The sequence below is a fragment of the Thamnophis sirtalis genome, unplaced genomic scaffold, assembly GCF_051295495.1.
Source record: "Thamnophis sirtalis isolate CommonGarterSnake01/CBP01778 unplaced genomic scaffold, rThaSir2_p1.2 scaffold_2, whole genome shotgun sequence".
In the NCBI taxonomy this organism is placed as follows: domain Eukaryota; kingdom Metazoa; phylum Chordata; class Lepidosauria; order Squamata; family Natricidae; genus Thamnophis; species Thamnophis sirtalis.
Genome location: NW_028261382.1, coordinates 72,572,587 through 72,644,675, shown reverse-complemented (window position 1 = coordinate 72,644,675; position 72,089 = coordinate 72,572,587). Strand labels below are relative to the sequence as shown.

The following is a 72,089-nucleotide window of genomic DNA, read 5'->3' as shown; positions in this document are numbered from 1 at the left end:
AAATACAAAATACCAACTGCAGTTATTCATTTAAGAACTGTGGCAAGAAAGGTGGTATAGTGAAAAAAGTGACTGATGACCATTTTTCACACTTAGCGACCATTTTCACACTTAGCGATCATTGCAGCATCCTCATGGTCAGGTGATCAAAATTTTGATGTTTGGCAACAGTTACAAGTTATATTTGTAAATTGTAGTGATGTTGAAATAAAAAAAAATATTACAATACTATTTTTGCGTTGTACGAAAATTTTTGTTACTCCATATAAAAATTTTAATCCCCCCCCCCCCCCCGGTCAAAGGTGTCCCTCTTTACCAATCTGAAAATCTGGTCACCTTAGTCATACATATGAACCAATTGTCAATGTAAATCACGTCACCCTCAGGATTCTGCAAGGGTTATTAGTGTGAAAAATGGACATCAGTCCCTGTTTTCCAGGGCTGTTGTAACTCCAAATGATCAGGAAATGAACTGTTGTAACTTGAGGACTTCCTGTTTTGGGGAGTACTTTAACTGAGCTGAAGTAGGCCCTGATTGCCGGTGCAGATAGGGTGGCCTTGACTCCATGGGCTTTAAACGTTGTCACCAACACCTTGAACTGCACTCAGCAGCAGACCAGGAGACAATGAGGTCCAGGGAGCAGGAGTGCAATGAGGACTATCCCAGGAGCCCCAAAGAATGCTTTCACTGCTGCCCTTTGAATCGCTGGGTTAAGCAAAAGGTTGTTTTAATTAAAAAAACTCATTGTTCGTTCAGGGGCATTTTTGCTGAAAATGTCATAAATTGTGACCAAGGGATGCTGCAAATGGCCATGAATGTTGCCAAGTGTGGAAAACTTTGCTCTATACGAAGATAGATAGATAGATAGATAGATAGATAGGTAGGTAGGTAGGTAGGTAGGTAGGTAGGTAGGTAGGTAGGTAGGGAGAGAGAGAGAGAGAGAGAGAGAGAGAGAGAGAGAGAGAGAGAGAGAGAGAGAGAGAGAGAGAGAGAGAGAGAGAGAGAGAGAGAGAGAGAGAGAGAGAGAGAGAGAGAGAGAGAGAGAGAGAGATCTATTTAGAGTTACACAGGTAGACAGCACAGGTTCGATTCCCAGTAAGGGTATGGCTAGCTGATGAGAGCTAAATAGCTTGAAATAGATCTATACTAGTCTCCCTTTATTTATTTATCAGCATAAATACATAGATATAGATACACATACATACATACTTCTTACAATGATGCAAACCTATGTACGATACAAAATTGTATTGATTGGAAATTCTTGAATAAAAAGAAGCAGTGTTGGCATCATTTGTTTAAAAATCATATATTCATGTGTAAGATTCCTAGCAGTCCTCAGAGAGAAGGGCTATTCTTTGTCCTTCCTCCCTACTTGGAGTTTCCTGGGTCTTCCACAAAGCCAGGATGGTAAGTAAAACGGTTTGTCCTTCACTTGCAACCAGAGCCGAATTTGCTCTGGATGGGAGAAGAGAAGGGCGGGAGAAATGAGCCCCCCCTCCCCCAGTGGGGACAGTCACTCTATGATGTTGTAACTGTGGGGAACATAATTAGAGGCTCATTCTGTGCATTATTTGGATAAAATAAAGATAGAAATAACAGAAAGAGGTGACATCTAATGCCATCAGATAAAGTTTCTTTAGAACTTTAGAAGAGACAAAGGAGAAAAAATATACGTCCAAAAAACAAATTAATTACATTTTGTGATACGTGGGGTGAATGTAACACCCAAACATCCCTAAGGTACTATGTGGGCAAGAATTCTTGCATTTTGTTTACTCTCTAGCTATTTAGTAAGGTTAACAGTAGACACACAAATGCAAAAACATATGTTTTTTTTATGGGGGACATATCACCTCAGGATTAGAAAGTCAGGATTGTCCCTTCCCTTCCCACCAAAGCATCACGAGTGGGAGAAGGCATGAAAAGCTGGCAGATACCACCAAAGTGAGGGTAAAGCACATCTCTGCCCATCTATGGTGCGCTCAATCCCAACAACGGAATGGAACGATCTCCCCGTGGAGCTTCGTACCCTCACCACCCTCCAGACCTTCCGCACAGCCCTTAGAATCTGGCTATCCCATCAGGCCTGGGGCTAAAGAACCCGCCCGAATGGTATGAATGTTGCGTTTTAATCATGTACTGTCTTATATGTAAAAGTCTGTCCCCCTCTTCCTTTTGATTGTGAGCCGCCCTGAGTCCCCCCAGGGAAAAGGGCGGCATACAAATAAATAAACAATCCAACAAACAAACAATCCAACAACACAAATGGAGAGATTCGAGTATTCTGGAGGAAAAAATTCTAGGTTGACCCTGATGAGTAACAGAGTTCAAATGCAGACTTGCACAAGATTGTAAACTTAACCTAGAAGGCCTTTTCCAAAGTTCATGAACAACATCATATTATGAAAGAGGATATTAGCACATTTAACAGAGAGATCTCCTAAAGGAGATCCATTGGGAAAATATGAAGCTCCCCTGATAGATCTCTTGTAGGAGATACTTGAATATCTTTGATACTTTGATCTCTCTATATCTCTTCATTTGTGTTGTTGGGATGGAGCCCACCATAGATGTGCAGAGATGTGCTTTACCCTCACCTTGGTAGCATTTACCACTTTTTCATGCCTTCTCCCACTTGTGATGATTTGGGGGGAATTGAAGGGACTATCCTGACTTTGTAATCCTTAGATGATATCTCCCCCTCCCCACAAAATGTGTTTCTGCATTTGTGCAGGAAGGTGCAGAAAACTACTTGGATTATTTGCAGATTTGGGTCATTCTCTGGGAAGTTGGGGGAGTGGAGTCCATGTGGGCCATTGCAGCTATTAAGCTGTTTGAGTGCAAGTCCCTAGCACAACTGTTAGATGGCGTACACCCGGAACCTTCTCTTAGCTTTGGAGCACTGCAGTTATTTAATCCCGATCTCTAATCTTGTAAATTCCCCGTTGCATCTCCAATGCAAGTGAATTCATGGAGGCTAGAATGATGGGAGGGAAGACCAGAATATGCCAGGGCACATAAAATTCCTGACTGAGACTGAAATTCCTTCCTCAGATTTCCTACTTAGCACCAGAGAATGGACTTCAAAGAAGATCAAAGATTGAGATGTTTATTTGTGAGATATATATATATGCAGGTTTTGGTGTATTTGGGTCTTTTTCCCATATAAGATTAAGAGTATCTTGGTGACATTTCGATGAGCTCCTGCATACATGTACCTGTGAAAATCTACAAAAACGTACACACACACACACACAAACACACCCAGCTTCATTTCCATGTGAGTTCTCTGTTATGGTTCTTCAATGTCAGAGGTGGTCCTTTTATGACCTATGGACCTTCATGGCTGGCTGAGGAATTCTAGGAGTTGAAGTCCACAAGCCATAAAGAGGCCATAGCTCTCCACCTCTGCTCTATATGAAGAGATGAGATACCAACGATGGTCATCAGTCCTATAGAATTCATGTTCCAATGTTTCTGTTTCTAGCATGGTTGTTATTTAATAAAACAAAAAGAGAAGGAAAAATATTGAGATGAGGGGTTTATTCAGGTTCATTTAAATGGAAAAGGTTGATTCAAGCACACTTGCATGAAGAGAGGAGAATCCAACAAGTTTAACAGCTCCATGATGGGGCATCAGTCAGATAAAACTCATATTCACATGTTTCTTGATTTACCAGTGTTTTGCATCCCAGACGATGGTAGGCACCAACATGTCTTTGGAAAAAATGGGATGGGGAGGAGGAAGAAGAAGAAGAGGGTATGGTCAGTCAAAGTTGGCCTTCATTGGTAAGGACCTCTAAGATCATTTGTCACCTTAGAACCTATAGAGAACTTTTGAGTCTTCCTGGGAGAAAGATTGATTCAACCAAGATCTGATTTGATTCTAAACACCCAGTTCTTGGACATCTTCATTGGCATAGAGAAATCTCAAAGTTTGGGACATATATTCCACATATGATTTTGGATGATCCCGTGTTTCATCATGATATGGATAGGGAGCTTCTTGGAGATCTGCAAACATGGCCAGCAGGATGTACATAATGTATTCCCAAGTCCTGATGGCCAGGAAAAGGAAAGGAAGCAAGGAGAAATCCTCTGGTCACGGGAGCTTCTGACCACGTCCAAATCAGTAGACTCTGTCCAAATCATTCCAAATCCACATACTTGCTTTTCATAGAAAAATCCTATCAGAAACATCCTAGCAACCTCTGTATGTCACCAGGAATGCAGAGGGAGGGGGGAAAGGGGGGATCATCAGTTATTAAATATCAAGCCCAAGAGGATTTTGATTAATAAAATCGGATTTGGAGGAACTGAAAACAAAAAAAGGAGGAAACTTGGAAAATTTGTCTATGGACTTAGAGCTTTTAGTTTTGACAAATTATTGACGCGATCGTCAATAATAGAGGGATTTAAAAGCCACCAACTGGAGAGAAGAATTACAGTAACATTTTCAAACAAAGCCTAGCAGTTAAAACTTTACCTTGACCACAGAAGAGATATAGAAGAAAACAAAAAAACTTTTGAAGTGGATTGGACTATTCTTGAACCTGATATTGAAAGGTAGAAACATCAAGAAGGAGGTCTTAATTAACGTTGGGAAAATAAGTATATTAAAAGTGTGTTAAATTTGAACATGGAGGATGGGATGTCTGAGGAATTACTTGAAATACTAAAAGATGCGTGAGTAACATTAAAAGGTGATAAAGAACCAGAAAAATTGCTGAAGCACAAAGAGCAGGGGTTAGGAAAGGAACTTGCAAGGAACACAAACGAGAAACGAGAAATTAACCGTATAGAGAAAGAAACCAAAAACCAGTTAGACAATACGATTGAGATTTACAGAGGCATTTGATGAAAGAAATGTCCTTCTGGGTTCAGCTCCAAGTGGGGAAGACGACATTGGAGACATGGAGGCTGCTTGGAAAGATTGTTTATTGTTGGACAGGACCATATGGCTTGAGCTCCTGAACAGAAAAGGTGATCACATGCTTCAATGTTGGTGGAGAAGAAGAGAAGAGCTGAGGAAGGGGCTTGCTATGCTTTTTATAACCTTTCAGTCCCACCTCTCTGTTTCCTCTTCCTGTGTAAGAAATGTATTCTGATTGGTTGTCAGACTCCCATAGGGCCATGCAGGGGCAACTCTCTGGGCTGTGTTTTTAATCCAGGTTTAGTTGAATTCTCAGATGCCATGTGGTCAGTTGAGTAAAGGGCTAATATTATCATGCCTTTACTCCCATCCCCCCTAGAGCTGCAGTGGAGAAGTCTTTATTATGTAAAATGGACTTGCTTGGCCTTCTTAATGGCCCATTAACAGTGGGGATGGGCAGGAAGCTACAGGCAACTATTCTTTTAAAACATGTTTCTTTCTTTTCATATCCAGAGAAATATTCTGCCTTTTCAATATTTCCTAGGATATTTCATTTTTCTGGGAGAGGGCTGGATGATAACTTCCCACACATTGAAAGAGTAGAGAGGAGAAAAGGAAAATGGAATCCTAAAAAAAAATTAGCCAAAAATAAAGAGAAATAGTGGGAATTGAAAAAGAAAAAATCCTGGGGTTGTCCAAAAAATCTATCGAAAAGTGAGAGAAAAGATCCACAAGAAAATAAATAATACTCATAAAAAGAAGAAAAAGAGGAAAAAGGAAAAAGAAACTAGGAACAGGGGATTAGTAAACTAAAATGAAATATGTTAATCGTGGTAATGGTATGTAGCTAATTAAGATGTGATTGAACTATACTAATATTAACTGTGCAAATTATTACTGTAAGTAAAATGTTGATTATGTGCAATACTGAATTTGAAGATATATGTTACTTATAAAAAATAGGTGGAGATGAAATGATAAGTTTGGTTTATTTCTAAAGGGATAAAAATGAAACACTTTTTTGTATATTAATTTTTTAAAATTAAAGTTGGGAAAATATGGGAAGAAAACAATACAGCTAAAATGGGAAATGGAAATATAATGTAAAATGAATTATGCATATGTGAAAATGTTAAGGGGGGGAACTGGACAGCACTCTGTTTACAAAAGAAATTTAAATATGTGACAAAATGCAGTGGCCACCAAACTGGGTTGCAACCAAAGTTATGGAACAAATTATGGTCATGATCAGTACTTTTGTTTCCACATGGAAATAAAATGGAAAATGTTCAACTGAAAGGAAAAAATCAAGCTATTGAGAGATGGTGAGCAGAATGTGAGAAGTGGAAATAGCCAGATGTGCAGCCTCCTCTCCAACTTCCCACAATTGGCTGTCCTATTCTCTTTCTTCCTTTCTTTTTATTAAGCTTCATTATGTGACAAAGTATAGAAAAAAAAACATTAGGACAATAAGAAAAAGAGACAGTGAAAGCGCCACACCCATTTCCACCACTGGATGTAATTTGTGGTTTGCTTATTGTGATCATTAGGGTATTTTTCCCTACAAAACAGTTAAGTACTTTTTACATTGTTATTGCTTAAAGTTTTTTTTTTGTAAGAAAGAAAAAAAGTATATTGAGAATTTACAAAATGTTTAAATAATATAGAACAGTATATTTATAGTAAATTACAATCTAGTGTTTTCAAATTTTATGATAAAGGAACTCTAATTTCAGACATTTCATATATTAAAATATAATTTATTTAAAAATCCAAATAAATACATTAAAAAAAAACTCTAGCAGAAACCAATGACTTTTGCTGACGAATAGGAATATTTAACTGCATTTTTGAAAAATAGCATTTATTGTAAGGCAGAATTGTAACGCAATTTTGTAATACAATCTTGTATTTTCATAATACAATATCGTAATACAAGGAATATACTGAAAAAATTAACTTTAAATGTTACAATCAGATCAGGAAATAAAATTAAAACTTTCAAGATAATGAGATTATTAATTGAATCCATAAGAATATAACAATGATCAGGCATGTTTAACTAATCTAAAGCAGTAGAATTATAGTACAATAGAAGCTACTATTTATAAACATGTTAAAAGGAATTCTGATTTCTGATATCGGATATATTAAATTATGTTCAATATACAAAAAATCCAAATAAGTTCATTTCCTTTTAAAATTCCTCAGCAGCAACCAGTGGCTGTATGTGTGAAGCCCATTTGAAGCCTGTTTATTAAAATCAGGGACATCCCAGGTGGGAGGGTGAGTTGGGGGCTCAAGAGGAATGGCCGTGGCCAAAGGAACAAGGACCCTCGGATTTAAGGGAGCTGTGCTCTCTGAGCTTTGGCCAACAGGGTGCAAGGCAGCCATAGGGCAGATTGGGGAAAGACAGGTAGGGGGGGGAGTGGAGCCTTTTGAGGGTCAGGGCTGGGGGGACCAAGCCCAGGATTCTTGCATTGGGTTGGGTACTTGCTTCACAACACTTTATTCTTGGTGACTGCTGGGATTGTGATTGCTAAGCGATGCGGCCATGTGACATGTTGGCTTACGACCCCATCAGTCTCTTGATGACAGAAAGTCTGATCCCAAATGCGGTCGTATGTTCCCAGCCTGTTTTCTTCCAGATGGACAAGGCCAAGTGGACGTTCTCCAAGGACAGCCGAAGCTGGGATAGCCATAATAGAGGGAGATGTCCATTTCTTTCTCCCGCTCCTCAAAGATCTTGATCCTCCCCAGCGAAGTCCAGCAGGCTGCCTCCTCCCTCTCTTTCTGAGCTTCCCGCTTCATCCTCTCCCGAATGGGCCGCTGCTCGTCCGTGATGGGTCGCGAGACCTCCAGGTCGGGGGGAGGCATTCTCCAGGGTCTGAACGTATCCCCTTTATACGGTGGCGATGAAGATGGACCTTTGGGCAGTGGGACTTTGGCTGGTGCTTTAATGTGGCCGAGGTGCCCAACATTCAGACCTAAGTCTGTGGGCTTCGACCCCAGACTGGTGGTTTTCCCGCCAGCTGCAGCCTGGCTTCTCCACTCCCTGCTGCGTGGAAGTCCAGAATCCCAGGACTTTGGGGCAGGTGGGATCGTGGCAGGGGGCACCTGCTTCCCCAGGGGCTTTGGGGGCTGAGTAGGCACAGGAATCAGCGACCGTTTTTGCCACGGCTGCGATGGTGGTTGAGGCAGAGGATGGGATGAAGGTTTGGAGAGAGGACGGGAAGGTAATTTTGACAGTGGGGCTGCTGGTGGTTGGCATTGGGGATGCAGCTGAGGGGCAGGTAGGAAGTGAAGGGACGGCTTGGGTGCAGTAGTCAGAGGTTGGGAAGATAGGTGAGATGATGGTTGAGGCAAAAGCTTGGCCTTTGGGATACGACTGTCCGGAATAGGCTTGTAAGGCGAAACGGAATGGACTTTCTTGCTTGGCAGAGTTGAACTGGTCTGCTTGCCTAGTGGGTGAAAGACTTGTAGAGACTCCATCAGTTTGCAAGCCAGGTTGGTCTTTGGGATTGTCCTTGGGGCTCCCTCTGTTTCACTTTTGGGGTAGCACTTTCTGCTCTTTGTGCCACACAGGCTGACCTTTTTCCTCGCTTCCTGTTTATCTTGGCTTTTAGGCTGACTCTTCTCCAAGGCTGAAGAGGCATGGCCTGTCATAGAGTCTTTGGAAGAAGAAGAACGACATTGTTCAGCTGTCTGCTCTGGAAGGAGTTCAGGAAGCACCACCTTCGGGTCTTCATGGATGGTCAGAAGTACAGAAGGCACCTTGGTCTGGGTGAGATCTGGAGCTTCCAAACCACAAGGGACGGTTTTGGATTTTGGGGCATCTGCTGCCCCCTTTGCAGAGACATTTTTGCAAGCTTTGTTTCTCTGCTGCCCTTTTGCCCTGGTCTTAGATGGCATTTGATGGTGAGTTCTCTCCTCCTCCTTGGGTTTTTTCGCCGGTGGCTCTTCTTCAATCCAAGGGATTTTCCTTTTCCCTTTCCCCTTTGATGAGGTATGGAACTGACCATCTGGAAGGGAGAGAAGAAAAAAATACTGCTCACTGTCAGGAAACTCATCAAGGAGCTCCTGCAGTACATGGAACTCATCCTTCAAGCCTGTCCCGTGAGGTCCTTTATGTTCCTCCAGGAAGGAGGAGAGGCATGGCCCTACTCCTGCCCAATCTGAACCCACCTCTCTGAAAGTAGAAAAGAAGAAAGAAAGAAAGAAAGAAAGAAAGAAAGAAAGAAAGAGGAAGGAAGGAAGGAAGGAAGGAAGGAAGGAAGGAAGGAAGGAAGGAAGGAAGGAAGGAAGGAAGGAAAATAGAATCTGTTTTTGAAGGATACCAATTAGGTTGCTCAGACAAAATGTGAGCTACTTTTAGGCTCCCATACTTCTCCTACCTCCCTGTTTGCCCCTACTCTGCTATGAGGAATGGGAATATTATTGTCTTCAATCTCTGCAGACCATTCTCCAACTAGCAACTTCATTCCTGGTTCACAGTATTAGAAGAGGGAATCTACAATCTAGGGAATTTTTGGCAAAATTGGTTCAACTGATGAACACAAGGCCAGTAAGGGTCTAGACCATCCCCCATTATTGATGAACAAAAATCTAATTTTCATTGGGTTGTCTTCTTTAAAGCCCACAGCAAGATTTCACATATCTTGGAAGAGCATGATGAGACTCTGCACCTTCCAAAGAAACCCCTCTCGGTCGGGGACAGTCTTCCCATCTGCAATGCTTTGGAACTCACCATTCAGCCCAAACTTTTTGCTAGGATCTGGCTCTGATGCTTCTTGCCCTTGAGAGGTCTGTGGGACCTCAGTCTTCAGACTGGCACCTGATGGGTGTCCTCCTGGAGCTTGGCCCACTGAAAGAAAGATGTCAAGAGGTGATTCTTCAAACAAGGATGTTCTATCATATTATCTCCCAGATGTGGATTCCCTTCTGAAGTGTTCACCAGCCTTAAAGTCCAGGATGTCATACAAAGGCTAACAGGGGTCAATACCTGCAGGGAATACCTGGTATTTAGCACTCACCTTCCACCACTGGAAAGAGGTGAGGCATGTCCTCCAAATCATAGTGTAACGATGAAGAAGGAGCCAAAGGGGAGCCCACAAACTGATGGATGCTCCTTCCTGGCTGATCAAGAGATCCCGGAAGACGGTAAGTCTGGGCCTCCTGTGGTTCCTCTTCAGGGGCTCTGACCTCTGAAAGAGCCAAGAGGAGAAACTGAGCAAGAGATGTGGATTCTGCACCATCATAGCTGACCCTAACTTGGTGGCCCAATCTGCCTGTGACTCCTACCAGGTTTTCCTTTGCAACTCTACAGAAATAGATGAAGAGGCAGAAGAGGATGGAGACAGCTCTTGATTGAGGTCTGGGCCTCCCAAGCAGCTGCTCCTGTTTCATAAATTATGAAGAACCATATATAAAAATATCTAGGTCTTCAAGAAACTTACTCTAGTTCTAACTTTTCTTGAAGACCTCCAGGATTGGTGGCCCATCCTTTGGACATCTGTGACTAGGTCTAACTGGTGGTGCTCTGGGAACGAGAGCCAAGGTTCCAGGGTTGCATAAGTAGCTCTCACCTTGCAAAGAGGCTGGTTGGCTGCTAAGATGCTTGAGTGGCCACCTCTGTCCAAGCTGAATGCCCACATCAGAGGCGGTCTGTGCCCAAGGCGTTGCCTCTGAATGACCTGAGAGCCGATGTTGGGGGTAGGAGGGCCTGGGGAGCTTCTGCACAGGGCCAGTGCCAGGAAGAGCTTGATATGGAGGTGGTAGAGGGGGGTAGAAAGGCTGGGGAAAGGTAGAGACGTGAGGATTGCAGGCTGTCAGGTTGGCCAACTGCAGTTGCTCCCCATGGATGGTTTGGAGGTGCGACACTCCTGGAGGGACAAAACTCTGCAGGCTGGCATTGCCTTGGATCAAGTGAGCAGGCAGGTGGGGAAAAGGAGGCTGGATCCAAAGGTTGTTTCCTAGAGCAGGTATGGCTATGAGTATTGGGCAACCTGGAGTCGGAAGGGCCAGGTTTTTTGGGGTCTCTGTGTTATGCGCCGGATCTGTAAAACACACATCAAAAGAAGGACAGAAGTCAGAAACTGCATTTTCTGTTTCAATCTGAGAACATCCGGAGTCCCATATTGGATATAGAATAGAATAGAATAGAATAGAATAGAATAGAATAGAATAGAATAGAATAGAATAGAATAGAATAGAATAGAATAGAATATGAAATGGAATGGAATGGAATAGAATAGAATAGAATAGAATAGAATAGAATAGAATAGAATAGAATAGAATAGAATAGAATAGAATAGAATAGAATAGAATAGAATAGAATAGAATAGAATAGAATAGAATAGAAAATGGAATAGAATAGAATAGAATAGAATAGAATAGAAAATGGAATGGAACAGAATAGAATAAAATAGAATAGAATAAAATAGAATAGAATAGAATGGAATGGAATAGAAAATGGAATAGAATAGAATAGAATAGAATAGAATAGAATAGAATAGAATAGAAAATGGAATGGAATGGAATGGAATGGAATGGAATAGAATAGAATAGAATAGAACGGAATAGAATAGAATAGAATAGAATAGAATAGAATAGAATAGAAAATGGAATGGAATAGAATAGAATAGAATAGAATAGTATAGAATAGAATAGAATAGAATAGAATAGAATAGAATATGGAATGGAACAGAATAGAATAGAATAGAATAGAATAGAATAGAATAGAATAGAATAGAATAGAATAGAATAGAATATGGAATGGAACAGAATAGAATAGAATAGAAAAGAAAAGGGAATGGAATGGAATGGAATGGAATGGAATGGAATAGAATAGAATAGAATAGAATAGAATAGAATAGAATAGAATAGAATAGAATAGAATAGAATAGAATAGAATAGAATAGAATAGAATAGAATATGGAACAGAATAGAATAGAAAAGAATAGAATAGAAAAGAAAAGAAAAGGGAATAGAATAGAATAGAATAGAATAGAATAGAATAGAATAGAATAGAATAGAATAGAATAGAATAGAATAGAATAGAATAGAATGGAATGGAATGGAATGGAATGGAATGGAATGGAAAATGAAATGGAATAGAATAGAAAAGAATAGAATACGAAATGGAATAGAATAGAATAGAATAGAATAGAATAGAATAGAATAGAATAGAATAGAATAGAATAGAATAGAATAGAATAGAATAGAATAGAATAGAAAATGGAATGGAATGGAATGGAATGGAATGGAATAGAATAGAATAGAATAGAATAGAATAGAATAGAATAGAATAGAATAGAATAGAATAGAATAGAATAGAATAGAATAGAATAGAATAGAATAGAATAGAAAATGGAATGGAATAGAATGGAATGGAATGGAATGGAATGGAATAGAAAATGGAATGGAATAGAATGGAATAGAATAGAATAGAATAGAATAGAATAGAATGGAATGGAATGGAATGGAATAGAATAGAATAGAATAGAATAGAATAGAATAGAATCGAATATGGAATGGAAAAGAATAGAATAGAATAGAAAATGGAATGGAATAGAATAGAATAGAATACGAAATGGAATAGAATAGAATAGAATATGGAATGGAACAGAATAGAATAGACTAGAATAGAATAGAAAAGAAAAGAAAAGGGAATAGAATAGAATAGAATAGAATAGAATAGAATAGAATAGAATAGAAAATGGAATGGAGTAGAATAGAATACGAAATGGAATAGAATAGAATAGAATAGAATAGAATAGAATAGAATTACAGGGTTGGAAAGGACCTTGGAGGTCTTCTAGTCCAACCCCCTGCTTAGGCAGGAAACCCTACACCACTTGAGACAAATGGCTATCCAACATCTTAAAAACTTCCAGCTTTGGAGCATTCAAAACTTCTGGAGGCAAGTTGTTCCACTGATTAATTCTTCTAACTGTCAGGAAATTTCTCCTTAGTTCTAAGTTGCTTCTCTCCTTCATTAGTTTCCACCCATTGCTTCTTCTCCTACCCATGTGCTTTGGGGAATAGTTTGACTCCCCCTTCTTTGTGGCAGCCCCTAAGATATTGGAAGACTGCTATCATGTCTCTCCTAGTCCTTCTTTTCATCAAACTAGCCATGCCCAGTTCCTGCAACCTTTCTTCATATGTTTAAGCCTCCATCTCCCTAATCCTCTTTGGTAATCTTCTCTGCACCCTTTCTAGAGTCTCAAAATCTATTTTACATCGTGGCGACCAAAACTGGATGCAGTATTTAAAGTGGGGCCTTACCAAGGCATTATAAAGTGGTGTTAACACTTCATGTGATCTTGATCTAGGTCTTCATAATGTCCAGGGAGGGGTTAAACACCTGTTCCTCCCCCAGGCACAAAGTCATTCCCCCACACACCTGACCAGGATGAAAAGGAAAGAAGAATTAGAGGGGAAGAAAGGAGCATTTTCTTTCCTTTTACATCGTCCTTGGAAGTAGATATAGCGGCTGAGGACATCATGTAGTTTAGCCCTCAGTCCAATTCTGAGTGGTTTGAGATATGCAGCCCTGCCTACACCCTGCTGATCTTAGGGTCCTTCCAAAGAAATATACTTAGGGACTCAAAAATGAGTCCACCCCCCCGATGAGTAGATATCCTGTGAACCTTTAAAAGGACGCCAAACTGTCTTCTTGGCCCCAGAGAAATAACACAAGGCATTTCAACCAGATATTTGGTTTCCTGTTTTGTGATTCCTCTTTCTTTTCCACCCTCTGGTCCATGAGTCCCCCTGATAAACATTTGATGTGATGAGGGAATGGGATTAAAAACCTGTTTCTATCAAAAACTACATTGGGAAATATTTATTAGAAGTGGATATGAAATTCCACTGAATATAGGGCAAAATGTATGGCCACAATCCAAGGAAAAGAAGTCAAGAACTTCCCAAAATTGGGTTGAGTGAGGACTCGCCCCATTGGTTTTCTTCCATCCTATCATGGTTTCCATTTCCTTCCCTTGGATAGCCCATCCCCAAACCTTCTCCTTTCCCCAGCTGTTCTCTGTGTGTAATGCCAAATTTGACTCTCGGTGAGATTTCTGGAGGAACGAGGGATCCCTTCCAAGAGAGAGATGGCCCAATTCCTACCTGCCATCATGGGAAAAAGAGTATATGTTGAACGAGGGTAGAGATGGATGCTGCCTCTAACCTTCCAGCAGCCGGTAAAGAGTGGTCAGTAAAAGTGGAATCATTTAAAAGTGTTTATTCCCGTCCCTATGGTAACCCTGGACATTCTGAGATGCCAAGAGAACTTTCAGAGTAGAAGCTGATGATGAAATGTGATGATGTCACTGCAGGAGGCAAGGAGAACATGGCTCTCAAGAGTTAAGCCTGGGAGGAAAGAAAACATCCAGCCCTTCTCCTGACCACTCACCTTCCCTGGTAGCCAATCGTTACTTTCAGAGATGTGGACAATAGCTTTCATTTGGGCAGTAGATGACTTCTTGATGCCTTAAGCTATCCTATGGGGCTTAAGGGGTTGAATCCTCAGACCCAAACCCCTTGATGGTTTGGTGATTGTAATGTTACTCTACATTTCAAGACCAAGAAAACATGGGTTGGTAAATGTTTAGTTTCTTTAAAAAAAAAGGTTTTTGTTAAATGTTTTTTTTTCATTTTTTAAGAACACAAATATTATCTTTGCAACATTTCCACATCATTAAACCTCCATTATACTCTTTTCATTCATATATCTATATCTGTATCTGTATCTGTATCTGTATCTGTATCTGTATCTGTATCTGTATCTGTATCTATCTATATCTATTTCTATATCTATATCTATATCTATATCTATATCTATATCTATATCTATATCTATATCTATTTCTATATCTATATCTATATCTATATCTATATCTATATCTATATCTATATCTATATCTATATCTATATCTATATCTATATCTTATCTCTATATCTATATCTATATCTATATCTATATCTGTACATCTGTACATCTGTACATCTGTACATCAGTACATCAGTACATCTGTACATCAGTACATCTGTACATCTATACATCTATACATCTATACATCTATACATCTATACATCTATACATCTATACATCTATACATCTATACATCTATATCTATATATCTATATATCTATATATCTATATATCTATATATCTACATCTACATATCTACATATCTACATATCTGTATCTGTATCTGTATCTGTATCTGTATCTGTATCTATCTGTATCTGTATCTGTATCTGTATCTGTATCTGTATCTGTACTTGTATCTGTATCTGTATCCGTATCCGTATCCGTATCTATATCTATATCTATCTATCTATTTACACATTTCTCATCTACTCATATGGTAATTTATACTTATATCTCTTCTGGATTCAAGTTTAAGCAGAGTGTAGGTCCCCTAAGCGGGCATTTTAGGAGTGCTGGACCAGTACTGGTTCTTAAAGCAAACAAATGGAAAAAGAAGAATAGAATAGAATAGAATAGAATAGAATAGAATAGAATAGAATAGAATAGAATAGAATGGAATGGAATGGAATGGAATGGAATGGAATGGAATAGAATGGAATGGAATAGAATAGAATATTGGAATGAAGAATAGAATAGAATTACAGGGTTGGAAAGGACCTTGGAGGTCTTCTAGTCCAACCCCCTGCTTAGGCAGGAAACCCTACACCACTTGAGACAAATGGCTATCCAACATCTTAAAAACTTCCATCCTTGGAGCATTCCAAACTTCTGGAGGCAAGTTGTTCCACTGATTAATTGTTCTAACATTTTCTGATAGTGAGAACGATCAATCCATGGAACAGAAGTTCTGGGAGCTTCATCCCTGGAAGCTTTCAAGAAGGGATTGGACTGCCATCTGTCAGGAATGGTGTAGGGTCTCCTGCTTGGGTGGAGGGTTAGACTAGAAGACCTCCAAGTTCCTTCCAACTCTGTTAATCTGATAAACTCTGTTAAAGGGATGAGATATTCAGGTATCCTGGATTGTGTGCAGCTGGCACAAAGAGGGGAGGGAGATGTTCCAGCTTGACCCTCTTGTGCAACAGATACCGAACTGCACACTTGCACAAGATTGTAAACTTAACCTAGAGGGCTTGTTCCAAAGTTCATGAACTTCATTGTATTATCAGAGGGGGAATTAGAAAGACTTTGAAGAGCCAGTTTCTGAAACAATGAATAAGATCTCTCATGGCTTATTTTTTTCTTTTTTCTTTCCCTTTCTCAGAAAGTCTTCTTCAGCCTGATCATCTTCTCTCTCGTGCTAGCTTCATGTCAAGGAGCATGCTTTAGATATCCCTTTGAAGTTGAGTTTAAAAATGGTAATCAAACTCTTTTTACGTTTGAACAAATCATCGCTGTACTGCTTGCGAAGGTTTAGTAATGGCAGGAAAAATGTTTTGGTCTTAATTTTCACCATCCAGGTTTTCATTAAGGCGGGCCAGGAGAACACTCATTTGCTCATTGCTGGGTCAGTGTATCAATGCTTGTGCATTTCTCTTTCTCATTGAAAAGCTCATAAAAGGCAAGAAGGAATTGAAAGCACTAGAAGTGAGAATTCAGTGTCGATTTTTCATTTTGGCATTCTTCAGAATGTTCCTCTTTTGCTGGCATTATCATTCTGCCAAGGTGCAGCTTGTACAAGTGAGCCTAGGAAATGGTGCATCAATGTAGTTTTGTGCCAACTATAGATTGGTGGACTGGTTTTCATTCAACCACAAAAAGAACATTTTTTAACTTTTTGGCAAAGCTTTTTTGGTGTTATATATAGATTGAGCTTCCCCGCTATTATAAATGGCCCAGACTAGAATTGGGACGGGAAAAAGGAGTCCTTGACTTATGACTGTAATGGAATCTGCCCACATGGTTTGAAGTCATGATGGCCATAAAGTACATCATCATGTGAACCGACCAGATTTTATAGTCTAGGTTTTGTGTATGGGGTCATTGTTAAGCAAATCACTACAGGTAGTCCTCAACTTACGAGCACAACGGAGCCCAGAATTTATGTGAGAAATTTGTTGAGTTTTGCCCTGTTTTACAACTTTTCTTGCTACAGTTGCTAAGTGAATCACTGCAGTTGTTAATTTCTTAACCAAGTTGTTAAGTGAATCTGGCTTAAGTGAAGGTCACAAAAAGGGGGATCATATGACACCAGAACCAGAGGTAGGTTACTCCCGGTTCGGCCCAGGTTAGTAGCATTTAGGCCTGGGTCACAGAACTGGCAGCGACCCAGGCTGACCACACCCCGAAACTGGTTCCCTGATCGCAACTCCCATTGCCAGCATGCTGTATAGTAGTGTGGGTGCATGCAGAATTCACATTAAATTGTTCCCCACATGCACAAAGAACAATTTACATTGAACTGTGGACCATGAGGATGCTGCAACAGTCGCTAAGTGTGAAAATGGTCGCTAAGTGTGAAAAATGGTCATCAGTCACTTTTTTCAATCCCATTGTAACTTTGGTCACTAAGCCCATTATACCACCTTTCTTGCCACAGTTCTTAAGTGAATAACTGCAGCTGTTATTTTGTATTTTGGATAGAATCTTTTTTTAAATTTGTCTAAGACAATTTCTAAAAAGATTATATCCAAAATAAATTGAAGTGGAACCATTTTTAAAAATTCTATGCACAATACTTTGAAATACATTGTGCATAGAATTTTTAAAAATAGTTTTACTTCAATTTATTCTGTGTGGAATAGTTTGAAATATTTTACTTCAATTTATTCTGTGTGGATTCTTTTTTTAAATTGTCTTAGACTATTTTTAAAAAAATTCTATCCAAAATACAAAATACCAAATGCAGTAATTCATTTACGAACTGTGGCAAGAAAGGTGGTATAGTGAAAAAAGTGACTGATGACCATTTTTCACAGTTAGCGACCATTTTCACACTTAGCGATCATTGCAGCATCCTCATGGTCACGTGATCAAAATTTTGATGTTTGGCAACGGTTACAAGTTATATTTGTAAATTGTAGTGATGTTGAAATAAAGAAAATATTACAATACTATTTTTGCCTTGTATGAAAATTTTTGTTACTCCGTATAAAAATTTTAATCTACCCCCCCCCCAGGTCAAAGGTGTCCCTCTTTATCAACCTGAAAATCTGGTCACCTTAGTCATACAGATGAACCAATTGTCAATGTAAATCACGTCACCCTCAGGATTCTGCAAGGGTTATAAGTGTGAAAAATGGACATCAGTCCCTGTTTTCCAGGGCTGTTGTAACTCCAAATGATCAGGAAATGAACTGTTGTAACTTGAGGACTTCCTGTTTTGGGGAGTACTTTAACTGAGCTGAAGTAGGCCCTGATTGCCGGTGCAAATAGGTTGGCCTTGACTCCATGGGCTTTAAACGTTGTCACCAACACCTTGAACTGCACTCAGCAGCAGACCAGGAGACAATGAGGTCCAGGGAGCAGGAGTGCAATGAGGACTTTCCCAGGAGCCCCAAAGAATGCTTTCACTGCTGCCCTTTGAATCGCTGGGTTAAGCAAAAGGTTGTTTTAATTTTAAAAAACTCATTGTTCGTTCTGGGGCATTTTTGCTGAAAATGTCATAAATTGTGACCAAGGGATGCTGCAAATGGCCATGAATGTTGCCAAGTGTGGAAAACTTTGCTCTATACGAAGATAGATAGATAGATAGATAGATAGATAGATAGATAGATAGATAGATAGATAGATAGATAGATAGATAGGTAGGTAGGTAGGTAGGTAGGTAGGTAGGTAGGTAGGGAGGGAGGGAGGGAGGGAGGGAGAGAGAGAGAGAGAGAGAGAGAGAGAGAGAGAGAGAGAGAGAGAGAGAGAGATAGAGATGATAGAGATAGAGATAGAGATAGAGATAGAGATAGAGATAGAGATAGAGATAGAGATAGAGATACAGATACAGATACAGATACAGATACAGATACAGATACAGATACAGATACAGATACAGATACAGATACAGATACAGATACAGATACAGATACAGATATAGATATAGATGATATAAATATAGATATAGATATAGATATAGATATATAGATGATATAGATGATATAAATATAGATATAGATATAAATATAGATATAGATGATATAGATATAGATATAGATATAGATATAGATATAGATATAGATATAGATATAGATATAGATATAGATATAGATATAGATATAGATATAGATATAGATATAGATATAGATGATAGATGATAGATGATAGAGATAGAGATAGAGATAGAGATAGAGATAGAGATAGAGATAGAGATAGAGATAGAGATAGAGATAGAGATACAGATACAGATACAGATACAGATACAGATACAGATACAGATACAGATACAGATACAGATACAGATACAGATACAGATATAGATATAGATGATATAAATATAGATATAGATATAGATATAGATATAGATATAGATATAGATATAGATATAGATATAGATATAGATATAGATATAGATATAGATATAGATATAGATATAGATATAGATATAGATATAGATATAGATATAGATATAGATATAGATATAGATATAGATATAGATATAGATATAGATATAGATATAGATATAGATATAGAGTTACACAGGGAGACAGCACAGGTTCCAATCCCAGTAAGGGTATGGCTAGCTGATGAGAGTTAAATAGCTTGAAATAGATCTATACTAGTCTCCCTTTATTTATTTATCAGCACAAATACACAAATGTAACAAAGGCAACAGTAAAAATATTGGGTTTCTTTCTGGATGGACTCTTGTGACGAGCCGAAGGACAGAGAATGGAAGTAGTGATCTTCCTCCCATATTTGGGCATACCGGGGGTTGTAACTCTAAATAGATACCTTTCACCCCAGCACAGCTGAAAAGGAGTCGAACTCTGTGGCTTAGTGGTTAACACATCTGCCTAAGATGCAAGACAGCACAGGTTCGATTCCCAGTAAGGGTATGGCTAGCTGATGAGAGCTAAATAGCTTGAAATAGATCTATACTAGTCTCCCTTTATTTATTTATCAGCATAAATACATAGATATAGATATAGATACACATACATACATACTTGTTACAATGATGCAAACCTATGTACGATACAAAATTGTATTGATTGGAAATTTTTGAATAAAAAGAAGCAGTGTTGGCATCATTTGTTTAAAAATCATATATTCATGTGTAAGATTCCTAGCAGTCCTCAGAGAGAAGGGCTCTTCTTTGTCCTTCCTCCCTACTTGGAGTTTCCTGGGTCTTCCACAAAGCCAGGATGGTAAGTAAAATGGTTTGTCCTTCACTTGCAACCAGAGCCGAATCTGGATGTGAGAAGAGAAGGGCGGGAGAAATGAGCCCCCCCTCCCCCGGTGGGGACAGTCACTCTATGATGTTGTAACTGTGGGGAACATAATCAGAGGCTCATTCTGTGCATTATTTGGATAAAATAAAGATAGAAATAACAGAAAGAGGTGACATCTAATGCCATCAGATAAAGTTTCTTTAGAACTTTAGAAGAGACAAAGGAGAAAAAATATACGTCCAAAAAACAAATTAATTACATTTTGTGATACATGGGGTGAATGTAACACCCAAACATCCCTGGGGTACTATGTGGGCAAGAATACTTGCATTTTGTTTACTCTCTAGCTATTTAGTAAGGTTAACAGTAGACACACAAATGCAAAAACATATGTTTTTTTTATGGGGGACATATCACCTCAGGATTAGAAAGTCAGGATTGTCCCTTCCCTTCCCAACAAAGCATCACGAGTGGGAAAAGGCATGAAAAAGTGGCAGATACCACCAAGGTGAGGGTAAAGCACATCTCTGCCCATCTATGGTGGGCTCAATCCCAACGACACCAATGGAGAGATTCAGGTATTCTGGAGGAAAAAATTCTAGGTTGACCCTGATGAGTAACAGAGTTCAAATGCAGACTTGCACAAGATTGTAAACTTAACCTAGAAGGCCTTTTCCAAAGTTCATGAACAACATCATATTATGAAAGTGGACATTAGAACATTTATCAGAAAGATCTCCTACAGGAGATCCATTGGGAAAATATGAAGCTCCCCTGATAGATCTCTTGTAGGAGATACTTGAATATCTTTGATACTTTGATCTCTCTATCTCTCTTCATTTGTGTTGTTGGGATGGAGCCCACCATAGATGTGCAGAGATGTGCTTTACCCTCACCTTGGTAGCATTTACCACTTTTTCATGCCTTCTCCCACTTGTGATGCTTTGGGGGGAATTGAAGGGACTATCCTGACTTTGTAATCCTTAGATGATATCTCCCCCTCCCCACAAAATGTGTTTCTGCATTTGGGCAGGAAGGTGCAGAAAACTAAAATTCCTGACTGAGACTGAAATTCTTTCCTCAGATTTCCTGCTTAGCACCAGAGAATGGACTTCAAAGAAGATCAAAAATTGAGATATTAATTTGTGATATATATATATATATATATATATATATATATATATATATATGTGTGTGTGTGTGTGTGTGTGTGTGTGTGTGTGTGTGTGTGTGTGTATGTGTGTATGTATGTATGTATGTGTGTATATATATATATATATATATATATATATATATATATATATATATATATATATATATATATATATATATATATATATATATATATATATATATATATATATATGTTATATTTATGCTGATAAATAAATAAAGGGAGACTAGTATAGATCTATTTCAAGCTATTTAGCTCTCATCAGCTAGCCATACCCAAGTTTGGGAATCGAACCTGTGCTCTATTGCCTCCCAGGCAGGGAGTTAACCATTTGAGCTACAGAGAACGACTCCTTTATCAGCCAGCCAGGGTGGGAGGTATATACTTAAAGTCACAACCCCTGGTATGCCCAAGTATGGGAGGAAGGTCACACTTCCACTCTCTGTCATTAGGCTCGTCACAAGAGACCATCCAGACAGAAACCCAATATTATTATTATATATATATATGCAGGTTTTGGTGTATTTGGGTCTTTTTCCCATATAAGATTAAGAGTATCTTGGTGACATTTTGATGAGCTCCTGCATACATGTACCTGTGAAAATCTACAAAAACATACACAGAGAGACACAAACACAAACGCACACACACATACACACAAACACACCCAGCTTCATTTCCATGTGAGTTCTCTGTTATGGTTCTTCAATGTCAGAGGTGGTCCTTTTATGACCTATGGACCTTCATGGCTGGCTGAGGAATTCTAGGAGTTGAAGTCCACAAGCCATAAAGAGGCCATAGCTCTCCACCTCTGCTCTATATGAAGAGATGAGATACCAACGATGGTCATCAGTCCTATAGAATTCATGTTCCAATGTTTCTGTTTCTAGCATGGTTGCTATTTAATAAAACAAAAAGAGAAGGAAAAATATTGAGATGAGGGGTTTATTCAGGTTCATTTAAATGGAAAAGGTTGATACAAGCACACTTGCATGAAGAGAGGAGAATCCAACAAGTTTAACAGCTCCATGATGGGGCATCAGTCAGATAAAACAAATATTCACATGTTTCTGGATTTACCACTGTTGTGCATCCCAGACGATGGTAGGCACCAACATGTCTTTGGAAAAAATGGGATGGGGAGGAGGAAGAAGAAGAAGAGGGTATGGTCAGTCAAAGTTGGCCTTCATTGGTAAGGACCTCTAAGATCATTTGTCACCTTAGAACCTGTAGAGAACTTTTGAGTCTTCCTGGGGGAAAGATTGATTCTACCAAGATTTGATTTGATTCTAAACACCCAGTTCTTGGACATCTTCATTGGCATAGAGAAATCTCAAAGTTTGGGACATATATTCCACATATGATTTTGGATGATCCCGTGTTTGATCATGATATGGATAGGGAGCTTCTTGGAGATCTGCAAACATGGCCAGCAGGATGTACATAATGTATTCCCCAGTCCTGATGTCCAGGAAAAGGAAAGGAAGCAAGGAGAAATCCTCTGGTCACGGGAGCTTCTGACCACGTCCAAATCAGTAGACTCTGTCCAAATCACTCCAAATCCACATACTTGCTTTTGATAGAAACATCCTATCAGAAACATCCTAGCAACCTCTGTATGTCACCAGGAATGCAGAGGGAGGGGGGAAAGGGGGGATCATCGGTTATTAAATATCAAGCCCAAGAGGATTTTGATTAATAAAATCGGATTTGGAGGAACTGAAAACAAAAAAAGGAGGAAACTTGGAAAATTTGTCTATGGACTTAGAGCTTTTAGTTTTGACAAATTATTGACGCGATCGTCAATAATAGAGGGATTTAAAAGCCACCAACTGGAGAGAAGAATTACAGTAACATTTTCAAACAAAGCCTAGCAGTTAAAACTTTACCTTGACCACAGAAGAGATATAGTAGAAAACAAAAAAACTTTTGAAGTGGATTGGACTATTCTTGAACCTGATATTGAAAGGTAGAAACATCAAGAAGGAGGTCTTAATTAACGGTGGGAAAATTATAAGTATATTAAAAGTGTGTTAAATTTGAACATGGAGGATGGGATGTCTGAGGAATTACTTGAAATACTAAAAGATGCGTGAGTAACATTAAAAGGTGATAAAGAACCAGAAAAATTGCTGAAGCACAAAGAGCAGGAGTTAGGAAAGGAACTGGCAAAGAACACAAACGAGAAACGAGAAATTAACCGTGTAGAGAAAGAAACCAAAAACCAGTTAGACAATACGATTGAGATTTACAGAGGCATTTGATGAAAGAAATGTCCTTCTGGGTTCAGCTCCAAGTGGGGAAGACGACACTGGAGACATGGAGGCTGCTTGGAAAGATTGTTTATTGTTGGACAGGACCACATGGCTTGAGCTCCTGAACAGAATAGGTGATCACATGCTTCAATGTTGATGGAGAAGAAGAGAAGAGCTGCGGAAGGGGCTTGCTATGCTTTTTATAACCTGTTCAGTCCCACCTCTCTGTTTCCTGTTCCTGTGTAAGAAATGTATTCTGATTGGTTGTCAGACTCCCATAGGGCCATGCAGGGGCAACTCTCTGGGCTGTGTTTTTAATCCAGGTTTAGTTGAATTCTCAGATGCCATGTGGTCAGTTGAGTAAAGGGCTAATATTATCATGCCTTTACTCCCATCCCCCCTGGAGCTGCAGTGGAGAAGTCTTTATTATGTAAAATGGACTAGCTTGGCCTTCTTAATGGCCCATTAACAGTGGGGATGGGCAGGAAGCTACAGGCAACTATTCTTTTAAAACATGTTTCTTTCTTTTCATATCCAGAGAAATATTCTGCCTTTTCAATATTTCCTAGGATATTTCATTTTTCTGGGAGAGGGCTGGATGATAACTTCCCACACATTGAAAGAGTAGAGAGGAGAAAAGGAAAATGGAAGGAAAATGGGAGAAGTCTTTATTATGTAAAATGGACTAGCTAGGCCTTCTTAATGGCCCATTAACAGTGGGGATGGGCAGGAAGCTACAGGCAACTATTCTTTTAAAGCATGAAATAATAAACAAATAATACACATAAAAAGAAGAAAAAGAGGAAAAAGAAAAAAGAAACTAGGAACAGAGGATTAGTAAACTAAAATGAAATATGTTAATCGTGGTAATGGTATGTAGCTAATTAAGATGTGATTGAACTATACTAATATTAACTGTGCAAATTATTACTGTAAGTAAAATGTTGATTATGTGCAATACTGAATTTGAAGATATATGTTACTTATAAAAAATAGATGGAGATGAAATGAGAAGTTTGGTTTATTTCTAAAGGGATAAAAATGAAACACTTTTTTGTATATTATTTTTTTTTAATTAAAGTTGGGAAAATATGGGAAGAAAACAATACAGCTAAAATGGGAAATGGAAATATAATGTAAAATGAACTATGCATATGTGAAAATGTTAAGGGGGAGGAACTGGACAACACTCTGTTTACAAAAGAATTTGAAATATGTGACAAAATGCAGTGGCCACCAAATCGGGTTGCAACCGAAGTTATGGAACAAGTTATGGTCATGATCAGTACTTTTGTTTCCACATGGAAATAAAATGGAAAATGTTCAACTGAAAGGAAAAAATCAAGCTATTGAGAGATGGTGAGCAGAAGGTGAGAAGTGGAAATAGCCAGGTGTGCAGCCTCCTCTCCAACTTCCCACAATTGGCTGTCCTATTCTCTTTCTTCCTTTCTTTTTATTAAGTTTCATTATGTGATAAAGTATAGGAAAAAAACATTAGGACAATAAGAAGAAGAGACAGTGAAAGCGCCACACCCATTTCCACCACTGGATGTAATTTGTGGTTTGCTTATTGTGATCATTAGGGTATTTTTCCCTACAAAAATATTTAAGTACTTTTTACATTGGTATTGCTTAAAGTTTTTTTTGTAAGAAAGAAAAAAAAGTATATTGAGAATTTACAAAATGTTTAAATAATATAGAACAGTATATTTATAGTAAATTACAATCTAGTGTTTTGAAATTTTATGATAAAGAAACTCTAATTTCAGATATTTCATATATTAAAATATAATTTATTTAAAAATCCAAATAAATACATTTAAAAAAAACTCTAGCAGAAACCAATGACTTTTGCTGACGAATAGGAATATTTAACTGCATTTTTAAAAAATAGCATTTATTGTAAGGCAGAATTGTAATGCAATTTTGTAATACAATCTTGTATTTTCATAATACAATATCGTAATACAAGGAATATACTGAAAAATTTAACTTTAAATGTTACAATCAAATCAGGAAATAAAATTAAAACTTTCAAGATAATGAGATTATTAATTGAATCCATAAGAATATAACAATGATCAGGCATGTTTAACTAATCTAAAGCAGTAGAATTATAGTACAATAGAAGCTACTATTTATAAATATGTTAAAAGGAATTCTGATTTCTGATATCGGATATATTAAATTATAATCAATATACAAAAAATCCAAATAAGTTCATTTCCTTTTAAAATTCCTCAGCAGCAACCAGTGGCTGTATGTGTGAAGCCCATTTGAAGCCTGTTTACTAAAATCAGAGACATCCCAGGTGGGAGGGTGAGTTGGGGGCTCAAGAGGAATGGCCGTGGCCAAAGGAACAAGGACCCTCGGATTTAAGGGAGCTGTGCTCTCTGAGCTTTGGCTAACAGGGTGCAGGGCAGCCATAGGGCAGATTGGGGGCAGACAGGTAGGGGGGGGAGTTGAGCCTTTTGAGGGTCAGGGCTGGGGGGACCAAGCCCAGGATTCTTGCATTGGGTTGGGTACTTGCTTCACAACACTTTATTCTTGTTGACTGCTGGGATTGTGATCGCTAAGCGATGCGGCCATGTGACATGTTGGCTTACGACCCCATCAGTCTCTTGATGACAGAAAGTCTGATCCCAAATGTGGTCGTACGTTCCCAGCCTGTTTTCTTCCAGATGGACAAGGCCAAGTGGACGTTCTCCAAGGACAGCCGAAGCTGGGATAGCCATAATAGAGGGAGATGTCCATTTCTTTCTCCCGCTTCTCAAAGATCTTGATCCTCCCCAGCGAAGTCCAGCAGGCTGCCTCCTCCCTCTCTTTCTGAGCTTCCCGCTTCATCCTTTCCCGAATGGGCCGCTGCTCGTCCGTGATGGGTCGTGAGACCTCCAGGTCGGGGGGAGGCATTCTCCAGGGTCTGAACGTATCCCCTTTATACGGTGGCGATGAAGATAGACCTTTGGGCAGTGGGACTTTGGCTGGTGCTTTAATGTGGCCGAGGCGCCCAACATTCAGACCTAAGTCAGTGGGCTTCGACCCCAGACTGGTGGTTTTCCCGCCAGCTGCAGCCTGGCTTCTCCACTCCCTGCTGCGTGGAAGTCCAGAATCCCAGGATTTTGGGGCAGGTGGGATCGTGGCAGGGGGCACCTGCTTCCCCAGGGGCTTTGGGGGCTGAGTAGGCACAGGAATCAGCGACCGTTTTTGCCACGGCTGCGATGGTGGTTGAGGCAGAGGATGGGATGAAGGTTTGGAGAGAGGACGGGAAGGTAATTTTGACAGGGTGGGTGCTGGTGGTTGGCATTGGGGATGTAGCTGAGGGGCAGGTAGGAAGTGAAGGGATGGCTTGGGTGCAGTAGTCAGAGGTTGGGAAGATAGGTGAGATGACGGTTGAGGCAAAAGCTTGGCCTTTGGGATACGACTGTCCGGAATAGGCTTGTAAGGTGAAACGGAATGGACTTTCTTGCTTGGCAGAGTTGAACTGGTCTGCTTGCCTAGTGGGTGAAAGACTTGTAGAGACTCCATCAGTTTGAAAGCCAGGTTGGTCTTTGGGATTGTCCTTGGGGCTCCCTCCGTTTCACTTTTGGGGTAGCACTTTCTGCTCTTTGTGCCACACATGCTGACGTTTTTCCTCGCTTCCTGTTTATCTTGGCTTTTAGGCTGACTCTTCTCCAAGGCTGAAGAGGCATGGCCTGTCATAGAGTGTTTGGAAGAAGAAGAATGACATTGTTCAGCTGTCTGCTCTGGAAGGAGTTCAGGAAGCACCACCTTCGGGTCTTCATGGATGGTCAGAAGTACAGAAGGCACCTTGGTCTGGGTGGGATCTGGAGCTTCCAAACCACAAGGGACGGTTTTGGATTTCGGGGCATCTGCTGCCCCCTTTGCAGAGACATTTTTGCAAGCTTTGTTTCTCTGCTGCCCTTTTGCCCTGGTCTTAGATGGCATTTGATGGTGAGTTCTCTCCTCCTCCTTGGGTTTTTTCGCCGGTGGCTCTTCTTCAATCCAAGGGATTTTCCTTTTCCCTTTCCCCTTTGATGAGGTATGGAACTGACCATCTGGAAGGGAGAGAAGAAAACAATACTGCTCACTGTCAGGAAATTCATCAAGGAGCTCCTGCAGTACATGGAACTCATCCTTCAAGCCTGTCCAGTGAGGTCCTTTATGTTCCTCCAGGAAGGAGGAGAGGCATGGCCCTACTCCTGCCCAATCTGAACCCACCTCTCTGAAAGTAGAAAAGAAGAAAGAAAGAAAGAAAGAAAGAAAGAAAGAAAGAAAGAAAGAAAGAAAGAAAGAAAGAAAGAAAGAAACAGGAAGGAAGGAAGGAAGGAAGGAAGGAAGGAAGGAAGGAAGGAAGGAAGGAAGGAAGAAAGGAAGGAAGGAAGGGATATAGAATCTGTTTTTGAAGGATACCAATTAGGTTGCTCAGACAAAATGTGAGCTACTTTTAGGCTCCCATACTTCTCCTACCTCCCTGTTTGCCCCTACTCTGCTATGAGGAATGGAAAAATTATTGTCTTCAATCTCTGCAGACCATTCTCCAACTAGCAACTTCATTTCTGGTTCACAGTATTAGAAGAGGGAATCTACAATCTAGGGAATTTTTGGCAAAATTGGTTCAACTGATGAACACAAGGCCAGTAAGGGTTTAGACCATCCCCCATTATTGATGAACAAAAATCTAATTTTCATTGGGTTGTCTTCTCTAAAGCCCACAGCAAGATTTCACATATCTTGGAAGAGCATGATGAGACTCTGCACCTTCCAAAGAAACCCCTCTCGGTCGGGGACAGTCTTCCCATCTGCAATGCTTTGGAACTCACCATTCAGCCCAAAATTTTTGCTAGGATCTGGCTCTGATGCTTCTTGCCCTTGAGAGGTCTGTGGGACCTCAGTCTTCAGACTGGCACCTGATGGGTGTCCTCCTGGAGCTTGGCCCACTGAAAGAAAGATGTCAAGAGGTGATTCTTCAAACAAGGATGCTCTATCATATTATCTCCCAGATGTGGATTCCCTTCTGAAGTGTTCACCAGCCTTAAAGTCCAGGATGTCATACAAAGGCTAACAGGGGTCAATACCTGCAGGGAATACCTGGTATTTAGCACTCACCTTCCACCACTGGAAAAAGGTGGGGCATGTCCTCCAAATCATAGAGTAACGATGAAGAAGGAGCCAAAGGGGAGCCCACAAACTGATGGATGCTCCTTCCTGGCTGATCAAGAGATCCCGGAAGATGGTAAGTCTGGGCCTTCTGTGGTTCCTCTTCAGGGGCTCTGACCTCTGAAAGAGCCAAGAGGAGAAACTGAGCAAGAGATGTGGATTCTGCACCATCATAGCTGACCCTAACTTGGTGGCCCAATCTGCCTGTGACTCCTACCAGGTTTTCCTTCGCAACTCTACAGAAATAGACGAAGAGGCAGAAGAGGATGGAGACAGCTCTTGATTGAGGTCTGGGCCTCCCAAGCAGCTGCTCCTGTTTCATAAATTATGAAGAACCATATATAAAAACATCTAGGTCTTCAAGAAACTTACTCTAGTTCTAACTTTTCTTGAAGACCTCCAGGATTGGTGGCCCAGCCTTTGGACATCTGTGACTAGGTCTAACTGGCGGTGCTCTGGGAACGAGAGCCAAGGTTCCAGGGTTGCATAAGTAGCTCTCACCTTGCAAAGAGGCTGGTTGGCTGCTAGGATGCTTGAGTGGCCACCTCTGTCCAAGCTGAACGCCCACATCAGAGGCGGTCTGTGCCCAAGGCGTTGCCTCTGAATGACCTGAGAGCCGATGTTGGGGGTAGGAGGGCCTGGGGAGCTTCTGCACAGGGCCAGTGCCAGGAAGAGCTTGATATGGAGGTGGCAGAGGGGGGTAGAAAGGCTGGGGAAAGGTAGAGACGTGAGGATTGCAGGCTGTCAGGTTGGCCAACTGCAGTTGCTCCCCATGGATGGTTTGGAGGTGCGACACTCCTGGAGGGACAAAACTCTGCAGGCTGGCATTGCCTTGGATCAAGTGAGCAGGCAGGTGGGGAAAAGGAGGCTGGATCCAAAGGTTGTTTTCTAGAGCAGGTATGGCTATGAGTATTGGGCAACCTGGAGTCGGAAGGGCCAGGTTTTCTGGGGTCTCTGTGTTATGCACCGGATCTGTAAAACACACATCAAAAGAAGGACAGAAGTCAGGAACTGCATTTTCTGTTTCAATCTGAGAACATCCAGGGTCCCATATTGGATATAGAACAGAACAGAACAGAACAGAATAGAATATGGATTGGAATGGAATGGAATAGAATAGAATAGAAAATGGAATGAAACAGAATAGAATAAAATAGAATAGAATGGAATGGAATGGAATAGAAAATGGAATGGAATAGAATAGAATAGAGTATTAAATGGAATAGAATAGAATAGAATAGAATAGAATAGAATAGAATAGAATAGAACAGAACAGAACAGAACAGAACAGAATAGAAAATGGAATGGAATAGAATAGAATAGAATAGAATAGAATAGAATAGAATAGAATAGAATAGAATAGAATAGAATAGAATAGAATACGAAATGGAATAGAATAGAATAGTATATGGAAAGGAAAAGAATAGAATAGAATAGAATAGAAAATGGAATAGAATGGAATGGAATAGAGTAGAATAGAATAGAATAGAATAGAATAGAATAGAATAGAATAGAATAGAATAGAATAGAATAGAATAGAAAATGGAATGGAATAGAATAGAATAGAATAGAATAGAATACGAAATGGAATAGAATAGAATAGTATATGGAAAGGAAAAGAATAGAATAGAATAGAATAGAATAGAATAGAATAGAATAGAATAGAATAGAATAGAATAGAATAGAATAGAATAGAATAGAATAGAATAGAAAATGGAATAGAATGGAATGGAATAGAGTAGAATAGAATAGAATAGAATAGAATAGAATAGAAAATGGAATGGAATAGAATAGAATAGAATAGAATAGAATAGAATAGAATAGAATAGAATAGAATAGAATAGAATAGAATAGAATAGAATAGAATAGAATAGAATAGAATAGAAAATGGAATGGAATAGAATAGAATAAAATAGAATAGAATATGAAATGGAATAGAATAGAATAGAAAATGGAATGGAATAGAATAGAATAGAATACGAAATGGAATAGAATAGAATAGAATAGAATAGAATATGGAAAGGAAAAGAAAAGAATAGAATAGAATAGAAAATGGAATATAATGGAATGGAATGGAATGGAATAGAATAGAATAGAATAGAATAGAATAGAATAGAATAGAATAGAAAATGGAATGGAATGGAATGGAATGGAATAGAATAGAATAGAATAGAATAGAATAGAATAGAATAGAATAGAATAGAATAGAATGGAATAGAAAATGGAATGGAATAGAATAGAATAAAATAGAATAGAATATGAAATGGAATAGAATAGAATAGAAAATGGAATGGAATAGAATAGAATAGAATAGAATAGAATACAAAATGGAATAGAATAGAATAGAATAGAATAGAATAGAATAGAATAGAATAGAATAGAATAGAATAGAATAGAATATGAAATTAGAATAGAATAGAATAGAATAGAAAATGGAATGGAATAGAATAGAATAGAATACGAAATGGAATAGAATAGAATAGAATAGAATAGAAAATGGAATAGAATGGAATGGAATAGAATAGAATAGAATAGAAAATGGAATGGAATAGAATAGAATAGAATACGAAATGGAATAGAATAGAATAGAATAGAATATGGAAAGGAAAAGAAAAGAATAGAATAGAATAGAATAGAAAATGGAATAGAATGGAATGGAATGGAATGGAGTAGAGTAGAGTAGAATAGAAAATGGAATGGAATAGAATAGAATAGAATACGAAATGGAATAGAATAGAATAGAATAGAATAGAATAGAATAGAATAGAATAGAATAGAATAGAATAGAATAGAATAGAATAGAATAGAAAATGGAATAGAATAGAATAGAATAGAATGGAATAGAAAATGGAATGGAATAGAATAGAATAGAATATGAAATGGAATAGAATAGAATAGAATAGAATAGAATAGAATAGAATATGGAATGGAATGGAATGGAATGGAATAGAATAGAATAGAATAGAATAGAATACAAAATGAAATAGAATAGAATAGAATAGAATAGAATATGAAATAGAATAGAATAGAATAGAATAGAAAATGGAATGGAATGGAATGGAATAGAATAGAATAGAATAGAATAGAATAGAATAGAATAGAATAGAATAGAATACGAAATGAAATAGAATAGAATAGAATAGAAAATGGAATAGAATAGAATAGAAAAGAAAAGGGAATGGAATGGAATAGAATAGAATAGAATAGAAAATGGAATAGAATGGAATGGAATAGAGTAGAATAGAATAGAATAGAATAGAAAATGGAATGGAATAGAATAGAATAGAATAGAATGGAATAGAAAATGTAATGGAATAGAATAAAATAGAATAGAATATGAAATGGAATAGAATAGAATAGAATAGAATACAAAATGGAATAGAATAGAATAGAATAGAATAGAATAGAATAGAATATGAAATAGAATAGAATAGAATAGAATAGAAAATGGAATGGAATAGAATAGAATAGAATAGAATACGAAATGGAATAGAATAGAATAGAATAGAAAATGGAATAGAATGGAATGGAATAGAATAGAATAGAATAGAATACAAAATGAAATAGAATAGAATAGAATAGAATATGAAATAGAGTAGAATAGAATAGAATATAAAATGGAATGGAATGGAATGGAATGGAATAGAATAGAATAGAATAGAATAGAATAGAATAGAATAGAATAGAATAGAATAGAATAGAATAGAATACGAAATGAAATAGAATAGAATAGAATAGAAAATGGAATAGAATAGAATAGAAAAGAAAAGGGAATGGAATGGAATAGAATAGAATAGAATAGAATAGAAAATGGAATAGAATGGAATGGAATAGAGTAGAATAGAATAGAATAGAATAAAATAGAATAGAATAGAATAGAATAGAAAATGGAATGGAATAGAATAGAATAGAATAGAATGGAATAAAAAATGTAATGGAATAGAATAAAATAGAATAGAATATGAAATGGAATAGAATAGAATAGAATAGAATAGAATATGAAATAGAATAGAATAGAATAGAATAGAATAGAATAGAATAGAATAGAATAGAATAGAATAGAATAGAATAGAATACGAAATGGAATAGAATAGAATAGAATAGAAAATGGAATAGAATGGAATGGAATAGAATAGAATAGAATAGAATAGAATAGAATAGAATAGAATAGAATAGAATAGAATAGAATAGAATAGAATAGAATAGAAAATGGAATGGAATAGAATAGAATAGAATACGAAATGGAATAGAATAGAATAGAATATGGAAAGGAAAAGAAAAGAATAGAATAGAATAGAAAATGGAATAGAAAATGGAATGGAATGGAATAGAATAGAATAGAATAGAATAGAATAGAATAGAATAGAATAGAATAGAATAGAATAGAATAGAATAGAATAGAATAGAATAGAATAGAATAGAATAGAATAGAATAGAATGGAATAGAAAATGGAATGGAATAGAATAAAATATGAAATGGAATAGAATAGAATAGAATAGAATAGAATAGAATAGAATATGGAATGGAATGGAATGGAATAGAATAGAATAGAATAGAATAGAATAGAATAGAATAGAATAGAATAGAATAGAATAGAATACAAACTGGAATAGAATAGAATAGAATATGAAATAGAATAGAATAGAATAGAAAATGGAATGGAATAGAATAGAATAGAATAGAATAGAATAGAATAGAATAGAATAGAATAGAATAGAATACGAAGTGGAATAGAATAGAATAGAATAGAAAATGGAATAGAATGGAATGGAATAGAATAGAATAGAATGGAATAGAAAATGGAATGGAACAGAATAGAATAGAATACGAAATGGAATTGAATAGAATATAATAGAATATGGAATGGAATGGAACAGAATAGAATAGAAAAGAAAAGGGAATGGAATGGAATGGAATAGAATAGAATAGAATAGAATATGGAATGGAACAGAATAGAATAGAATAGAATAGAATAGAAAAGAAAAGAATAGAATAGAATATGGAATGGAACAGAATAGAATAGAATGGAATAGAATAGAAAAGAAAAGCTACTGGAGGTCTTCTAGTCCAACCCCCTGCTTAGGCAGGAAACCCTACACAACTTGAGACAAATGGCTATCCAACATCTTAAAAACTTCCAGCTTTGGAGCATTCAAAACTTCTGGAGGCAAGTTGTTCCACTGATTAATTCTTCTAACTGTCAGGAAATTTCTCCTTAGTTCTAAGTTGCTTCTCTCCTTCATTAGTTTGCACCCATTGCTTCTTCTCCTACCCATGTGCTTTGGGGAATAGTTTGACTCCCCCTTCTTTGTGGCAGCCCCTAAGATATTGGAAGACTGCTATCATGTCTCTCCTAGTCCTTCTTTTCATCAAACTAGCCATGCCCAGTTCCTGCAACCTTTCTTCATATGTTTAAGCCTCCATCTCCCTAATCCTCTTTGGTAATCTTCTCTGCACCCTTTCTAGAGTCTCAAAATCTATTTTACATCGTGGCGACCAAAACTGGATGCAGTATTTAAAGTGGGGCCTTACCAAGGCATTATAAAATAGTGTTAACACTTCATGTGATCTTGATCTAGGTCTTCATAATGTCCAGGGAGGGGTTAAACACCTGTTCCTCCCCCAGGCACAAAGTCATTCCCCCACACACCTGACCAGGATGAAAAGGAAAGAAGAATTAGAGGGGAAGAAAGGAGCATTTTCTTTCCTTTTACATCGTCCTTGGAAGTAGATATAGCAGCTGAGGACATCATGTAGTTTAGCCCTCAGTCCAATTCTGAGTGGTTTGAGATATGCAGCCCTGCCTACACCCTGCTGATCTTAGGATCCTTCCAAAGAAATATACTTAGGGACTCAAAAATGAGTCCACCCCCCCCCCCATGAGTAGATATCCTGTGAACCTTTAAAAGGACTCCAAACTGTCTTCTTGGCCCCAGAGAAATAACACAAGGCATTTCAACCAGATGTTTGGTTTCCTGTTTTGTGATTCCTCTTTCTTTTCCACCCTCTGGTCCATGAGTCCCCCTGATAAACATTTGATGTGATGAGGGAATGGGATTAAAAACCTGTTTCTATCAAAAACTACATTGGGAAATATTTATTAGAAGTGGATATGAAATTCCACTGAATATAGGGCAAAATGTATGGCCACAATCCAAGGAAAAGAAGTCAAGAACTTCCCAAAATTGGGTTGAGCGAGGACTCGCCCCATTGGTTTTCTTCCAATTTGCTTCCTATCATGGTTTGCATTTCCTTCCCTTGGATAGCCCATCCCCAAACCTTCTCCTTTCCCCAGCTGTTCTCTGTGTGTAATGCCAAATTTGACTCTCGGTGAGATTTCTGGAGGAACGAGGGATCCCTTCCAAGAGTGAGATGGCCCAATTCCTACCTGCCATTATGGGAAAAAGAGTATATGTTGAACGAGGGTAGAGATGGATGCTGCCTCTAACCTTCCAGCAGCCGGTAAAGAGTGGTCAGTAAAAGTGGAATCATTTAAAAGTGTTTATTCCCGTCCCTATGGTAACCCTGGACATTCTGAGATGCCAAGAGAACTTTCAGAGTAGAAGCTGATGATGAAATGTGATGATGTCACTGCAGGAGGCAAGGAGAACATGGCTCTCAAGAGTTAAGCCTGGGAGGAAAGAAAACATCCAGCCCTTCTCCTGACCACTCACCTTCCCTGGTAGCCAATCGTTACTTTCAGAGATGTGGACAATAGCTTTCATTTGGGCAGTAGATGACTTCTTGATGCCTTAAGCTATCCTATGGGGCTTAAGGGGTTGAATCCTCAGACCCAAACCCCTTGATGGTTTGGTGATTGTAATGTTACTCTACATTTCAAGACCAAGAAAACATGGGTTGGTAAATGTATAGTTTCTTTAAAAAAATGTTTTTGTTAAATGTTTTTTTTCATTTTTTAAGAACACAAATATTATCTTTGCAACATTTCCACATCATTAAACCTCCATTATACTCTTTTCATCCATATATCTATATCTGTATCTGTATCTGTATCTGTATCTCTATCTGTATCTGTATCTCTATCTCTATCTCTATCTCTATCTCTATATCTATATCTATATCTATATCTATATCTATATCTGTACATCAGTACATCTGTACATCTATACATCTATACATCTATACATCTATACATCTATATCTATATCTATATATCTCTATCTCTACATCTACATTTACATATCTATATATTTATATATCTGTATCTGTATCCGTATCCGTATCCGTATCCGTATCCGTATCCGTATCCGTATCCGTATCCGTATCCGTATCCGTATCCATATTCATATCCATATCTATATCTATATCTATCTATCTATTTACACATTTTTCATCTACTCATATAGTAATTTATACTTATATCTCTTCTGGATTCAAGTTTAAGCAGAGTGTAGGTCCCCTAAGTGGGCATTTTAGGAGTGCTGGACCAGTACTGGTTCTTAAAGCAAACAAATGGAAAAAGAAGAATAGAATAGAATAGAATATTGGAATGAAGAATAGAATAGAATTACAGGGTTGGAAAGGACCTTGGAGGTCTTCTAGTCCAACCCCCTGCTTAGGCAGGAAACCCTACACCACTTGAGACAAATGATTATCCAACATCTTAAAAACTTCCAGCCTTGGAGCATTCCAAACTTCTGGAGGCAAGTTGTTCCACTGATTAATTGTTCTAACATTTTCTGATAGTGAGAACGATCAATCCATGGAACAGAAGTTCTGGGAGCTTCATCCCTGGAAGCTTTCAAGAAGGGATTGGACTGCCATTTGTCAGAAATGGTGTAGGGTCTCCTGCTTGGGTGGAGGGTTAGACTAGAAGACCTCCAAGTTCCTTCCAACTCTGTTAATCTGATAAACTCTGTTAAAGGGATGAGATATTCGGGTATCCTGGATTGTGTGCAGCTGGCACAAAGAGGGGAGGGAGATGTTCCAGCTTGACCCTCTTGTGCAACAGATACCGAACTGCACACTTGCACAAGATTGTAAACTTAACCTAGAGGGCTTGTTCCAAAGTTCATGAACTTCATTGTATTATCAGAGGGGGAATTAGAAAGACTTTGAAGAGCCAGTTTCTGAAACAATGAGTAAGATCTCTCATGGCTTATTTTTTTCTTTTTTCTTTCCCTTTCTCAGAAAGTCTTCTTCAGCCTGATCATCTTCTCTCTCGTGCTAGCTTCATGTCAAGGAGCATGCTTTAGATATCCCTTTGAAGTTGAGTTTAAAAATGGTAATCAAACTCTTTTTACGTTTGAACAAATCATCGCTGTACTGCTTGCGAAGGTTTAGTAATGGCAGGAAAAATGTTTTGGTCTTAATTTTCACCATCCAGGTTTTCATTAAGGCGGGCCAGGAGAACACTCATTTGCCTCAGTGTATCAATGCTTGTGCATTTCTCTTTCTCATTGAAAAGCTCATAAAAGGCAAGAAGGAATTGAAAGCACTAGCAGTGAGAATTCAGTGTCGATTTTTCATTTTGGCATTCTTCAGGATGTTCCTCTTTTGCTGGCATTATCATTCTGCCAAGGTGCAGCTTGCACAAGTGAGCCTAGGAAATGGTGCATCAATGTAGTTTTGTGCCAACTATAGATTGGTGGACTGGTTTTCATTCAGCCACAAAAAGAACATTTTTTAAATTTTTGGCAAAGCTTTTTTGGTGTTATATATAGATTGAGCTTCCCCGCAATTATAAATGGCCCAGATTAGAATTGGGATGGGAAAAAGGAGTCCTTGACTTATGACTGTAATGGAATCTGCCCACATGGTTTGAAGTCATGATGGCCGTAAACTACGTCATCATATGAACCGACCAGATTTTATAGTCTAGGTTTTGTGTATGGGGTCATTGTTAAGCAAATCACTCCAGGTAGTCCTCAACTTACGAGCACAACGGAGCCCAGAATTTATGTGAGAAATTTGTTGAGTTTTGCCCTGTTTTACAATTTTTCTTGCTACAGTTGCTAAGTGAATCACTGCAGTTGTTAATTTTCTTAACCAAGTTGTTAAGTGAATCTGTCTTAAGTGAAGGTCACAAAAAGGGGATCATATGACACCAGGACCAGAGGTAGGTTACTCCCGGTTCGGCCCGGTTTAGTAGCATTTAGGCCTGGGTCGCAGAACTGGCAGCGACCCAGGCTGACCACACCCCCAAACTGGTTCCCTGATCGCAACTCCCATTGCCAGTATGCTGTGTAGTAGTGCGCGTGCATGCAGAGTTCACGTTAAATTGTTCTGCGCATGCACAAAGAATAATTTACATTGAACTGTGGACCATGAGGATGCTGCAACAGTCGCTAAGTGTGAAAATGGTCGCTAAGTGTGAAAAATGGTCATCAGTCACTTTTTTCAATGCCATTGTAACTTTGGTCACTAAGCCCATTATACCACCTTTCTTGCCACAGTTCTTAAGTGAATAACTGCAGCTGGTATTTTGTATTTTGGATAGAATCTTTTTTAAAATTTGTCTAAGACAATTTTTAAAAAGATTCTATCCAAAATAAATTGAAGTGGAACCATTTTTAAAAATTCTATGCACAATACTTTGAAATACATTGTGCATAGAATTTTTAAAAATAGTTTTACTTCAATTTATTCTGTGTGGAAGAGTTTGAAATATTTTACTTCAATTTATTCTGTGTGGATTCTTTTTTTAAATTGTCTTAGACTATTTAAAAAAAAATTCTATCCAAAATACAAAATACCAACTGCAGTTATTCATTTAAGAACTGTGGCAAGAAAGGTGGTATATAGTGAAAAAAGTGACTGATGACCATTTTTCACACTTAGCGACCATTTTCACACTTAGCGATCATTGCAGCATCCTCATGGTCAGGTGATCAAAATTTTGATGTTTGGCAACAGTTACAAGTTATATTTGTAAATTGTAGTGATGTTGAAATAAAAAAAAATATTACAATACTATTTTTGCGTTGTACGAAAATTTTTGTTACTCCATATAAAAATTTTAATCCCCCCCCCCCCGGTCAAAGGTGTCCCTCTTTACCAATCTGAAAATCTGGTCACCTTAGTCATACATATGAACCAATTGTCAATGTAAATCACGTCACCCTCAGGATTCTGCAAGGGTTATTAGTGTGAAAAATGGACATCAGTCCCTGTTTTCCAGGGCTGTTGTAACTCCAAATGATCAGGAAATGAACTGTTGTAACTTGAGGACTTCCTGTTTTGGGGAGTACTTTAACTGAGCTGAAGTAGGCCCTGATTGCCGGTGCAGATAGGGTGGCCTTGACTCCATGGGCTTTAAACGTTGTCACCAACACCTTGAACTGCACTCAGCAGCAGACCAGGAGACAATGAGGTCCAGGGAGCAGGAGTGCAATGAGGACTATCCCAGGAGCCCCAAAGAATGCTTTCACTGCTGCCCTTTGAATCGCTGGGTTAAGCAAAAGGTTGTTTTAATTAAAAAAACTCATTGTTCGTTCAGGGGCATTTTTGCTGAAAATGTCATAAATTGTGACCAAGGGATGCTGCAAATGGCCATGAATGTTGCCAAGTGTGGAAAACTTTGCTCTATACGAAGATAGATAGATAGATAGATAGATAGATAGATAGATAGATAGATAGATAGATAGATAGATAGATAGGTAGGTAGGTAGGTAGGTAGGTAGGTAGGTAGGTAGGTAGGTAGGTAGGTAGGTAGGGAGAGAGAGAGAGAGAGAGAGAGAGAGAGAGAGAGAGAGGGAGAGAGAGAGAGAGAGAGAGAGAGAGAGAGAGAGATCTATTTAGAGTTACACAGGTAGACAGCACAGGTTCGATTCCCAGTAAGGGTATGGCTAGCTGATGAGAGCTAAATAGCTTGAAATAGATCTATACTAGTCTCCCTTTATTTATTTATCAGCATAAATACATAGATATAGATACACATACATACATACTTCTTACAATGATGCAAACCTATGTACGATACAAAATTGTATTGATTGGAAATTCTTGAATAAAAAGAAGCAGTGTTGGCATCATTTGTTTAAAAATCATATATTCATGTGTAAGATTCCTAGCAGTCCTCAGAGAGAAGGGCTATTCTTTGTCCTTCCTCCCTACTTGGAGTTTCCTGGGTCTTCCACAAAGCCAGGATGGTAAGTAAAATGGTTTGTCCTTCACTTGCAACCAGAGCCGAATTTGCTCTGGATGGGAGAAGAGAAGGGCGGGAGAAATGAGCCCCCCCTCCCCCAGTGGGGACAGTCACTCTATGATGTTGTAACTGTGGGGAACATAATTAGAGGCTCATTCTGTGCATTATTTGGATAAAATAAAGATAGAAATAACAGAAAGAGGTGACATCTAATGCCATCAGATAAAGTTTCTTTAGAACTTTAGAAGAGACAAAGGAGAAAAAATATACGTCCAAAAAACAAATTAATTACATTTTGTGATACGTGGGGTGAATGTAACACCCAAACATCCCTAAGGTACTATGTGGGCAAGAATTCTTGCATTTTGTTTACTCTCTAGCTATTTAGTAAGGTTAACAGTAGACACACAAATGCAAAAACATATGTTTTTTTTATGGGGGACATATCACCTCAGGATTAGAAAGTCAGGATTGTCCCTTCCCTTCCCACCAAAGCATCACGAGTGGGAGAAGGCATGAAAAGCTGGCAGATACCACCAAAGTGAGGGTAAAGCACATCTCTGCCCATCTATGGTGCGCTCAATCCCAACAACGGAATGGAACGATCTCCCCGTGGAGCTTCGTACCCTCACCACCCTCCAGACCTTCCGCACAGCCCTTAGAATCTGGCTATCCCATCAGGCCTGGGGCTAAAGAACCCGCCCGAATGGTATGAATGTTGCGTTTTAATCATGTACTGTCTTATATGTAAAAGTCTGTCCCCCTCTTCCTTTTGATTGTGAGCCGCCCTGAGTCCCCCCAGGGAAAAGGGCGGCATACAAATAAATAAACAATCCAACAAACAAACAATCCAACAACACAAATGGAGAGATTCGAGTATTCTGGAGGAAAAAATTCTAGGTTGACCCTGATGAGTAACAGAGTTCAAATGCAGACTTGCACAAGATTGTAAACTTAACCTAGAAGGCCTTTTCCAAAGTTCATGAACAACATCATATTATGAAAGAGGATATTAGCACATTTAACAGAGAGATCTCCTAAAGGAGATCCATTGGGAAAATATGAAGCTCCCCTGATAGATCTCTTGTAGGAGATACTTGAATATCTTTGATACTTTGATCTCTCTATATCTCTTCATTTGTGTTGTTGGGATGGAGCCCACCATAGATGTGCAGAGATGTGCTTTACCCTCACCTTGGTAGCATTTACCACTTTTTCATGCCTTCTCCCACTTGTGATGATTTGGGGGGAATTGAAGGGACTATCCTGACTTTGTAATCCTTAGATGATATCTCCCCCTCCCCACAAAATGTGTTTCTGCATTTGTGCAGGAAGGTGCAGAAAACTACTTGGATTATTTGCAGATTTGGGTCATTCTCTGGGAAGTTGGGGGAGTGGAGTCCATGTGGGCCATTGCAGCTATTAAGCTGTTTGAGTGCAAGTCCCTAGCACAACTGTTAGATGGCGTACACCCGGAACCTTCTCTTAGCTTTGGAGCACTGCAGTTATTTAATCCCGATCTCTAATCTTGTAAATTCCCCGTTGCATCTCCAATGCAAGTGAATTCATGGAGGCTAGAATGATGGGAGGGAAGACCAGAATATGCCAGGGCACATAAAATTCCTGACTGAGACTGAAATTCCTTCCTCAGATTTCCTACTTAGCACCAGAGAATGGACTTCAAAGAAGATCAAAGATTGAGATGTTTATTTGTGAGATATATATATATGCAGGTTTTGGTGTATTTGGGTCTTTTTCCCATATAAGATTAAGAGTATCTTGGTGACATTTCGATGAGCTCCTGCATACATGTACCTGTGAAAATCTACAAAAACGTACACACACACACACACAAACACACCCAGCTTCATTTCCATGTGAGTTCTCTGTTATGGTTCTTCAATGTCAGAGGTGGTCCTTTTATGACCTATGGACCTTCATGGCTGGCTGAGGAATTCTAGGAGTTGAAGTCCACAAGCCATAAAGAGGCCATAGCTCTCCACCTCTGCTCTATATGAAGAGATGAGATACCAACGATGGTCATCAGTCCTATAGAATTCATGTTCCAATGTTTCTGTTTCTAGCATGGTTGTTATTTAATAAAACAAAAAGAGAAGGAAAAATATTGAGATGAGGGGTTTATTCAGGTTCATTTAAATGGAAAAGGTTGATTCAAGCACACTTGCATGAAGAGAGGAGAATCCAACAAGTTTAACAGCTCCATGATGGGGCATCAGTCAGATAAAACTCATATTCACATGTTTCTTGATTTACCAGTGTTTTGCATCCCAGACGATGGTAGGCACCAACATGTCTTTGGAAAAAATGGGATGGGGAGGAGGAAGAAGAAGAAGAGGGTATGGTCAGTCAAAGTTGGCCTTCATTGGTAAGGACCTCTAAGATCATTTGTCACCTTAGAACCTATAGAGAACTTTTGAGTCTTCCTGGGAGAAAGATTGATTCAACCAAGATCTGATTTGATTCTAAACACCCAGTTCTTGGACATCTTCATTGGCATAGAGAAATCTCAAAGTTTGGGACATATATTCCACATATGATTTTGGATGATCCCGTGTTTCATCATGATATGGATAGGGAGCTTCTTGGAGATCTGCAAACATGGCCAGCAGGATGTACATAATGTATTCCCAAGTCCTGATGGCCAGGAAAAGGAAAGGAAGCAAGGAGAAATCCTCTGGTCACGGGAGCTTCTGACCACGTCCAAATCAGTAGACTCTGTCCAAATCATTCCAAATCCACATACTTGCTTTTCATAGAAAAATCCTATCAGAAACATCCTAGCAACCTCTGTATGTCACCAGGAATGCAGAGGGAGGGGGGAAAGGGGGGATCATCAGTTATTAAATATCAAGCCCAAGAGGATTTTGATTAATAAAATCGGATTTGGAGGAACTGAAAACAAAAAAAGGAGGAAACTTGGAAAATTTGTCTATGGACTTAGAGCTTTTAGTTTTGACAAATTATTGACGCGATCGTCAATAATAGAGGGATTTAAAAGCCACCAAGTGGAGAGAAGAATTACAGTAACATTTTCAAACAAAGCCTAGCAGTTAAAACTTTACCTTGACCACAGAAGAGATATAGAAGAAAACAAAAAAACTTTTGAAGTGGATTGGACTATTCTTGAACCTGATATTGAAAGGTAGAAACATCAAGAAGGAGGTCTTAATTAACGTTGGGAAAATAAGTATATTAAAAGTGTGTTAAATTTGAACATGGAGGATGGGATGTCTGAGGAATTACTTGAAATACTAAAAGATGCGTGAGTAACATTAAAAGGTGATAAAGAACCAGAAAAATTGCTGAAGCACAAAGAGCAGGGGTTAGGAAAGGAACTTGCAAGGAACACAAACGAGAAACGAGAAATTAACCGTATAGAGAAAGAAACCAAAAACCAGTTAGACAATACGATTGAGATTTACAGAGGCATTTGATGAAAGAAATGTCCTTCTGGGTTCAGCTCCAAGTGGGGAAGACGACATTGGAGACATGGAGGCTGCTTGGAAAGATTGTTTATTGTTGGACAGGACCATATGGCTTGAGCTCCTGAACAGAAAAGGTGATCACATGCTTCAATGTTGGTGGAGAAGAAGAGAAGAGCTGAGGAAGGGGCTTGCTATGCTTTTTATAACCTTTCAGTCCCACCTCTCTGTTTCCTCTTCCTGTGTAAGAAATGTATTCTGATTGGTTGTCAGACTCCCATAGGGCCATGCAGGGGCAACTCTCTGGGCTGTGTTTTTAATCCAGGTTTAGTTGAATTCTCAGATGCCATGTGGTCAGTTGAGTAAAGGGCTAATATTATCATGCCTTTACTCCCATCCCCCCTAGAGCTGCAGTGGAGAAGTCTTTATTATGTAAAATGGACTTGCTTGGCCTTCTTAATGGCCCATTAACAGTGGGGATGGGCAGGAAGCTACAGGCAACTATTCTTTTAAAACATGTTTCTTTCTTTTCATATCCAGAGAAATATTCTGCCTTTTCAATATTTCCTAGGATATTTCATTTTTCTGGGAGAGGGCTGGATGATAACTTCCCACACATTGAAAGAGTAGAGAGGAGAAAAGGAAAATGGAATCCTAAAAAAAAATTAGCCAAAAATAAAGAGAAATAGTGGGAATTGAAAAAGAAAAAATCCTGGGGTTGTCCAAAAAATCTATCGAAAAGTGAGAGAAAAGATCCACAAGAAAATAAATAATACACATAAAAAGAAGAAAAAGAGGAAAAAGGAAAAAGAAACTAGGAACAGGGGATTAGTAAACTAAAATGAAATATGTTAATCGTGGTAATGGTATGTAGCTAATTAAGATGTGATTGAACTATACTAATATTAACTGTGCAAATTATTACTGTAAGTAAAACGTTGATTATGTGCAATACTGAATTTGAAGATATATGTTACTTATAAAAAATAGGTGGAGATGAAATGATAAGTTTGGTTTATTTCTAAAGGGATAAAAATGAAACACTTTTTTGTATATTAATTTTTTAAAATTAAAGTTGGGAAAATATGGGAAGAAAACAATACAGCTAAAATGGGAAATGGAAATATAATGTAAAATGAATTATGCATATGTGAAAATGTTAAGGGGGGGAACTGGACAGCACTCTGTTTACAAAAGAAATTTAAATATGTGACAAAATGCAGTGGCCACCAAACTGGGTTGCAACCAAAGTTATGGAACAAATTATGGTCATGATCAGTACTTTTGTTTCCACATGGAAATAAAATGGAAAATGTTCAACTGAAAGGAAAAAATCAAGCTATTGAGAGATGGTGAGCAGAATGTGAGAAGTGGAAATAGCCAGATGTGCAGCCTCCTCTCCAACTTCCCACAATTGGCTGTCCTATTCTCTTTCTTCCTTTCTTTTTATTAAGCTTCATTATGTGACAAAGTATAGAAAAAAAAACATTAGGACAATAAGAAAAAGAGACAGTGAAAGCGCCACACCCATTTCCACCACTGGATATAATTTGTGGTTTGCTTATTGTGATCATTAGGGTATTTTTCCCTACAAAACAGTTAAGTACTTTTTACATTGTTATTGCTTAAAGTTTTTTTTTTGTAAGAAAGAAAAAAAGTATATTGAGAATTTACAAAATGTTTAAATAATATAGAACAGTATATTTATAGTAAATTACAATCTAGTGTTTTCAAATTTTATGATAAAGGAACTCTAATTTCAGACATTTCATATATTAAAATATAATTTATTTAAAAATCCAAATAAATACATTAAAAAAAAACTCTAGCAGAAACCAATGACTTTTGCTGACGAATAGGAATATTTAACTGCATTTTTGAAAAATAGCATTTATTGTAAGGCAGAATTGTAACGCAATTTTGTAATACAATCTTGTATTTTCATAATACAATATCGTAATACAAGGAATATACTGAAAAAATTAACTTTAAATGTTACAATCAGATCAGGAAATAAAATTAAAACTTTCAAGATAATGAGATTATTAATTGAATCCATAAGAATATAACAATGATCAGGCATGTTTAACTAATCTAAAGCAGTAGAATTATAGTACAATAGAAGCTACTATTTATAAACATGTTAAAAGGAATTCTGATTTCTGATATCGGATATATTAAATTATGTTCAATATACAAAAAATCCAAATAAGTTCATTTCCTTTTAAAATTCCTCAGCAGCAACCAGTGGCTGTATGTGTGAAGCCCATTTGAAGCCTGTTTATTAAAATCAGGGACATCCCAGGTGGGAGGGTGAGTTGGGGGCTCAAGAGGAATGGCCGTGGCCAAAGGAACAAGGACCCTCGGATTTAAGGGAGCTGTGCTCTCTGAGCTTTGGCCAACAGGGTGCAAGGCAGCCATAGGGCAGATTGGGGAAAGACAGGTAGGGGGGGGAGTGGAGCCTTTTGAGGGTCAGGGCTGGGGGGACCAAGCCCAGGATTCTTGCATTGGGTTGGGTACTTGCTTCACAACACTTTATTCTTGGTGACTGCTGGGATTGTGATTGCTAAGCGATGCGGCCATGTGACATGTTGGCTTACGACCCCATCAGTCTCTTGATGACAGAAAGTCTGATCCCAAATGCGGTCGTATGTTCCCAGCCTGTTTTCTTCCAGATGGACAAGGCCAAGTGGACGTTCTCCAAGGACAGCCGAAGCTGGGATAGCCATAATAGAGGGAGATGTCCATTTCTTTCTCCCGCTCCTCAAAGATCTTGATCCTCCCCAGCGAAGTCCAGCAGGCTGCCTCCTCCCTCTCTTTCTGAGCTTCCCGCTTCATCCTCTCCCGAATGGGCCGCTGCTTGTCCGTGATGGGTCGCGAGACCTCCAGGTCGGGGGGAGGCATTCTCCAGGGTCTGAACGTATCCCCTTTATACGGTGGCGATGAAGATGGACCTTTGGGCAGTGGGACTTTGGCTGGTGCTTTAATGTGGCCGAGGTGCCCAACATTCAGACCTAAGTCTGTGGGCTTCGACCCCAGACTGGTGGTTTTCCCGCCAGCTGCAGCCTGGCTTCTCCACTCCCTGCTGCGTGGAAGTCCAGAATCCCAGGACTTTGGGGCAGGTGGGATCGTGGCAGGGGGCACCTGCTTCCCCAGGGGCTTTGGGGGCTGAGTAGGCACAGGAATCAGCGACCGTTTTTGCCACGGCTGCGATGGTGGTTGAGGCAGAGGATGGGATGAAGGTTTGGAGAGAGGACGGGAAGGTAATTTTGACAGCGGGGCTGCTGGTGGTTGGCATTGGGGATGCAGCTGAGGGGCAGGTAGGAAGTGAAGGGACGGCTTGGGTGCAGTAGTCAGAGGTTGGGAAGATAGGTGAGATGATGGTTGAGGCAAAAGCTTGGCCTTTGGGATACGACTGTCCGGAATAGGCTTGTAAGGCGAAACGGAATGGACTTTCTTGCTTGGCAGAGTTGAACTGGTCTGCTTGCCTAGTGGGTGAAAGACTTGTAGAGACTCCATCAGTTTGAAAGCCAGGTTGGTCTTTGGGATTATCTTTGGGGCTCCCTCCGTTTCACTTTTGGGGTAGCACTTTCTGCTCTTTGTGCCACACAGGCTGACGTTTTTCCTCGCTTCCTGTTTATCTTGGCTTTTAGGCTGACTCTTCTCCAAGGCTGAAGAGGCATGGCCTGTCATAGAGTGTTTGGAAGAAGAAGAACGACATTGTTCAGCTGTCTGCTCTGGAAGGAGTTCAGGAAGCACCACCTTCGGGTCTTCCTGGATGGTCAGAAGTACAGAAGGCACCTTGGTCTGGGTGAGATCTGGAGCTTCCAAACCACAAGGGACGGTTTTGGATTTCGGGGCATCTGCTGCCCCCTTTGCAGAGACATTTTTGCAAGGTTTGTTTCTCTGCTGCCCTTTTGCCCTGGTCTTAGATGGCATTTGATGGTGAGTTCTCTCCTCCTCCTTGGGTTTTTTCGCCGGTGGTTCTTCTTCAATCCAAGGGATTTTCCTTTTCCCTTTCCCCTTTGATGAGGTATGGAACTGACCATCTGGAAGGGAGAGAAGAAAAAAATACTGCTCACTGTCAGGAAACTCATCAAGGAGCTCCTGCAGTACATGGAACTCATCCTTCAAGCCTGTCCAGTGAGGTCCTTTATGTTCCTCCAGGAAGGAGGAGAGGCATGGACCTACTCCTGCCCAATCTGAACCCACCTCTCTGGAAGTAGAAAAGAAGAAAGAAAGAAGGAAAGAAAAAAGAAGGAAGGAAGGAAGGAAGGAAGGAAAGAAAGAAAGAAAGAAAGAAAGAAACAGGAAGGAAGGAAGGAAGGAAGGAAGGAAGGAAGGAAGGAAGGAAGGAAGGAAGGAAGGAAGGAAGGAAGGAAGGAAAATAGAATCTGTTTTTGAAGGATACCAATTAGGTTGCTCAGACAAAATGTGAGCTACTTTCAGGCTCCCATACTTCTCCTACCTCCCTGTTTGCCCCTGCTCTGCTATGAGGAATGGAAAAATTATTGTCTTCTATCTCTGCAGACCATTCTCCAACTAACAACTTCATTCCTGGTTCACAGTATTAGAAGAGGGAATCTACAATCTAGGGAATTTTTGGCAAAATTGGTTCAACTGATGAACACAAGGCCAGTAAGGGTCTAGGCCATCCCCCATTATTGATGAACAAAAATCTAATTTTCATTGGGTTGTCTTCTCTAAAGCCCACAGCAAGATTTCACATATCTTGGAAGAGCAAATGAGATTCTGCACCTTCCAAAGAATCCCCTCTCGGTCAGGGACATTCTTCACATCTGCAATGTTTTGGAACTCACCATTCAGCCCAAACTTTTTGCTAGGATCTGGCTCTGATGCTTCTTGCCCTTGAGAGGTCTGTGGGACCTCAGTCTTCGGACTGGCACCTGATGGGTGTCCTCCTGGAGCTTGGCCCACTGAAAGAAAGATGTCAAAAGGTGATTCTTCAAACAAGGATGTTCTATCATATTATCTCCCAGATGTGGATTCCCTTCTGAAGTGTTCACCAGCCTTAAAGTCCAGGATGTCATACAAAGGCTAACAGGGGTCAATACCTGCAGGGAATACCTGGTATTTAGCACTCACCTTCCACCACTGGAAAGAGGTGAGGCATGTCCTCCAAATCATAGTGTAACGATGAAGAAGGAGCCAAAGGGGAGCCCACAAACTGATGGATGCTCCTTCTTGGCTGATCAAGAGATCCCGGAAGACGGTAAGTCTGGGCCTCCTGTGGTTCCTCTTCAGGGGCTCTGACCTCTGAAAGAGCCAAGAGGAGAAACTGAGCAGGAGATGTGGATTCTGTACCATCATAGCTGATCCTAACTTGGTGGCCCAATCTGCCTGTGACTCCTACCAGGTTTTCCTTCGCAACTCTACAGAAATAGATGAAGAGGCAGAAGAGGATGGAGACAGCTCTTGATTGAGGTCTGGGCCTCCCAAGCAGCTGCTCCTGTTTCATAAATTATGAAGAACCATATATAAAAACATCTAGGTCTTCAAGAAACTTACTCTAGTTCTAACTTTTCTTGAAGACCTCCAGGTTTGGTGGCCCAGCCTTTGGACATCTGTGACTAGGTCTAACTGGCGGTGCTCTGGGAACGAGAGCCAAGGTTCCAGGGTTGCATAAGTAGCTCTCACCTTGCAAAGAGGCTGGTTGGCTGCTAGGATGCTTGAGTGGCCACCTCTGTCCAAGCTGAACGCCCACATCAGAGGCGGTCTGTGCCCAAGGCGTTGCCTCTGAATGACCTGAGAGCCGATGTTGGGGGTAGGAGGGCCTGGGGAGCTTCTGCACAGGGCCAGTGCCAGGAAGAGCTTGATATGGAGGTGGCAGAGGGGGGTAGAAAGGCTGGGGAAAGGTAGAGACATGAGGATTGCAGGCTGTCAGGTTGGCCAACTGCAGTTGCTCCCCATGGATGGTTTGGAGGTGCGACACTCCTGGAGGGACAAAACTCTGCAGGCTGGCATTGCCTTGAATCAAGTGAGCAGGCAGGTGGGGAAAAGGAGGCTGGATCCAAAGGTTGTTTCCTAGAGCAGGTATGGCTATGAGTATTGGGCAACCTGGAGTCGGAAGGGCCAGGTTTTCTGGGGTCTCTGTGTTATGCGCCGGATCTGTAAAACACACATCAAAAGAAGGCCAGAAGTCAGAAACTGCATTTTCTGTTTCAATCTGAGAACATCCGGGGTCCCATATTGGATATAGAATATAGAATAGAATAGAATAGAATAGAATAGAATAGAATAGAATAGAATAGAATAGAATAGAATAGAATAGAATAGAATAGAATAGAATAGAATAGAATAGAATAGAATAGAATAGAATAGAATAGAATAGAATAGAAAATGGGATGGAATAGAATAGAATATTGGAATGAAGAATAGAATAGAGTAGAATTACAGGGTTGGAAAGGACCTTGGGGGTCTTCTAGTCCAACCCCCTGCTTAGGCAGGAAACCCTACACCACTTGAGACAAATGGCTATCCAACATCTTAAAAACTTCCAGCCTTGGAGCATTCAAAACTTCTGGAGGCAAGTTGTTCCACTGATTAATTCTTCTAACTGTCAGGAAATTTCTCCTTAGTTCTAAGTTGCTTCTCTCCTTCATTAGTTTCTACCCATTGCTTCTTCTCCTACCCCCATGTGCTTTGGGGAATAGTTTGACTCCCTCTTCTTTGTGGCCGCCCCTAAGATATTGGAAGACTGCTATCATGTCTCTCCTAGTCCTTCTTTTCATCAAACTAGCCATGCCCAGTTCCTGCAACCTTTCTTCATATGTTTAAGCCTCCAGCCCCCTAATCATCTTTGTTAATCTTCTCTGCACCCTTTCTAGAGTCTCAAAATCTATTTTACATCGTGGCGACCAAAACTGGATGCAGTATTTAAAGTGGGGCCTTACCAAGGCATTATAAAGTGGTGTTAACACTTCATGTGATCTTGATCTAGGTCTTCATAATGTCCAGGGAGGGGTTAAACACCTGTTCCTCCCCCAGACACAAAGTCATTCCCCACCACACCTGACCAGGATGAAAAGGAAAGAAGAATTAGAGGGGAAGAAAGGAGCATTTTCTTTCCTTTTACATCGTCCTTGGAAGTAGATATAGCGGCTGAGGACATCATGTAGTTTAGCCCTCAGTCCCTTTCTGAGTGGTTTGAGATATGCAGCCCTGCTTACACCCTGCTGATCTTAGGGTCCTTCCAAAGAAATATACTTAGGGACTCAAAAATGAGTCCACCCCCCCCCCCCCCCGGATGAGTAGATATCCTGTGAACCTTTAAAAGGACGCCAAACTGTCTTCTTGGCCCCAGAGAAATAACACAAGGCATTTCAACCAGATGTTTGGTTTCCTGTTTTGTGATTCCTCTTTCTTTTCCACCCTCTGGTCCATGAGTCCCCCTGATAAACATTTGATGTGATGAGGAAATGGGATTAAAAATCTGTTTCTATCAAAAACTACATTGGGAAATATTTATTAGAAGTGGATATGAAATTCCACTGAATATAGGGCAAAATGTATGGCCACAATCCAAGGAAAAGAAGTAAAGAACTTCCCAAAATTGGGGTGAGTGAGGACTCGCCCCATTGGTTTTCTTCCATCCTATCATGGTTTCCATTTCCTTCCCTTGGATAGCCCATCCCCAAACCTTCTCCTTTCCCCAGCTGTTCTCTGTGTGTAATGCCAAATTTGACTCTCGGTGAGATTTCTGGAGGAACGAGGGATCCCTTCCAAGAGTGAGATGGCCCAATTCCTACCTGCCATCATGGGAAAAAGAGTATATGTTGAACGAGGGTAGAGATGGATGCTGCCTCTAACCTTCCAGCAGCCGGTAAAGAGTGGTCAGTAAAAGTGGAATCATTTAAAAGTGTTTATTCCCGTCCCTATGGTAACCCTGGACATTCTGAGATGCCAAGAGAACTTTCAGAGTAGAAGCTGATGATGAAATGTGATGATGTCACTGCAGGAGGCAAGGAGAACATCAGTGATGGCTCTCAACAGTTAAGCCTGGGAGGAAAGAAAATGTCCAGTCCTTCTCCTGACCACTCACCTTCCCTGGTAGCCAATCATTACTTTCAGAGATGTGGACAATAGCTTTCATTTGGGCAGTAGATGACTTCTTAATGCCTTAAGCTATCCTATGGGGCTTAAGGGGTTGAATCCTCAGACCCAAATCCCTTGATGGTTTGGTGATTGTAATGTCACTCTACATTTCAGGACTAAGAAAACATGGGTTGGTAAATGTTTAGTTTCTTTTAAAAAATGTTTTTATTAAATATTTTTTTTCATTTTTTAAGAACACAAATATTATCTTTGCAACATTTCCACATCATTAAATCTCAATTATACTCTTTTTATCCATACATCTATATCTATATCTACAGGGCGGGGCATAACCTTTTCCTAGGGGGTCACAGCAACACTTGTAATAACAACACAAATAATTCATACACCATTCGAAAGCCCATCAAAAACTGAGTTTATTGACACGATTTAATAGTCAGTATGACCACCATTAGCCCTTCGAACAGCATTCAAACGAGGTGGATAAGAACACAACAAATCTTCAAACAGTTCCGTTCGATTTTCCAGATTTTCCAGGGCGGGGCATAACCTTTTCCTAGGGGGTCACAGCAAGATCGACAGCAGTTTACAACTTCCGCGACACCTCATTTTAAAGCCCATAAAAAACTGAATTGAATGAGCTATTAAATGTTAAATTTGTTTCGGTTGAAACTTTGAGAATGAATTTGGAAACTGTGTTGAAAAATCTGGAAAATCGAACGGAACTGTTTGAAGATTTGTTGTGTTCTTATCCACCTCGTTTGAATGCTGTTCGAAGGGCTAATGGTGGTCATACTGACTATTAAATCGTGTCAATAAACTCAGTTTTTGATGGGCTTTCGAATGGTGTATGAATTATTTGTGTTGTTATTACAAGTGTTGCTGTGACCCCCTAGGAAAAGGTTATGCCCCACCCTGTATATCATCTATATCTATCTCTATCTCTATCTCTATCTCTATCTCTATCTCTATCTCTATCTCTATCTCTATCTCTATCTCTATCTCTATCTCTATCTCTATCTCTATCTCTATATCTATATCTATATCTATATCTATATCTATATCTATGTATACATCTATATCTATCTATACATCTATACATCTATACATCTATACATCTATACATCTATACATCTATACATCTATACATCTATACATCTATACATCTATACATCTATACATCTATATCTATATCTATATATCTATATCTATATCTCTACATCTATATCTACATCTATATATCCGTATATCCGTATATCTGTATATCTGTATATCTGTATATCTGTATATCTGTATATCTGTATATCTGTATATCTGTATCTGTATCCATATCCGTATCTGTATCTATATCTATATCTATATCTATCTATTAACACATTTTTCATCTACTCATATGGTAATTTATACTTATATATCTTCTGCATATATTACTCTTTCAAATGTACTTATTTCTGTACAATACATCTTATATCATTCTATGTACATATATTTCTTATAATTCTTATTCGGTTCTATTTTATTTACAATCTATCTTACATTCCCCCCCCCTCTTGTTAATTATGCAGTTTTTATGATTGCTTTCTAATTTCTTAATCTTTTTTCCCCTTTAATACAGCAGCAGCAGCAAAAATAATTATTGGAGAAGAAAATGTGATTTTTAAAAAAAAAATGTATTAGAGTGTGCTGAAATGGACAGACTTACAAAAGAAATAAAAGACAAAGAAGAATCTGAGTATTACATAGTATGGAATTTGTGGTACAAATGGCTAGAGGAAATAGACAAAGAACAAGGTAAATGTTTAGATTCAAAGGGCCATCCCTATGTGCTGTAGATCTTTGGATGTTGGCAATTTTCAAAGCTTTACTAGATGGCCTTCCATCCACCTGGGCCCAAAAGAGGGATGTTGTGTAACTTTTAGACATGATCAGACTTTCCAGTGGCTATCAGCACCATTGAATTGTACATGAAGTGAAGGTTTCTTATGACAGCCCCTCTTCATTTTTCATGCAAAGACTTCTTCTGTAATTTGAACAAATAAATTAATTAGTCTTCAAGTTTATCCATTATTCCAGTCTCCAGATGATTTTTTTACATTGTTCCATATGCATAAATATGTGTTGAAGAATGTTGTTGTGTCATCTTCCAACATTTCCTTGACATTAAAAAAATTATTATTGAAGTCTAATAAAAGGCAAGGAAGAGACTAAGATGCTTATGTGGAAGATTTATTCAGCAGCATTTACAAGGAAGAGAGTTGAATGGTGCGGTGGCCTAGAGGTGGAGCTCTAAAGGCAGATATTTTTCTCTCTGGGCACAATGAAAATATATCTGCTGCAAGAAAACCTCCACATTGGTGACAGGAAGGGCATCCAGTCAGTAAATACTCAACTCCATTCAGTTGCCCACACTCCACCCCACAAGGAATTATGGGGGTCATTAAAAGAGGATTTACGGGTAATGGATAAGGGGACTGGAGTCTAAAATATATGAAGAACGGTTGCAGGAACTGGGTATGTCTAGTGTAATGAAAAGAAGGACTAGGGGAGACATAATAGCAGTCTTCCAATATCTCAGGGGCTGCCCCAAAGAAGAGGGAGACAAGCTATTCTCCAAAGCACCTGAGTGTAGAACAAGAAGCAATGGGTGGAAACTAATCAAAGAGAGAAGCAACTTAAAGCTGAGGAGAAATTTCCTGACAGAACAATTAATCAGTGGAACAACTTGCCTCCAGAAGTTGTGAATACTCCATCACTGGAGGTTTTTAAGAAGATATTTGATAGCCATTTGTCTGAAATGGTATAGGGTTTCCTGCCTAGGCAGGGGGTTGGACTAGAAGACCTCCAAGGTCCCTTCCAACTCTGCTATTGTATATTATTGTACAACTCACATTCCTCTGTGTGAGCAGATCAGGATTCAAGTTTAAGCAGAGTGTAGGTCCCCTAAGCGGGCATTTTAGGAGTGCTGGACCAGTACTGGTTCTTAAAGCAAACAAATAGAAAAAGAAGAATGGAATGGAATGGAATGGAATGGAATGGAATGGAATGGAATAGAATAGAATAGAATAGAATAGAATAGAATAGAATAGAATAGAATAGAATAGAATAGAATAACAGAGTGAAACGAAGAGTGAATTCTCACTTCCAATGCTTTTCAATTCCTTCTTGATCTCGATGGGATTTTCACCAAGCAATATTAATGCTCAAGCAGTGTTTATTTGATGCCGGAATACCAAAGGGACACAGGCAGCATCTTCAAGCCCTGCCTGATATTACATATTTAACATGGTCCTTATTTAATAAAAAGAAAAGACAAGAGAAAAGGTGAAGATGCTCAGGTAAGACATTTATTCCAGTACTGCACGGGAGGGGATAAGAATTAACATTATAATCTAGTCTACATTTTTATTTTTATGGATGTCTGGATTTACCACTACTTTGCATCCTTCCCCATTTTCAGTACAGCTGGGTCTTTGAAAGGAATGTGAGTGATTTAGTTAGACTTCTTTTCAAATTCCAAATCCATTCCGGCACCAGCATCCGAAGGGATGAGACGGCGACATTGGTCATCCAGTGTATAGGCTCCATGTTCACACGATACTGGGTTTTCCCCTTCCTTGCATCCTGCAATTAGTAGAACACCACAGTCTCTTTGAAGGGAAGAAAGAAGGGAGGGTGAAGAAGAGGAAGGAGAAAAGATTAAGGCCGGTCAAGGTTGATATCAATTGACACAGGCTTTTTAAGATCATCAGCCACATTAGAACTTGTGGAGAACTATTGAACTTCCTGGAGAAAGGTTGATTCAACCAAGGCTCTGCTTGATTCTAAAAACCCAGTTCTTGGAAATGCTCCTTTAAAAGGAGAAATCTCGGGTTTCAGGCACCCTGAATTCATTTGGGATGCCTCCTGTTGATTGCAATAAGGATCATGACTTTAACCAACCAAGAGGGATGTGTGTGCAGAAATCTGATGGCCAAGATCACAGCCACAAAGAATATGTTCACTTCCTCATAAGCAGTTGGCTCAAACTCCTCCCAGATAACAGGACTCAACTCAATGAGGCTCCCATCAAAAAAAGCTGAGTGGTTTTTTAAAAAAATATTTTTACTAAACAGTTTTTTAAAAAAAATATTATTTTTTTACAATTTTCTTTTATGCAACATTTTCACATCAGTACATATCCATTATATATGCAATTCTCCCCCCTTATTTCAATTTCTCTTTGTCTATATATATGATACTAATATATATCGTATTTTTCAGAGTATAAGACACTACGAAGTATAAGACGCACCTAGCTTTTGGGGAGAAAAACAAGGGGAGGGGAGAAATCTGCCTCTTCCTCTCAGCAATTTGCCTCCTTGCAACAAACAGTATAGATAATATACACTGTTTGTAGTGTTATATTTCAGACTATACTTGTACAGATGCTGTTAAAATTGATATGCTTTCTGGAAATATAGTTATTCTTTGCTATTTAAAAGAACAGCACTTTTTAAAACAATAGCATGGGGCCTCTTCAGATCAAGCATTTATTTTAAAAAGCTTCTTCATTTTCTTAAATTGTTTTGAATAATAATAAGGCAGTCTTTAAAAAATAAGTCTCATAATTTGAACATTCTATAGGCATTTATAGTTGTTGACTTACCTCCTTGCAGCAAACAACCTGATTAGCACAAGAAAAAAAATCTGCCTCCCAGCAATTTGACACATGGAGCAAACAGCAAGTTTCACTTACAATTTCTCCCGATCATCAGCTGTTTCAGGCTTCAGGGATTGCTATACCCTATTGCAGCCTCCATAAGCCCCCGTTTGCGGCAAAGAGTTAAATTGCTGGGAGGCAGAGGCCAAATGGTTGGGGCCGGTGGGTGGGTGGGGCTACATTCAGTGTATACGACACACTCAAATTTTCACCCTCTTTTGGGGGGGGGGGAAAGGTGCATCTTATACTCTGAAAAATATGGTACATTCTTTAAACTGCCATCCTTCATTGTGTATCATTTCTATTATACATGTTTCATCTCTGCATATACATTGCTAATTTTTAATTCCTGTGTCTTCTTCATTTAGTCATTTCCTTCATTTCCTTAAGCTTTATACCTATCCTGTAGCCTTTTGTACCACTCGTTCCCTACCATATAGTATTCTGTTTCCTCCTTATCTTTTATTTCTTTTGTGAGTCTGTCCATCTCTGCACACTCTAAAATGTTCCTTATCACATTTTCCTCTGTTGGTATGTTATTGTTCTTCCAGTTTTGTGCATATATTGTTCTACCTGCCGTTATGATGTGTAAAATTAAATATTGTATCTTTTTAAATCATATTTCCTTGTAGGTATTCCCAATAAAAATAATTCCAGTTTCATATCTATTTGCGGTTTAGTTATTTCTTTGAGCCATTTTCTTATTCTATTCCAATATTGTTTAGCTTTTGGGCATGACCACCACATGTGGTAATATGTTCCCTGATTTTGTCTACATTTCCAACAGTCCACTGATGTATTCGGGTACATTTTAGCCAGTCTCAATGGTGGAAGGTGCTATCTATAGAACATTTTATAAATACATAAAGCTTGAGTGATTTTATCTGACAGCTGGAATATTTCTCATTGTGATGCTTCGTCCTCACCCAGAAGGGATCTGGTCACCCAAAATAGGGGCACAGTTGGCTAGCTGAAAATTTGCCAACTTAAAGCCACTACGTAAGTCCAGACAGTGTCAGGTGCAAACAGCCTGATTCTGAGATGCTTTATTACATTCTGCCTAGATTGCAGGAATCACCCCAGTCTGGGAGCTCTTCCCTGCGGACAATTAGAAATTCAGAGAGGGATGCTTCTGGCCCTTTTATACTTGTGTAGTGATTCCAGACTAGCTCCATGCATGAGCCTTCCTCCCTGCTAGGTTAGGGCATTGTCTGTGCTATATTAGTAAACCCTTCTGGCTTAACTTAGGAGAAAACCTGCTCAAATTAACACATCTAAAGCTTGCCCATAACTTTTTCCTACCTTTCACAGCATCTCATTCCATTTCTATTGCACTTGCAAGGGAAGCAATGATCTGTATTCCAGGAGGACCCAAAGGGATGGGTTTTCCTATCATATCGATCAAGGCAGGTTTCTGATTTCACCATTTTACCTAAGAAGAAAGAATCCAGTTGAGTCTGCAGTCATACTCAAAAGATCAAGCTGTATCAAGAATCGTTCCAGAGCTGGAGGCTACTTCCATAAATCTACTATTGGACAAATGTGAGAAGTATATAAATTCTCTGCTTTTCCTGCAGGCAGTTATTGTCTACCTCTTAGATTTGTAAGGACTCCTGGTGACCAAACAATTTCTGCATTGGTACAGAAGGTGTTTTTCTGTCCCAGTTAGGAGACCTTAGATAATGTGAGAATCAAGAAATATAGCCTATGGATCTATTAGAGTCAATAAGTCCTATGGATAATAGAAGGCCCCAGAAGAAAGAGATATGAACCAAAGTTTTCAGCTAGGATGATTTCAAAAGAACTATTTGTAATCCTGCTGAGCCATTGCTAGCAGTGAATTTTTTGTGTGTGTACAAAATATGCACTTGTATGGATTCATTCAAAACAGGAAGAATGAAACTGCTGGAAATTAGGAATTGAAAGTAATGTACGCAGGTGTTCACGTAAAGTGACACTTAGTGAAGTTGTGAAGCATGTAGATGGTTAGAAGAACGGTATAAAGGATAGGGTTCAAAGTCAGCTCGGGGATCTTTGATTTATAGCAGTCCATGTAGGATCTGCTGTGAACCATTGGCCCATTGCAATGACTTATTATTGCAAGTATATTACTGCTATTATATCTTTCATATCTATTCATTTCTAACGTTCCAAATTATTAGAAACAATGAACCTGTGCTCTTAAAGTAAGGATTATTGCTTGGATTGTTGCCTTTCTTTCCCATTGGAATTTTCTTATGACAATAGAAACCTAGATTGTAGAATCTAAACCAGAAACTTTTCAGCTGGCACTACTAGATCTTTGCAGGCCATACAATGAGGGTTTGTTCAGATGAATAAGGGGCTTCCTTACCATCTTTAAGCTCTGGTTTCAGGGAATCTGAAAAACATGTTCCTTGACATGTAGCCAACATGAAAGAGAAGATGCTCAGACAGAAGAAGACACTCTGAGAATGGAAGAAAAGAAAAAATGAGTCAACAGAGCCCTTGTTGGTTCTTCCAGAAATGGGCTCTTCAAAAATCCTTCTAATATCCAATTCAGTAATATGATGATGTTCATGAACTTTGGGGAAAGCCCTCTAAGATTAAGTTTGCAATCTTGTGAAAATGTGCATTGAGATCTCTCTTGCCCAGCTGGGTCCACCTGGATATCTTCCTCCCTTCTCTGGGCCAGCTGCACCCAAATCAGGATACCCGAGTATCTCAGCCTTTTGTTCATCCTCCTAAGTACCGTATTTTTGGGAGTATACAACACACCTTTTCCTGTTTGGTGCAAGGTCAAAGGGTGGGGGCCTGCAGGTGGGTGGGACTACATTCAGTGTATAAGACGCACCCACATTTTCACCCTCCTTTAGGGGGGGAAAGGTGCCTCTTATACTTCAAAAAATAAAGTAAGTAGAACAGTGTGTGGGGGGTGGTGGAATCTGCTGTGCCACACAATTTAGATTAGCTAGAAAGCAGGAAACAGCTGATTGTCATCCAGCTGATTGTCCAGAATATTAGTTCCCCCGAATCAGTAGTATTTTTTACTACCGGTTTGGGCAAACCAGTCCGAACCAGTAGTATTTCACCCCTGCGTTTTATTCTATGTCACCTTTATGTTATCTAAATTATGTTCAGACATATCCTCTTATGATTCTCTCCACAGCCATGACCATGTGGGGTGATTCAGCTGTGAGAAAGTGACTGTCCCAAAGGGGCCATCTCATTCCTTCAACCATTCTCTTCTTACATCTAACCCAATTTTTTTACCATCTTGGCTTTGGGGAAGCCCCAGGAAACTCTTGGTTGGGATAGAAGGACAAGGAGTAGTGCTTCTCTCTGAGGCAGGCAAGGAATCTGCTTCTCCAATTTTTGCAAAAAAATAAGACCACTCCTTGCACACATTTAAAAAAAATGTCTGTGGGTGAAAGTCGTGCCAAAATAGCCATTTCCAGAAGGAAAATTGTTCCTTTACAAATAGTTCCTATTTTATGGATGATGTTAAGAGGAAGTTTTCATCAGCTTCAGAACAAGATGTTAAGGAAAAATGAAACAATGGCCAAATCAAGTCTCCCAACAGAATGAGAGAAGGTCAGTCAGCCACGTGTGCAGCCATTTCCCACCTCCCCCAAGATGCCCCCTACCCATTTTGAGGATTGTAGACCATCCGGCAATCAGCTCTCATAAGTGGGACTTACACTATTTCCCAAGGATTTCAGAATCTTGCTTATTAGACCAACAAAAATCTTATCTGAGTCTTATGCTTATATGGTTTTCCATGCATGCATTTTGCCTGTCTGTTACAACCTTCTGTAAGGCATTTGACAAAGTATCTCACAACCTCTGCAAGATAGATTCACAATTGCCTGACCAACCATACTCAATGTATAGTCCTCAGTGGAATATCATCTATGTGGAGGGAAGTATGTGGAGCGATACCCCAAAGTATGTTTTAGACCCAGTATTCTTCAAAAGCTCAAAAACCATTTAGATGGCTGGATAGTGCCAAGCCAAAACTGTGGCTTTCAGTTCTGGCTTTGACCTACTGCAATACACTTGATCTCTAATGAATATTTATCAATGAATGGAGCCAAGGATTATTTGTATTTAGAGGTTTAAGTTGTGGCTGGTCCAACATTCTCCTGTTTGCATCACTGGAGTTATTTAATCCCAATTCCTAACCTTCTGAGCAATGCAAAGCAATTCAATGAGGCCAGAACGGAAAGAGTGAAGGCCACAATAGGCCAGGGAACATGAAACTCCTGCCTAAGACTCAAATTAAAAACTTCTTTAAACTTAGCCTGCTCGTCACCAGAGAATAGACTTCAAAGAATGTCAAGGTGAAAAGTTGACAATGAATTCTCACTTCTAATGCTTCCGATTCTTTCCTGCTCTCGATGGGCTTTTTGGCAAGCCACATTAGTGCTCAAGCAGTGTTTGCTTGCTACACAATGCCAAACTGATGCAGGCAATACCTCCCAGCTATGCATGCCTTACATCCCAAGTCCCAAGTTTGTTATTTAATAAAAAGAAGAGACATGCAAAAAGTTTAAGACGCTGATGTGAGAGATTTATTGAGTTTCATTTATACAGGAGAGATTTATTCCAGCTCCTCCATGTGAAGAGATCAGACATCACAGCGCTTTGATGGGTCATCATGTCTGTAGAATTCATGTTTACATGTCACGGGATTTACCACTGTTTTGCATCCTTCCACTATGACAATACCACCATACCTTCGAAGGGGGGGAGAGAAAGAAGAAGGAATTAGGATCAGTCAAACTTGACCTTAATTGACATGGTCATCTATGATAATCTGCCACCTTAGACCTTGCACAGAATGATAGAGACTTCCTAAGACAATGTTGATGCAGCCATGGCTTTATTTGGTTCTACAATCCCAATTCTTGGAGATCCTCCTTTGCACGGAGAAATCTCAGGATTGAGACATGTAAGAATTGATTGTGGATGCCCTTGTGTTTTCATGCAGAAGTATAAGGAGCTTGTTGGAGACCTGCAACCAGGGCCCGCAGGATGGATGAAAGGAGAGGCCAGCTGTCCCCCAGTCCCAAGAGGCCAGGAGAAAGCAATAAAAGCTGGGAGAAATTCTGCTCCCTGTCAGCCTCAGTTTCTCTACTCCTGAGGTGGTATTCAACAGGTGCTGACCAGTTCTAGAGAATGGGTTATGGAAATTTTGAGTAGTTCGGAGAACCAGTAAATACCGCCTCTGGCAGCCCCTGTCCCAATCTATTCTCTGCCTCCCGAGTCCCAGCTGATCAGGAGGAAATGGGGATTTTGCAGTATCCTTCCTCTGGAGTGGGGAGGGAATGGAGATTTTACAGTATCCTTAAGGTGACCAGACGTCCTGATTTTGGCGGGACAGTCACAATTACTAACAATTTGTCCCGTGTCCCAGGGCGTTTTTAAAAAGTCCCAATTTTGTGGCTTCATGTTGAAAACCCAGTGGATTTGCTTAAGAAATCCTAACCGTGGCAAGACAAAAGACACTCTGTCTAACTTCTCTCTGTGTCTCAGTACTTTCATTGATGATATGAAAATGTTAAAGCAAGAAAACTCCCTCACCCCTTTTACTTCCTTTTATAAGAAAAGATGACCCAGTACCATAGAGCTCCAGGAAATACTTTGGCTAGAGAAGTAGCGACTGTTCCTTCCTGGATTTCCCAGAGGGAAGAGGCACGGAGGTTGGAGGTCAGCTTGTGTGGAAAATGGTGGCAAAGTTTCTTTGAAAAATATTTCCCTGGGACTAATTTTACCATTTTAATTTGTTCAGTTCTTTGTATTAACATCTACATCATTCTGGATTGACTTGGAGTGCCTGCCTGCTGGTAAGTGAGCTGGTGTTTTTCTTTTATTTTTTAAATGTGTTTCAAAATAATATTTTATTTATTGTGCATAGGATTTTTTAAAATAGTTTTATTCTGTGTGGATTCTTTTTTTAAATTGTCTTAGACTATTTAAATACTATTTATATACTTTGAAATATATTGTGCATAGAATTTTTAAAAATAGTTTTACTTCAATTTATTCTGTGTGGAATAGTTTGAAATATTTTACTTCAATTTATTGTGTGTGGATTCTTTTTTTAAATTGTCTTAGATTATTTAAAAAAAAGATTCTAACCAAAATACAAAATACCAGCTGCAGTTATTCACTTAAGAACTGCGGCAAGAAAGGTGGTATAGTGACCAAAGTTACAATGGCATTGAAAAAAGTGACTGATGATCATTTTTCACACTTAGCAACCATTTTCACACTTAGCAACCATTGCAGCATCCTCATGGTCACGTGATCAAAATTTTGATGTTTGGCAAAAGTTACAATTTATATTTGTAAATTGTAGTTATGTTGAAATAAAAAAAATTACAATACTATTTTTGCGTTGTATGAACATTTTTGTTTCTCCGTATAAAATTTTTAATCAAGCCCCCACCCCACCACCCTGGTCAAAGGTGTCCCTCTTTACCAATCTGAAAATCTGGTCACCTTAAGTATCCTTCCCCTGGAGTGGAGTGGGAATGGACTTTTTGCAGTATCCTTCCCCTGGAGTGGGGAGGGAATGAATATTTTTAGTATCCTTTCCCTAGAGTGGCAAGGGAATGGAGATTTTGCAGTATGCTCCCCCTGCCATGCCCAACAAGCCACGGCCACAGACCTGGTAGTAAAAAAAATTGAACCCCACCATTGCTCCACATAATACTACTTGCTCAATATTGGAAAGGCAAACAAGGGGCTGAACTTCTCAATGAGCTGGACTCTAGAAATTTAATATTATTACCCAGACAAGAACAGATCACATAGTAACTTGGATTAAATATGTGTGCTTATCATGAAAATTTGTAGGGATGCTGGGGCCACCACAGGTGCCCCTGACATGAGTAAGATTGAGCTGGCCATGCCTACCCCAGCCCCCCAAGGTCAAACACAACCTTGATGTGGCCCTCAAGGAAATCAAATTTGACACTCCTGATGTAGATGGTGAGAAGAAGACTTGAAGGACTTGAGCTCTGAGGCACGCCACATTGAAAAGACTTGTGGCTTGACCTCTCCTGCCCCATCAACACTAACTGGAACTGCCCATGAAGTCCAGAGAAATATAGCAGGACAGCATGTCCCACTCACGAACCCCGTAAACTGATAGCATGATTTCTTACCTGTGACAGCATGACATTAAAGAAGACCCTTGTGGCTCTTTAAGACACTCGCATCTCATACACTCATCTGTGTTCCATCTGGACCCAATGGGATGCTCTTTCCTATCATACTTATCCACGCATTTTGTTGGCCACACCACTTTCCCTAAGAAAAAAGACTCCAGTTGAACCCGTAGCTGCACCCAAACCTACTATTACACAAATTCTTCACAGTTGCTACAAAGCATTTTAGTTAATTTGTTGATCAGATGTGTTAGGACTCTGGTGAGCCAACAACATCTGCATTAATACGGTTGGGGGTTTAGGAGACCTTTGATGGAAAACTGGGTCAAACAGGTCTTAAACAGAATAACAGTGTTGGAAGGGACCTTGTGGGTCATCTAGTCCAACCCCTACTCAAGCAGGAGACCCTACACCATTTCTGAGAGATGGCAGTCCAGTCTCTTCTTGAAAGCTTCCAGTGATGAAGCTCCCACAACTTCTGATGGTAACTTCTGCTCCATGGGTTGATTGCTCTCACAATCAGAAAATTTTCCCTTATTTCTAGATTGAATCTCTCATTCAATTTCCATCCATCAATCCTTGTCTGATCTTCAGGTGCTTTAGAAAATAGCTTGACCCCCTCCTCTCTGGGGCAGCCGCTCAAATATTGGAAGGCTGCTATCCTTTCTCCCCTGGTCCTTCTCTTCACTAGAGTAGCCATGCCCAATTCCTGCAACCGTTCATCCTATGTTTTAGCCTCCAGGCCCCTAATTCTCTATGTTGCTCTTCTCTGCACTCTTTCTAGAGTCTCCACATTTTTTTTATAGTGTGGTGACCAAAACTAGAATGCAGGATTCTAGCAAGTACAGTCGTGATTTTTTCAGATCAATAAAGAGTATGATTACCATTTATAAGCTGGGGTTTAAAGATAACCATAAAGCATGCCCCTTCACATGTAGCCAGCATGAAACAAAGAACAATCAGGCTGAAGAAGACTCTCTATGGAAGGAAGAGAATAAGAAAGTCAGTCAACCGGGGAATTTGGTGTCCTCTTCAATACAGGTAGTCCTCGATTTACATCAGTTCATTTAGTGACTGTTCAAAGTTACAACGGCACTAAAAATGGTGACTTTTTTATTTAAAAAATGGTATGACCTTTGCAGCATTAGATAGTCATTAGATCAAACTTCAGATGCTTGGCAACTGATTCATACTTCTATCCCCCTCCAGAAGCAAAACTTGGTATTGTGAGTGACCCCACTACAGATGGAAGGAGACAAACCTTACCCCCACATCAGTGTCTGACCCTTTTCATGCCTTCTCCCACCTGAGAGACTTTGTGGCGAGTGGAAGGGGACAACCCTGAATCTGTATTATTGAGCTGCTGTGTCCTCCATACCAAAATATTCATTTCTGCATGTGTGCGTTTATCCTCAACACTACTAAATAGCTGTTTAAAAAAACCTCTACTTGAGTCTCTGCTCAAAAAATGACACCAGTTACGTCTGGATTTTACACTCCTCCCAAAATGCAATTTATTAGTAGTTCTTCTTATCCTTTCTCTTGTCTGAGGACATTCTGGCATTTGTGCTTCATTTTTTTTTTCTGTATTTCTGTCTTTCATAAAGGTAAAGTTTCCCCTCGCACATGTGTGCCAGTTGGTCCCAGCTCTAAGGGGTGATGCTCATCTCTGTTTCAAAGCTGAAGAGCCAGCGCTATCCGAAGACGTCTCCATGGTCATGTGGCTGTCATGACTAAATGCTGAAGACGCTGTTCCCTTCCCACCAAAGGTGGTCCCTAGTTTCCTACTTGCATTTTTACCTGCTTTCGAACTGCTAAATTGGCAGAAGCTGGGACAAGTCATGGGAGCTTGCTCCGTTATGAGGCGCTAGGGATTTGAACTGCTGAACTGCCAACCTTTCTGATTGACCAGCTCAGCGTCTTAGCCATTGAGCCACCTGTCTATTGAATCTAAATAAGGTACAGAGTATTCCTATCATTGTTATAAGCACAACTATGGCTCTGGGTTCAGTTGCAAGAGATTGACTGTCCCCAAGTGGCCACCTCATTCTTCCAGCCCTTCTCTTCTCACATCCAAGTTAAATCGAGCTCTGGTTTGTGAATAAAGTGTCATTTCACTTACCATCTTGGCTTTGGGGAGGATCTAGGAAAGTCTTGTTAGGAAGGAAGGACAAGGAGCAGAACTTCTCTCTGAGGTCGGAAAGGAATCTGCTCCTCCAATTTATACAAAAACCAAGACCGCCCCTTGTGTAATTTCTTTTTTTTAAAAATTCTGAGTAAAAGTTTTGTCACTTCATTTTTCCCCCCTTCTAGCTACTGCCAGAAGGAAAATATTTACGTTATGACTAGTTTGCGTTTGTTTTGTAGATGTGATAAGGGGAAAGTCTTTTGTTGGCTTTAGAACAACGTAAATAATAATCAGAAAATGATGGCCAGCAGGATTTGTGAGTTTCAAAGAGCCGGATGTGCATCCTTCTCCTCAGCTGCTCCCTAGATGCCCCCAGCCTATGTTGGGGACAGGTCATAGTCCTCAAAGTACGACCACAAGGGTGGCCAAAATTTCTGTGGCTCGGTGAGACATTTGTTAAGTGAGTTTAGTCCCATGTTACAGCCTTTTGGGCCAAAGTCATTAAGTGAAGCACTGCATTTGTTAAGGTAGTTACACGGTTGTTCTATGAATCTGGCTTCCCCATTGACTTCACTTGTGAGAAGGACGCAAAGGGAGATCATTTGATCCTACCACACGGCAACTGCCATAAACCTGAGCCAATTGCTAAGCGTCCAGCTTACGACCACGAGGATCCTGCAGCAGTCATAAGGGTGAAAACCAGTCAAAGAAATAAGTATAGATCCTCCAGAAACTCCAACTTCAACAATATTAGTGTCTTTCCATAGTCCTTGATCCCTTTCCAAGATTTCATAAACATAAATAGCATTTCTTTGTGCCCCGTGTTTATTATCTCCTACTAAAAATTTCATTGAATATTTTTTTAAAAAATTACTCATTATTCCACCATGGCTTCAATGTTCCAAATGCGCAAGGTTACTAATAACACCTAATATTAACAATATTGAATCAATCCCGGGAATGTATGTATGTATGTGTATGTATACACACCCACTCACCCACCCACACATATACATATTATTTATTTATTTATTTACTTACTTACTTACTTACTTACTTACTTACTTACTTACTTATTATGGTCAAAGGCCAGCACTAGACATTACTTTTTACAATATATTTAAAAAGTACTGATATTAAAAGTGGATAATAATATCCCTGTTAAGAAAATACATGTTCTCCAACTGTTTAGGTCACACCTTGGTTTATGTGGGTGAAAAACAGAGAAGTATGGGAGTAAATATAATGATCCAAAAATTGATTAGAGATATGTCCAAATAATTGGTGCAAGATGACAGCTATGACAGCTAGATGAATGGGAATGTATCTCAAAATCCCCATACTTTCTAATCCAGTGATGGCGAACCTATGACACGCATGTCAGTGCTGACACGCGTAGCCATTTGGGGTGACACGCACAGGATTTCATGCGATTCATCCTCGGCTCCTGCACGGCCGCCGAGGATGAAAGAATCTGTGCTGGAGGAACGGGGGGGGCAGGACGTGTGATCTCCCCCTCCCACACTCACTTACTGTATCGCCGCCGCCCCTTTCTGAGCGCAGGGGCTGCTGGTAAGGCGTGCGTGCTGTGCGCACACACGTCATCAGCGCGGCGAGGGAGGACCCGCAGGAGAGGAGCGCGGGAACAGTGCGCGCCTCTCTCCAGTCAGGCCGGCACAGAGAGTCTACTCCTGGTTAGTTAAAGAATTCGCCATCCCCCTCACTTATCTCAGTTCACGGCAGGACTGTGGAGTCTGCTGCTTCCAGCTCCACGTCCTCATCAACATGCCGCTCCGGCCCGCCCCCGCTATGAATATTCATATTCTTCGCCCTCGCGTCACTAGGAATATTCATAGCAGGGGCGGGCTGGAGCGGCATGTTGATGAGGACGTGGAGCTGGAAGCAGCCGACTCCACAGCCCTGGTTCACGGCACCCCAAACAAGTTCAATAATATCAAGGGCAACATACGAAATCGACTGATGAACAAAGAAGTTACTAAGCAGGTATGTTAAATAATTTGTTTTTGGTTTATTAAATACAATTATATATTGCAATTATACATTTTTGTAGTTTAAACTATAAATTGCGCAAAATTATGTTTTTGTCGAAGTGACACACAACGTGAGTTATGATCGATTTTTTGCCGATTTTTGACACACCACACCAAAAAGGTTGCCCATCACTGTTCTAATCCTTACTATTTTAAATGCACTGTATATTTTAACACATTAACATTATTATCATCAAATTATCTAATCCTACATTCCTACCTACTAATCTTTACTTATCGGGGTTATAATAAAAATATATTGTCTATTAATTTATATACCGCTATTTTGCCTATATCCATTTTCCCATTTCACTAATGTATTTTCTCATTATCCGTCATCTCTTAATCTCTTTGAAACTTCATCATTTATCCCCTTTGTGATTAGCCTTTTATCTTTCTTTCTTAGAATCTTTTTGATTTTTTTTTAGACCTACTGAACTTTCCTTTCTGAGTATCTTTTGTCATTTTCTGCTTGAACAGCCATCCATAAAGCTTCCTTTTGTTTTTAGTTTTTTTGAACATTAAAAAAAAAACATTTATAAAAAGTCTTTTCTGAGATGTGATTTTCTCTTTCTGGGAATACTAAAAGTCCAGAGCAGTAAGAAAACCCCATAATTATCTGTTTTCTTCTTTTACTTCAAATCCAAGATAACTGTTCTGCAAAATAAGGCGTGGAGACCTCCTCTGTTATTGTTATTACGGTACGGTTTATAAATATTGGAATGATTCATTCCCTCTGAAATGTTGTTCAGGCCAGTGTTTCAGGTTTATTCTCTCTGACATGTTGTTACGTTAGTGTTCCTGGTTTTGTAGGAAAATTAGATTTGCCTCTGAGATGGAATTACGGACTTATGAAAATACATAAATATTACTAATTTATGACAAAATGGGGATCGGTTCTGACTCTTATTTCCAGTGCACAATCTACGGTCAAAGAGGCTTTTTAGCAGAGAGTGGGTAGGATCAAAGCAAATAAACTTTCTAACTATATTGTTTATTTATTACTTATTTCATTTATTTATTGAGTTGGTCAAACACGTACGAGAGAACAGTTATAAGTATAAACATAAATATGAACATAGGAAATGGGTATGAATAAATGGGGATGGTAGGCACGCCCCCTTTAAGGACCTCTTAGGAATGGGGTGAGGTCCACGGTAGACAGTTTAAGGTTGACATTATGGGGGTTTGAGGATGTAACAACGGAGTCAGGTAGAGCATTCCAGGTGTTGACCACTCTGTTGCTGAAGTCATGTTTTCTGCAGTCGAGTTACAGAGTCGTTAATAGACAAGAAAACTCTAGAAGATTAAGATTTCTTTTCGCTGTTTCATGGAATGTTTGTATTCTTCCACCTCAGAGGAAGCCATCTTGGCTTTCCTGGAAATATCTTGGTAAATCCTTTGAGCTCTTTACGTCTTTATTTCACATTTTCACACTCTCTGTGACCACGCTGGGTCAATGCTATTTACTTTGCTGATTAAAAGGTATTAGATTATAGTTTGCTCACGGGAAATAAGTCATATGACAGATCTCTGTTTTGTAAGGACTAGAGGAGAACATGATAGCAGTCTTCCAGTATTTGAGGGACTGCCACAAAGAGGAGAGGGGTCAATTTATTTTTCAAAGTACCAGAGGGCAGGACTAGAAGCAACAGAAGGAAACTAATCCAGGAGAGGAGCAACCTGGAATTAAGGAGAAACTTACTGACAGTGAGAACAAGCAACCAGGGGAACAACTTGCCACCAGAGGTTGTGGGTGCTTCATCACTGGAGGTTTTTAAGAAGAGACTAGACAGTTACTTGTCTATGAAGGTATGTGGGTCTCTATTTGGAGCAGGGGCTGGACTAGAAGACCTCCAAGGTCCCTTCCAGCTCTATTCTGATTTAAAATTAACCAAAAGGAGACAGAAGCTATATTAAAGGGCTGGGTCTTATCCTCCTAAGGAAACAAAACCTGAAATTCCAGTCTGATCAACACTGGAGAAAGAACGAACCGGAAAGTCCAGTCTGAACAATGCCAAGAGAATGAGTCATTCCAGTATTGGAGAAAATGAACTACAAATCATTATGTAATAAAAAGTTACAGAGAAGGTCTCCAAACATTATTTTACTGGTAAAGTTGTCGCAGATGATACCACTCTAATGGCAGAAAGTGAAGAGGAACTAAAGAGCCTCTTGATGCAGGTGAAGGAGAGTGCAAAAGTTGGCTTGAAACTCAACATTAAGAAAACTAAGATCATGCCATCCGCCCTCTCAATTCCTGGCAAATAGATGTGGAAAAAATAGAGAGAGTGACAGATTTTATCTTCCTGAGTTTCAAGATCACTGCAGATGGGGACTGCAGCCAAAAATTAAAAGACACTTGCTCCTGGGGAGGAAAGCGATGGCAAATCTAGACAGCAGACTAAAAAGCGGAGACATCACCCTGCCAACTAAAATACATATAGTCAAGGCTGTGGTTCTCCCAGTTACAATGGAAGGCTGTGAAGGTTGAACCATAAGGAAGGCTGAGCGCCAAAGAATGGAGGCCTTTGAACTCTGGTGCTGGGGAAGACTCCCTTGGACTGCAAGGCGATCCAACCGGTCACTCCTAGAGAAGATCAACCCTGACTGCTCTTTAAAAGGCCAGATCCTGAAGAGGAAATTCAAATATTTTGCCCACCTAATGGGAAGGAAGGACTCCCTGGAGAAGAGCCTCATGCTGGGAACCATGGAGGGCAAAAGAAGAAGCGGGTGACAGAGAAGGAGGTGGCTGGATGGGGTCACTGAAGCAGTCGGCGTGAGCTTAAATGGACTCCAGAGGATGGTAGAGGGCAAGAAGGCCTGGAGGAACATTGTCCATGGGGTCGCGATGAGTCGGACATGACTTCGCAACTAACAACAACATATGGTGTGTTTATATCCATGTAATCCACTTTGAGTCACTATGTGTGAGTATGTGCTAATATAAATTTTCTAAAATAAATAAGTAAGCAAACAAACAAACAAACAACAAATGGAAAGGCATTCTGCTAAGAAGAAGGAGACGACAGAGAATGAGGTGGCTGGAGGGAGTCACCAAAGCAGTAGGCGTGAGCCAGAGGTAGGTTGCAAATCCCGGTGCTACCAGTTTTCTTGTTCTTGTGTGCACACTTGTATGCATGTGCAATCCTTCTGCGCTGCGCAGAAGCATCCGGGTGGGTGAGCGGAGCCTCAGGCCGCTGCCACTACCAGTTCGCCTGATCCGAGTTGAACCAGGAGCAACCCATGGATAGCGGATGGTAGAGGACAGGAAGACCTGGAGGAACGTTGTCCATGCGGTCGTGATGGTCGGACATGACTTTGCAACTAAGAACAAAAAGTTGTTGTGTGTTTGAGATAAAGCGCAGGAAATCAACTTAACTATTAAAGATGCATTGAATGTTTCACATTTGTAATCCAAGTTGCTTTAGCTACAAGGAAGAGTATGAAGTAAAGTTCAAAAAACGTCACTGACATGTGATTCAAATGCACAAAAAGTTTTGAAAGACACTCTCCAGAAAAAAAAGTACTTTATAAATCATATTGCATAGAAACTAGCCAAACAAGACTGCCAAATGGCTACTTAAGCTTTTGCCAAAAACAAACATGGCATAGGACTGGAGACTTCAGCCAAAGGCTTCAGGAATAAAGTCATGCATGACTCAGTCAAGTATTCCTTTTGTTTAAAAGTGAGAGAGATCAGATGCACATTTCTTGGGAAGAAACAACCGTCTTATATTCTAGAAATGATTTACAGAAACAATTTGTGGCCAATGCAAATAACTGCACAAGAAGGAAGCAGAGAATTATGGAAGCCTTTTACTGCTCTGGGTTATCAACCACCTTGATGTATTGATAGCACAGTGGTTAGAATGCAATAATGCTAGCTAGTTCTGCCCACTGCCAGGAGTTTGATCCTGACCAGCTCAAGGTTAACTCAGCTTTCATTCTTCTGAGGTTTATAAAATAAGGACCCAGATTGTTGGGGGTAGTATGTTGATGTAAACTGTTCAGAGAGTGCCTTAAAGCATTATGGAGCGGTATATAAATCTAAATGCTAGTGTTATTGCAATTGGTGTTTTGGTATAACTGGAAAGTGGGAATCATGTCTCATCAAAAACCAAAAGCTGGAGTACAGCCACTCTGTGTACCTTCACCAGAAATATCTCCTACAAGAGGTCAATGGGAGAATATGAAGCTCACCTTGAGCAAAGCCAGAGAGCAAGGACTAATGCAAAACAAAAACATGTGAGCTGGGAACCAAGAGAGAAAGAAACTACAGGGAAAGCAAGTCTGCTCTGTCAAATGCCTCACTGAAGATTTTAATAGACAAAAAGCATGCAGGGAACACCATATAAAGAGAGGACTAAGAGGACATTCTTAAACCTTAAACCTCTGAAATGCCAAATTATACCTTGGAAGTCTATAGGAAAAGAGTGAGAGTAAGTCCCACTTCTTATAGTAGGGCAGTCAATTTCCAGGTGCTCTACAATCCTTAAAATGGGTAGGGGACGTCTTGGGGGAAGCTGGGGAGGAGAATGCACATCTGTCTGTTTTCAGTCCTCTCATTCTGCTGGAAATTTTCAATCTCTCCATAATGTGGTATTTTCATTACAATGTTGTTCTGGAGTTAATGAAGTGGTTCC

General features: G+C 39.6%; 1 protein-coding gene and 1 pseudogene across 1 annotated transcript; both read right to left on the bottom strand.

The window, feature by feature from the left end:
* Positions 1-57,405: 57,405 nt before the first annotated feature.
* On the bottom strand, positions 57,406-60,509 carry LOC148048925 (small serum protein 5 pseudogene; annotated as a pseudogene).
* Positions 60,510-60,637: 128 nt separating this feature from the next.
* Positions 60,638-65,482, bottom strand: LOC106544555 (small serum protein 5-like). The gene is made up of 4 exons (XM_014060852.2): positions 65,387-65,482; positions 64,149-64,242; positions 63,262-63,406; positions 60,638-60,825 (listed from the first exon to the last, which is right to left on the bottom strand). The coding sequence occupies exons 1-4, from the start codon at positions 65,387-65,389 to the stop codon at positions 60,717-60,719; spliced, it is 351 nt and encodes a 116-aa protein (XP_013916327.1). The 5' UTR covers positions 65,390-65,482; the 3' UTR covers positions 60,638-60,716.
* Positions 65,483-72,089: the final 6,607 nt, after the last annotated feature.

What these genes read in the sequence shown, in the direction of transcription:
- LOC106544555 (XM_014060852.2), bottom strand. An exon ending in TAAACCCCAGCTTATAAATG is followed by an intron (nt 63,407 to 64,148) that starts GTAATCATACTC and finishes CTTTTTTCTTAG; the next exon opens with GGAAAGTGGTGTGGCCAACA. An exon ending in TTAATGTCATGCTGTCACAG is followed by an intron (nt 60,826 to 63,261) that starts GTAAGAAATCAT and finishes CCCCCTTCGAAG; the next exon opens with GTATGGTGGTATTGTCATAG.